This window comes from Mytilus edulis, chromosome 5 (genome assembly GCF_963676685.1).
Source record: "Mytilus edulis chromosome 5, xbMytEdul2.2, whole genome shotgun sequence".
In the NCBI taxonomy this organism is placed as follows: domain Eukaryota; kingdom Metazoa; phylum Mollusca; class Bivalvia; order Mytilida; family Mytilidae; genus Mytilus; species Mytilus edulis.
The window spans coordinates 3,632,010-3,704,098 of record NC_092348.1 but is presented as its reverse complement, the minus strand read 5'-3'; the positions used below and the strand labels follow the sequence as shown (position 1 = coordinate 3,704,098).

Genomic DNA, 72,089 nt, shown 5'->3' with positions numbered 1-72,089 from the left:
AAAGATGGTAAGTTGTATGTAATATCGTTACAAGAGGACCTTAAATGTATTCCGTCCCCCAAAAAGACGTTCGCAACAAAACGTAATGTCATGATAGTAGATGTTGCTAATGTTACTATTACGAATTGGTTTCTTGTGTATTCATTTGATATGAAGTACACCTGCAAATGACATTCTGTGTATTTAGAAATTCTAAACCAGACTGTACAATTTTATTACTCCAGGCGTATATTAAACATCACTGTGTGCATACATTTTAACTTTTAAAGATGTTGTTGCTCATGTGACATGTCCAAATGTCGCTAACGTTACTCATTTTTTGGTTTCTTGTGTATTCATTTGATATAAAGTACACCTGCAAATGACATTCTGTATATTTAGAAATTCTAAACCAGACTGTACAATTTTATTACTCCAGGCATATATTAAACATCACTGTGTGCATACATTTTAACTTTTAAAGATGTTGTTGCTCATGTGACATGTCCAAATGTCGCTAACGTTACTCATTTTTGTCTCTGTCACGTTAGCAACATGAAAGTAGGAGACAGAACACAATACTGTAAAATCTGCCCTAACTATCTATGACGGGTTTATCAAATTTAACAAATTCATTTTAGCCGAGTACATTTTCAAATTTAAATCAAATGGAATTCATTTGATCTTAATTTTGTCATTTGATTCAGTCTGCAAATAATAACTATTTCTTTTGGTCATTGCGTATGCTGTGCAAAAAGAATTCCTGCACTGTGGGAAATCGGAAATTGTTCATGTTTAACTGCATTCAGGTTCTGTATTTTAGTTGTTCATGTTTAACTGCATTCAGGTTCTGTATTTTAGTTATCAGGAAAGACACTTTTTTCAAACTCTCATCCCATAATTTATCTTTAGTGTTAATTTGTTGTTGTAAGATGGACATCTTATTAATAAACTGTGTGATTAATTTGTGATATACCCTTTTACATCGACAAATCCCTTGATGCTTCATTACACAATACTTACATGTAGGTATATGGTCCTTTCTGTGTAACATAAGGTTTCCCCCCTTTTAATATTTCATCAACATTGGTGACATTAAACATATAGAACTGCATGTAGATAGGAATCGGCACATCCTTCCATAAGTCATACAACACTCCTCCCTTCCTTATAATCACAGTCTGAAATTATATTGACGTAGGACAGTAATATATACTAGATTTTTTTAATATGAAAATTTTTATTTTTGTGCATGGCATGAAACATACATGGCCTGTTAACAATTGAAAACAAATACAATGTATAAATACATGACCTTTGATTTTTATTAAAATATGTACCGTTATTTAAAAATTACAAACCTTGAGCACAGCTTGGACTTCATGCAGATATTTGCTTTAGAATGTATAACTTCTTATTACTCTTATTTCTGTGCTTTATTCTATTGTTTTTAAGTTATATTTTTTGTTGCTATACCCATATTTTGCAACAGGTTTTTAGTTTATTCTTATGCTGTGCTGTTAAACCATTGTCCCAGGTTATAGGAGTTATGCACTCACAAAATTGTTAAACCCAGCCATATTCTTTAAGTGCCTGTCAGAAGTCAGGAGCCTGAAGTTCAGTGATTGTAGACATATTTGTTCTTCTAAATTAAATTTGCGTTAACTTAGGATTTCACTATTCTCAATTAAATTGTTTCACATTTTTTTATGTTGGACCTTTTTATTAGCCAACTATACAGTATGGATTTTTCCCATTTTTGAAGGCTGTTCATCCACTTCTTTGAACTTTGGTTGAATGTTGCCTCATTGGCAATCATACCTCATCTCCTTCTTTGTATGTTTAATGATAAATGAATCTTACCTTTTCTACCTGTTTCTTAATGAAATAACTGACAATAGGTATGGAAATACCTCCTATAACACAGAGTAACCACCCTGCTGTACAACATTTACATAGTCTCTTCTTCTCCATAATACCTGTAATACATAATTGATTGATTTTTGGTGTTTAATACCACTTTTAGCACTACATGAATTAGCTATTTCCTGTTGGACTGAGGGCCAGTCATTTAAGATTGGAATCAAACTCACAAACGTGAAATGTCAACAGGCTAGCTATTGTTACAGTAGTTGCACCACCACCCTCGAAGAACACTTTGTCACCAAGCAAGGTCCCTCCCTGAGGACACTTAGCCACCAAATGCCTATCCTCCTGACACACTTAGACACCAAGGCCCCTCCCTGAGGACACTTAGCCACCAAAGGCTCATCCCTGTCGACCACTTGGCTGCCAAGGCCAATCCTTGTAGACCACTTAGCCACTTAGGCATATCCATGTAGACCACTTGGCCGACCATGGCCCATCCCTGCAGACCACTTAGTCACAAAGGCCCCTCCCTGTAGACCACTTAGCCACAAAGGCCCATCCATGTAGACCACATGGATCACCAAGACCTATTGATCTTGACTACTTGGCAACAAAGGCCCCTCCCTGTAGACTACTCATACAGTGTATCACATGATATAATATATTCATATATATTATATAGATTAATAAGTAGAGGCCCACAGGAGACAGAATTACTTATCAGGCAATCTTCAATTGCTCAAGAAAAAAAAATTGATACAAAGGAGTAGGGGCATTTAGACCGGGTTTTGGCCCAAGAAAATAAAATATTTGATTCATGTTTCAAATTGACACATAATGTTTAGAAATACATAGGGTCAAGAAGTATAAATGAAAGTCAGCAAGATTTTTATCAGATGACGACACAATTACATCAAAATATGTACTGTTTTCACAAAAACGATGAAAAAAACAGAATTTATGCAGTTTTCTATCTTTATTTTGGTTGTGGAAACATTGTGCGCAGCCTAAAAACAACAAAATAATTTAACAGAAGCTTTATTATAACTATTGACATTATCTCACCAAATATAAAGTTGTTTCTTGGGTGCGCACATACTTTTTCAATCTAAAATCATGAAAATATACTTAAAATTTGATGAAAAAACAAGGAAAATCAAGGAATTTTACAAAATTTGCAAATTAAGTCATGATTTGTTGCCATGGTAACTTGTTTAATGCCAAATTTGTTTTGTTTTTCAGAAAACCTTGTACCTTAGTCAAGTTTTGAGTAATTTAAGAGTATGTGTGATAACGTTTAAATTTGCAATAATTTTTGGGCCAAATAAGGGCCTTATTGCTCCTACTCCTTTGGCATAAGATGACTTTATATTTCTTCATGTCTTACAAACAGCAGTTATTTGACACAAAAACTAATAACGAATACAAATTTATCTAAGTTGGATAAAATCATAAAAGTTATAATAAAAAGAAAGAAATTTACCTGTTAATTCTAAAAAATCCAGTGACAAAATTAAAGTATTTAAAGTATAGAACACATTTCTGATGTTGAAGACTTTTTAAGATGAAGAACAACAATTACATCATTTTTTTTGTTATGTTTAACATGTTTAGTATATTTTGTGTTGTTATCTGACCAACATATGTATATCTCTCCATTCTACCCAGTATTTCTACCTTTCATATTTGTGAGGTAAAAAGTCTGTAACAGGTCAAGTGAAATTTATTTTAGTTGATAATTAATTCAGTTATCTGGTGTCTGACATAAAACAAACAGTAAGTTTGACGAACTGATTAAAATCATTTATCTAAAATTTTACAGCTGATTTATCATGAATATTATGTAAATAAACAACAACCATATTCAGAATAGGAGATCAGGTGCATTATAAACAATATTATATAGTATATGAAGCTCTTGAAAAGCAATAGTGTATGCTGATTATGTGGTGACAAATCTTTTTTTTGTAGAATAATAGTACAATGTGAAAAATAAGAAGAGAATACATTTTAGCGTTCCAATGTCCCCTGTATTGCACATATTCTATCTATCCAAGGTACAAAGGCAATACCTAAAAGCTTTTAAACAAATCATAAACATATCTTAGAGAAATAAAGGCTTCAGAGCAAATGCAATGCTATTTCTGTTGTAATTAATTTTTCCAAGGGGCATGCGCATAACCCATTAACTAGAGGCTCTAAAGAGCCTGTGTCGCTCACCTTGGTCTATGTGAATATTAAACAAAGGAAGCAGATGGATTCATGACAAAATTGTGTTTTGGTGATGGTGATGTGTTTGTATGTCTTACTTTACTGAACATTCTTGCTGCTTACAGTTATCTCTATCTATAATGAACTTTGCCCAGTAGTTTCAGTGGAAAATGTTAGTAAAAATTTACAAATTTATAAAAATTGTTAAAAATTGACTATAAAGGACAATAACTCCTTAGGGGATCAATTGAAGATTTCAATCATGTTGACTTATTTGTAAATCTTACGATGCTGTACATTATTGCTGTTTAAAGTTTATCTCTATCTATAATAATATTCAAGATAATAACCCAAAACAGTAAAATTTCCTTAAAATTACCAATTTAGGGGCAGTAACCCAACAACGGGTTGTCCGATTCATCTGAAAATTTCAGGGCAGATAGATTTTGACCTGATAAACAATTTTACCCAGTCAGATTTGCTCTCAATGCTTTGGTTTTTGAGTTATAAGCCAAAAACTGCATTTTACCCCTATGTTCTATTTTTAGCCATGGCGGCCATCTTGGTTGGATGGCCGGGTAACCCGACACATTTTTTAAACTAAATACCCCAAAGATGATTGTGGCCAAGTTTGGATTAATTTGGCCCAGTAGTTTCAGAGGAGAAGATTTTTGTAAAAGATTACCAAGATTTACGAAAAATGGTTAAAAATTTACTATAAAGGGCAATAACTCCTAAAGGGGTCAACTGACCATTTCGGTCATGTTGACTTATTGTAAATCTAACTTTGCTGAACATTATTGCTGTTAACAGTTTATCTCTATCTATAATAATATTCAAGATAATAACCAAAAAAGTAAAATTTCCTTAAAATTACCATTTTAGGGGCAGCAACCCAACAACGGGTTGTCTGATTCATCTGAAAATTTCAGGGCAGATAGATCTTCACCTGATAAACAATTTTACCACGTGTCAGATTTGCTCTAAATGCTTTGGTTTTTGAGTTATAAGCCAAAAACTGCATTTTACCCCTATGTTCTATTTTCAGCCATGGCGGCCACCTTGGTTGGTTGGCCGGGTCACCGGACACATTTTTTAAACTAGATACCCCAATGATGATTGTGGCCAAGTTTGGTTTAATTTGGCCCAGTAGTTTCAGAGGAGAAGATTTTTGTAAAAGTTAACGACGACAGACGCCGGACGACACCGGACGCCGGACGACACCGGACGCCGGACGCAAAGTGATGGGAAAAGCTCACTTGGCCCTTTGGGCCAGGTGAGCTAAAAATATTAGGTCAGCTATTAATTCTGAAATTGTTAGGCTGATATAAAGCTATGAGTTTTATAAAATTCTAGAAAGAATTGTACACATGAGAGCCCTTACAATGTGATTTTCTATGGAAACAATATTTCCATGTTACATTAACAAATGATTAAAAAAAATAGTTGATGGGCACTGATTTTTAAAATTGTCAAGGACATCATAACCATGATGACATTGCTAATATAAACCTACAATATTACAAAAAAAATCTGACAAAAATTGTACAGGTGATCATGAGAGCACCCAAACACCATGCTACACAGTGAACAATAAATTGGAAATATGTCCAGGTACAGAGAAGATGACCCTGCCTGCATAAAACATTATAAAGGGGCATAGCTCAAGATCAATTAAATTGACACTACCACAATTAGAACTTGATCTGAGTTTTATGACTATAAGCCTTGTGTAACATTAATAACATTTAGTATGGCAAACTTAAGTTAGAGAATGGAAACGAAAAATTCAGCAGTTTTTCCTATGTAAAAGGACATCTAGAAAGGTTAAAGTAATGCCAGTAAATTTCAAACTTGATCTTTGTTTTGTTGTGATAGGCATTCATTCAAATTATTTGGTTAATACAAACTTAGCTTTAGATCAGAAAAGACAAAATCAGCAATTTTCTAATTTATAAACTCTATAAAGGTAAAAGTGATGCCTCCCAAAATCAAACATGATGTGCCGCAGTCCAGGTCAATTAATGCATTACACTCATTTGACAGTTGCACAGTTAGCTTTTATGTCGATCCGGCCCAAGTCAATCCGGCCCACGTTGATCCAGCCCAATGTCGATCCGTCCAATATTTAAAGTCGATCCGGCCCCAATAAAAAATATATTTATAAGAAATAAAATAAAGATATATATTAATTGTAATTCATAAAATATAAAATTGAGAAAGGAAATGGTGAATATGTCAAAGCGACAACCACCCGACCATAGAGCAAACAACAGCCGAAGGCAACCAATGGGTCTTCAATGTAGCGAGAATTCCCGCACCCGTAGGTGTCCTTCAGCTGGCCCCTAAAATATGCATAATAGTACAGTGATAATGGACGTCATACTAAACTCCGAATTATACACAAGAAACTAAAATTTAAAATAATACAAGACTAACAAAGGCCAGAGGCTCCTGACTTGGGACAGGCACAAAATTGCGGCGGGGTTAAACATGTTTATGAGATCTCAACCCTCCCCCTATACCTCTAGCCAATGTAGAAAAGTAAAACAATAACAATACGCACATTAAAATTCAGTTCAAGAGAAGTCCGAGTCTAATGTCAAAAGATGTAACAAAAGAAAATAAATAAAATGACAATAATACATAAATAACAACAGACTACTAGCAGTTAACTGACATGCCAGCTCCAGACCTCAATTAAACTGATTGAAAGATTATGTCTTCATCATATGAATATCAGGTACAATCCCTCCCGTTAGGGGTTTAGTATCATACTATCATAAAATATATGAGAAGAACATAACCCGTGTCATGCCAACAACTGTTTTTTTTAGAAATAAATGTGTTTAGTTCCGATGCAAAGACCCTATCAGTGAATCAATGTTAAAGCCAAAATATGCAATCTTTAATGACCTGACAACAGTATCGTAACTATATCCCCTTTTAATAAGTCTATTTAAAGGTTTTGTTAGTTTCTGAGGAGAATACTGACATTTTTGTGCTTTATAAAGAATATTTCCATAAAATTTTGGATGTGAAATACCTGAACGTATAAGATGTCTGCATGTTGAGTTATATTTACGAATTATTTCCTTATACCGGTGATAAAATTTAGTAAATGTTTTGACCAGTTTGTGATATCGAAAACCCTGGTGTAATAATTTTTCAGTAATACATAAATTTCTCTCGCTAAAATCTAATACATTGTTACATACACGAGCGAATCGTACAAGTTGAGATATATAAACACCATAAGATGGTGACAAGGGAACGTCACCATCTAAAAATGGATAATTAACAATAGGAAATGAAAAATCATCTCTTTTATCATAAATTTTTGTATTAAGCTTCCCGTTTATGATATAAATATCAAGATCGAGGAAAGGGCAGTGGTCATTGTTATCATTAGCTTTATTTAAAGTAAGTTCTACAGGATAAATTTCTTTAGTATACATACTGAAGTCGTCATTATTTAGAGCCAATATATCATCCAAATATCTAAAAGTATTGTTAAATTTTTGTATCAAATGTTGTTTTGATGGGTCTTTGCTAATTTTAGTCATAAATTGTAACTCATAACAATACAAAAACAGGTCCATAATGTTTTGATTGAATTAGTAAGTGATTACAAGTAGCATTACCTTAGACCACAATCATCAGACAATTATTGAATAAACAAACCAATTATAGCCTAATGATTTGATTAATCAAGTCATTATGATGAGTTTAATTTTATAGGTTCCATTGGATAGTAAATATTTATTCATCTCTTCTATACTCATTAGTCTATAGTCACTGTCAGCTGAAATTCGTAGCAGTTATCGGTAAAAAAAATCTAAACTATCAATCGCGTTCACTCGAGATATAGTTTTTCACATTCCATTCATAAATCGCAAAAAGAAAAACCACTACTGACCTACCTTTTAAGTGATCACACTGTAATAATCCTGACCTGAAAAACTATGTCATGAGTGAACGTGGTTGATACTTTAGATTATTTTTACCGATATCGCTACGAATTTCAGCTGACGGCGACTATAAGTGTGATTTAAATAAATAAAAATCGCCATGACATTAAAAGGAAAATAACTAAATATTAATATGCTGAAGCTGCTATACACTGATACAAACAGAAACAATCACAACCATTTTCGTATCGACTTCAAATATTTCATCTTACTGATACTCCAATACATTCATATTTCACTTACCTGATATAATCCATGATGGCATCATAGATACTTTTTTACAAATTCTATTTATACTGATTAAAAGTCTATAGTTATCATTAATCATGGGGCCGGACTGACTTGGGGCCGGAACGGGGTGGGCCGGATGGACTTGGGACGGGTCAACTTTTGGCCGGAACGACCGGATACTGCACAGTTCAACAAATTCTTTACCTGTATACTCTTTAATTTGTACTCTTCCGCCTATATCAGACGACCTAATAGAACATTGGAATTAAGAATAAAGGGTTGGCCGAAGTGGTACAAAGCCGAAACGACCAAGGCCAAAATAGACGTATTTACACTTGTATGCAAATTTGTCCGCCATTACGTAAAATCACACAGGTTCCCGTAAACTTTGACATCATAATTTAATGATATCGGATATGTTCCTTACGTCGTAACTACAATCCCCTTTCATGAATATGACCTACCGAATTAGACTATTTACCGGATTTGTAATCACTTAAGCAACACGACGGGTGCCACATGTGGAGCAGGATCTGCTTACCCTTCCGGAGCACCTGAGATCACCCCTAGTTTTTGGTGGGGTTCGTGTTGTTTATTCTTTAGTTTTCTATGTTTTGTCGTGTGTACTATTGTTTTTCTGTTTGTCTTTTTTATTTTTAGCCATGGCGTTGTCAGTTTGTTTTAGATTTATGAGTTTGACTGTCCCTTTGGTATCTTTCGTCCCTCTTTTAAAATATTTGACGTCACAATTTAAAAGTAATTGTTGCTTGACGTCAAAAGGTGATTCGGAGTCGATCTAAGGTCATTCGGAGGCAAGATACAGCTTAATACCAAAAGTGTAAATACGTTTATGGCCCCATGGCCGATTCGTCTCGTTTCCCACTAGCTGCAGAACCGTAGGTACGTAAATTAATTTTTGGCTATTTGCAGACCATAAGGACGTTCTTTTTCTTCCAAGTAAGGAACCGAATTCATACTGAATGTGTATGGTCCTTCAAAATCTTAGAGCATTGCAGGGCTACGGTTTCACAGCACTATAGTTTCCCACTAACTGACTAATTTTGACTTTGAGGTGTAGATATGTTTATTCAAGGAGAAGAGGCTTCAAAAGGAACTCTTAAATAATCATATTGAAATTCTTACATTCCCTCCTATTAAACTAACGTTGACACTCCAGCGATGAACAAGGAGAGCAGAAAAGATTCCGAGAGGCGAGAGTCGGAAATGTTTTTGATTGTTGTGATAGTCAGAGTTGCTTCCCTTTGATGACAGACGACGATAAATTGCTAATTTTTTGTAACTTTATTAAAATTAAAATAAATCTCCATAGATAAAATTACATATTTTCCTATATATATTTTATGTAAAATAAAAAGTATAAAGTATTAATTGCCTCAATTCAAACATGAACATCTCAAATGAATAAAATTAACCAATCAAATTTTAAAAATAAAATCAACACTTCACCGACATCTTATATTTACATTGGAAACACATTCCCCCAAGAACATGCAGTAGGTAAAAAAAAACCTGTAAAATGCCAGTAAATACAATAGAAAGAAACATGTTTTGGGAATATTCCTTAGTCTAAAATTCTATAAAACCAAATATCCAGTGGTTTCTTGTGTTTAACAGAAGCATTTGTGATTTGACAATCATTTGTCTTTTCATCCAACATAAAATTCCAAAATTAAAAATTTTGAAATATAACTTCAAATATTTAAACTATATGATTTTCACCTTTTTCTACTGTGAAATGGCTGCTCTGTTGCAGAGAAATTTACAAAGAAAAGAAATGAATCAGGTCTAATGCTCTCCACGGACACTGTTTAGTCTGTTATGGCTTTCTGCCACTAAACGGCAGAAACAAAAGACAAAAAATTGTTGGCTTTAATTAAGCCTACTGAATGAAAGTTTTTCCAGAAGTATTTGATGCATACACATGTTCTTTTCTTCTAAATTGTGGATGAATCTTACTTATAGTTTTTTAATAAAAGGAAAAAAAAAGGTTTTAAAAGTACATCTACATGTATACACTTTCATTGTAAGTCAAAAACAAACTGACAGTGCCAAGGCAAAAAAACAAAATCTTCATTTCTTATCTTTTTTGTGTCCAAAAATCGGCCCTGAAATTAATTTAAATTTAAAAGAATATGGATTTAAAATGGTGCTAAATTATGAAATAAAGGAAAATCAAATTACAAAAATGTATGGGCGACAATGATTAAAAAATAAATATTTGATAATCCCATTCTAAGCATTCAAACCCTCATTTATAACCGTTGACATGTTCCCCTACGACTATGTTCATTGACTTTGGTACGTAACAAAACAAAATATTCATTTATATATATTACATGTATTATAGTGCACAGAAAATAATTGATATGTTGTGGTTCTCAAATTTTATTCTCGCTATTTTAAATTCATAGTACGTTTTCACAAGCAGGAAATTTAAAATATTCAAAGGAATCACTAATTCCACAGAAATATGTCTGTTAGTTAATACATAATGTCAGTTTTAAACTGGCTGGCTTTCTGCTGGGAACAGTATGCCAATATATATATATGTTCCTGATTTCTGTAACTGCTAGCAAGTCAGGAAACTGACTTTTCATTGGTTGTCTAATGTGATATCTTCACGTATTTTGTTACTTGTAGCTTTGAGTATAGATAGTAAGGCATATAATTAACATTATTATGATGAAATAACATTGAATAGCAACTGTTTTAACATTTTTTTCTTGTTCAAATTGTAAAAATCCTCTATAGCTTCAGGGGGGGACTGTGCCCCCCCCCCCCCCTTCCCCCCTGCCTCAGGATATACAGAAGGCAAGCTACGCCACTGGTGTCAAAGGTAAAACTGTAATAAGGTACTTATTAATTATTAAAGGAGTGTGATGAAATGTACTGCTTATCATCATAACTGAACAATAATTACTTGTATGATTACTGCTAGTTATGGATTAAGTTGCTTTCTGCAGTAATGCAAGTTTAACATATTTTAAGAATAAACAGCAAGACAAATATTGAAAAATTTCTGATGACTGTAATGTTGAAAATAAAAAAAAACAACACAATTTCACTTGTACAAAGATGCTGAAACTTGGTGCCATCAATAGTTACTTTATTGAGAGTTCTTTCAAAATTAGTAGGATGGAACAACTTTATATCTATAAGACAAACAGACATACACTTTTCTCTCTGAATAAGGATACATGTTGTAGACACCAGAGTAGTGATCCTTCTTTAAGACAAATTTTATTATGTATGCAGCAAACAAAACCCCACATACTAGTTTAATGTGTCAGTTTGACGAAACTTTGATATTTATTACCTGTATTTTGATTTGAAGCTTGACAAAATAAAAGAATATTGTTCTGGTTCATATGTTTTAATTGAATATTGAGATTTATATTATTGTAGAAGATCAAACATGAAAAGAAAGGAACATTCTGGTGTGGACTTTTTCTCACAAATAAAATAAAGTAAGTACATGTACATTGTAGATGGTTATTACTGTCTTTAAATGATATCAAAATTTTGAGGGTGAACTTCACAGAAAAAAACACTATAGATATATTTGCAACATTAATCATGTGTTCAATAATAAAGAACTTCTTTGTGTCCAGACATAACAGGAAAATGGTTATAAAGATAACAAAAATAAAAACAAAAAATTATGAAAAACATGTACATGAACAATTGTAAGAAAGAGTACATTTGTATGTATACAAAAGAAATGTGTTTTGCCTTTTTGAATTTTCATTTGATGTTAAATAATACTAGTACATATAACATGTGAAAAGGACCACCGATATCACCAAAAATCTTAGAAAATACTACAAACTACTTCAACTTCAAACACCTCAGACATACAAACAAGCAAAAACAACAATAAAATACAAATTGTCCAGATAGCTTGACGTGGTCCAGACAAACATGTGGTTAAACCAGTTTTACATGCACACAGACCACATTCTTTTGTCAGTTGTAAAACTAAAATACAAGAAAAATCCTGCATATTCCAGCTACAAACTTTTTTGAAAATTCTAGACTAAAATGGAGAATGGAAATGGGGAATGTGTCAAAGAGAAAACAACCTGACAAAAGAGCAGAAGGCCACCAATTGCAATGGGTCTTCAATGCAGTGAGAAATTCTCGTTTTGTTTAAATTTAAAAAAAATATAAATTACAAAAAAGTATAAAAAAGTGAACATATCTCGTTTGAATTGTTTTACATTATCTTATCGGGGCCTTTTATAGCTCACTATGCAGTATGGGCTTTGGTCATTGTTGAAGGCCATACAGTGACCTATAGTTGTTAATGTCTGTGTCATTTTGGTCTAAATTGTGGATAGTTGTCTCATTGGCAATCATACCACATCTTCTTTTTCATATATGATCATAACATTTTTTTCATTTTATTTACTGTACTCAATTACTGTTTATATTTTCAGTGACTAGTGTTAAGAGATCATATTAAACATGTCTAAAGTTGCAAGAGTAAGTATTGTTAATTCTACAGGTGTATGTCTGACTTGGGATGAAATTCATGAAGGTAACCCATAGCAATAATAGATCCCATTGTTGTGTTATTGTGTTGTCAATATTAAGGATTAATCTGTGGTTAAATCTTTTGACATCAAAACTTTTTAAAAGCTGCATGGAATTTTATGAAATTTAGGAACAAGGGTCTAAAGATGGTACAAAATGTGTCCATAGCAAATTTTGAAAACATGTTTCTTTTTTTGTTTTTTTTTTATTAATTACATATATACTGATAGATAGACTTATACTTCTATGTCATTTGCTACCTAGTGGAGAGTTTTCTTATTGCCAATTATGCCAACCAGATCTACTTATTTTAATAATATGATTAGTCAGCAGCAATATCAAGGTACTTTAAGGTAGAGACAGGGCTAAATAAGTCATTTGTATATACATGTATATGTAAAAACGAAAAATACATAAACAAATCACAAAAGACAAAGTCAGGAAAAAGACGTCATGTCCAAATATGCCTATACTATTGGTCATACATGGTGTGAATACAGTAAATTATATTAATCAGGATGTTGTTTTCAAGAGAAAATATTTTGATTATTTATATTTTTTCAGATTCCAGGTTATCAGAGTAAAAATCCCAAACAGAACAGAGGAATAATTGGGTAATTTTAATTAAGTTATTTGTATGTCTGAAGCTTTTATGCAAGTGAAATGTTATAAGTTTTATTTGTGATATTACATTTATTTTATCTGCAACCATGTATCAATCTATCTATCAACACAGACCATATTTATTGTAGGAAAATAAATACATTTTTGTACTTTTTTTTTCTTCATTTCATTATTTTGTAGATTAAATAAGTTAATGTTTGCTAATTCTTCTAAAAAGCATTTTGAAAATGAAAATGTTGTATTCATTATAAATTGTTTTTATTTTGTAAACCTACCATGTAATTGAAATTATATGTTAATACCTTTGAATTTTTTTATGTGTAGAGACAGAGAAATTCGCTTCAAGTGTTCACTACAAAATGTAATATTAGACGTGCTACGTGGACGACCAGGCTGGACAGAGGTACCAGGGTAAGGCATTATTAATTATGTATGGTTATTTTATGTGTTTTGTACACAAAATATATATATGAGAGTGAAAATAACATTTTTACCCAAAACTATAAGTATTATTCAAATGTATTGTGTATCTATGTTGATATATTGATTGTTTATTTTAAAATTTAATGATGACTGAGTTTATTAAATTTTTGCACCATAGAAGTGTTTTTATTTAGATGTCATAGTAATTTTACTAAAATTCTCTCTATATATGTATTAAAAAAATCAGCAAGTAGAAGAAGCTTCATAATAAGTATAAAACAGATTCAAAATGGAAAATTTTCATTAAAGGGAAATAACTCTAATTTGCAAGGTGATAAAATTGTAGTCTTCATGAGTCCTCAGCAATCTAACTCTCGATTGGAGAGTCTACAAGTTTGATAAGTACCTGTTGATTTCAATGATCAATGGGTTGGTTTACAAATAGTTGTAGAACATAAAAGTACAAACTATGGTACATGAATAATCATGAATAAATGAAATTTAAAAGGTGAAATAATCAAATTAAATTATTTGATACAAAAAAGACGGTATCTTTTTCACACATTTCAGTATTACCGTGGTTATCCAAGAAGCTTTGATCCCTTACAACACCAATAGTTTAAATAACTTTTGTAATAACAAGTACAGTTGGAATTTATTTCTGCAAAATGATCATCCTTATCAGTTAGCAGAGGAATTTAACATTATAAAATCCTGAACGTTCATTACTTAATCCATAATATGACCCCATCTGAATATGTTTCCGTACCAAAAACAGTTCTATATCTTTTAATTTGTTTCCCTGAATCTAGAATAATAGTTCTGTATTAAAAAACTCTCTTTTCTTTAACAAAATGTCAATTGTTTATAACACAATTCCCCCTGTTTTAATGTAAAATGTCTAAATAACAGGACATTATTTTATGTGTAACATTTTTGTTTGCAAAATATTCAATGCCAGTATGTATTTCCCATATCTATGGTATTTAGAGCTTTTAACCTCTTGACTACATGCTCATGTATGCTCGGATTAGAGAATTAGGATATTTGAGTTGCATTGACATATATTTTTATTGTTTAGATATGAGTTATTGCTTATAGATAAGCCGCTGCTTCAGTTTATTATATGTTATGAAGCTTCAACAGCTTTGTTGTCAATTTCAGTCCTAATAGTCAGGTACCAGCAGCCCAACAGGGCACCAGGCCATCAAAGTAAGTCTAACTGGGTTATTAAGGTACCAGAATCATACATTTACTGACCTAGCATGCACATTTGAGTTGGCATCATTTTGACAACAGTTTATTACATTATTTTATTCTTATCACTGGACATAGTTCTTTGTTTTTGTTTGTTTAAAATTACAAGGCACAAATAATGCAATCATATGTATTTATTTAAATCACATCAGAAATTTAGGGATTCAGTTTGCTATATATAATTTTGACAATTTTAGTGGATCAATTCTTTTGCATTTGAAGATAACTTGGCATTGGGTTAGGAGTTTGGAGTCAAGACATTCTCATATATAATATGACTTTATACTTAGATTATGTTGAAATTGAATGTTTGTATTTTACATTTCTCTCAAATTAAAGTAATTTTGAAAGTTTATTCAGTGTGAATTGATGGTTTTGAACTTAACTGCATGATGTGTGAAATACTGAACAATCATTTCATCACTAAAGTTTTGAGCACATCTGCTTGACATTAATTAGCTGTTGGCTTTCTGATAATGGTTCTGTTTTGTTCTTGAGTCGAGTTAGGAATAAATCAGTTCATATTTTTTTGGTTCCCAAGACGTCTATGAAACATTGTACAGATGTTAATGTTAACTTTACGGTCTTTACCTCTTTTTTTGACTCAATTTTGAAAAAAGCTTTTAATCAAAATATAATGTCCTGATGTATGTTAAATAAATTGACATGTTCTGTAAAGCTGAAGATTACATTATATTTACTGATTTTGTCTGGGGCAAAAAAGTCAATTCTTTAAATCTTTAGAATGACCCCAAATGCACTGAAAACTGACACAACTGGACAGTGGTAACACATATGCAAACAAAAGCTTTGGTTTATGGTACACTGTATAGAAAACTGTAAATATGTGGAATGTTTGTGTTAAGTGTTTTATATAGTTTATAATTAAAAAAAATGTTATACTGTGGATTCATTTTTATTCATGGTATACCAATTTTCATGGGTTTCGTGGGTCACAGCGAACCACGAATTTAAGAATTCAACGAAGAATAATCCCGAGAAATGTGTATGGAGTTGGATGTTTATTTCCGGTTATGTTCTGCAGTTCTTGTATAGTGTTGAATAGCGATAAACATTGTAACATAACACGTGTTTTTTTATTAAAAGAAGATTCAAGTATTTTGATTAAATCAATAATTAATATATCGAATATCAGTGATAATTTACTTTTAAAATTGATTAAAACTGTTCATGGAAAATAACTGCAAGTTGTTAATTACCGTGTCATAGTTTGGTTTACTAGTGATTGAAAATCAGTAGGATTAAGTACGGGGATATTGCCCGTAGGTAATATTGTAATAGAAGTTTTCAATGAACACTTTAACCTAAAATGACCAAGCAAGGATTTTGACAATTCAAAACTTTTTCAATGAATTCCTTCTTTTTTGTTTGTTTTGTTATTGATCAAACCAAGGAGGTTAAATGATCTACTAAATCAAAAAGAAATCCACGAATTACGTATCTGAATTTTTTTTTGTAATCAGCGATCCACGAATATACGTATACCACGAAACGTCTTTTTTCTCTCTATCCACGAAAATTGATACCCACGAAAATAAATGAATCCACAGTATTAAAAATATTTTCAGATTATAAATTTTTTGTAATCTATCTTAGATTCAAAATTCTATAGATTTTTCTTTATTTCAGAATCTGTACAATTAAGATAATTATGAAACAATCTACAGTTGGTGGCCATGTTTAAGCAATTAAGATGATTATGAAACAATCTATAGTTGATGGCCACATTTAAGCCTTTAAATATGTATTTGTTCTTTATTGAGTGATTGGATTGATGTTTTTTTTTTTATATATACCTGATATATTTGTTTACATTTTTATATAGAATTGCTTACCAGTAACCTAATAAAAAGAAAAAGATATAAAAAGTATTTTATATTTTAAAAAAATTGGAATTATTTGAATTTAAATCTTAGTTTCGAAAATTTCATAACTTATAAAATGGGAGACATTCTTTCATATCCACTGTTGCTTTGTAATTTCCAGTCATCAAACTTCAGGTCTAACTCAGACAGGAAACCAGTCAAGACCAAGGTGAGTGATGCCAGATATACAATGAACTGGTTCTTTGCCTTATATAGACATACCAAACCTGCAACCAATAAATCTTGCAAAATTTTGAAATCTATCCTTTATTTATACCAATTATAGAATCACAGCCTGAATCATATTCACATCTTCTAGCCATGAGCCAACATATCTTGCAGAACTTTGAATTCTATCCTTCATCCTATTATAGTATCACAGTCTCAAATAGTCAATATTTTTTTCACTTTTTATCATCCTTTCATATCTTAAAATCTTTGTCATGGAACTATTCTAGCCTGTCAAATGACTTGTTAAGGCCAGTGTCAGTGTTAGTTTTGACATGAACTGAAACACACTTATTTTGTAACATGTATATTTGTACTCTGAAGATATATTTTTCTTCTGTGGTTTAAAATGAATTTCATTTATTTCGATAATAGATTATTTTTTTTTGTTGCACACACTTAACTGAACTAAAAATAAGAGGACATGAGTTTTTATCATTAATGTCATAAGTCTATTCTAGTTATGAACCTCTGGTAATATCTGATTTTTGTTTCTTTATTCGATCTCAACACTTGATTGAAAGTCTTATTTAAGTCTTAGAAATTCTTTCATTTATCTGCATAGTTCTATTTTCTAGACATTCATACATCTTTTTCATATATCTTTTATCAGCATTGAAATTGCATGGATACTTCTTCTTATGAAAAATACTAACAGGATTTGTCTGTGCATGAAACCTTTTCATAACTAACAAGACCCTTCAAATTACTGGTAGATGCTAACAATATTCAGCATGCTGTTTTCCTCTCTTCCAGTTAATTGAATATTATTCTCAATATGGTAAAGGTATTCAATATTAAATACAGTCCTCAATTTATTTATTGCCCTTCTCATTAAGGGTCAAGAAGTTTTCATCTATTATTCACTTTTAAAAAGTTCTACTGACAAAAAACTTCATTTTTTCCATCAATTAAAATAAGTTTCTTAACATCATTATCTAGTAATCATTTAGCATAAGTCTGACTAAATGTTCTGTTTCATGTATCTGACCTTGACATTACAGCAATACTGGAAGTTCTCAGTCATCAAATATTATAGTCCCAAGTCGATTCAGGTGAGTTCAAGGTCATATGTTACCTAGGTGATGGACCATCAAATCTTACTCCACTCTTTTTTTATTTTTTTACTGCATAAGTTCTCTTCACTCTCTTATAAAGCACAAAACTGATGGCACCTTTATGTTTCCATGGTTACATGACATGCTACTGAGCACAAAGGTGAAGGTCACAATTTTTGTTATAGTTATTTCTATATATTTTTTGTATGTCTGAAAAGAAATTGACAACCAGTCTTTTTTACTGTATGTTTTATGTGTTAGAATGGCAATTTTACAAAGGTGAATTAATTACTTTATAGAAAATAATTGAAATTGAAATTTCAGCTAGTACTTTGTGGAGTTTTATGAAGTCAGAAGAGTTTAACCAATACAGTTATGCACAACAACAAATATTCAGTTTTTACATATACTTTTTCATTGTCATGAATTTTAAAAATTAAATTACATTTCTAAAAAAAAAATCAATTTAACTGAAATGAATGTATTAAAATTTTAGACCGATTCATATATTTAAAGATTATTATATCCATAAGTCATTTGAGTTTTTGTTCCATATAATTTGCTGAAGAAGTTAATATTTTACTGGTCTGTGTATATATATACATTTCTTTTATGATATATATATATATATATATGAGGGACTAGAACAATTTATAAAAGTATATAAAAAACAACGTTAAGGAAAAGAGTTATAAGGTTGTATATTGTATTGGTATGCATGGAATCTTACATTTGTAAAAGATATGTGATATCTTTGTTTTATTGACCTTTAGTCGACCTATTCAGCCAGTGGCACCACAAGCCACCCAAGTCAATGCACAAGGACGATTAGGGTGAGTGGCTATATTCTGGTCATACTGATTTAGTCCTAATGTAGAATTGTTCTATCTTCTGTAGAGTTATATTATATGCATGAGTAGGAGAAACCTTTGCCATTTTTTTTAAATTTAAGTTAGTATCTTAGCTCTAATTGGTCAGTTTGTCAACAGAAAAATATATAACACAACAAATCAGACAGTTAGTTTGTTTGTTTGTTAATTTGATAAAATCTTGGTAATTCAAATCAGTTATCTATTAAGGACTAATAACTAACATAAACTTTCTGTACTCATATAAACATGTAGACTTATACTGCAGATTACATGCTGTTGGGTCTGGAGATTTTTTTATTTTTTTTATAGTTTGAAGTCATTTTAATTTCCCGAGTCAAAACCTTCTAAATTTTCTAACTTATTTCAATCATTTTATACATATATATTTACATTCATCCTCTAATAGTCTAATGTAATCTAGAATTTTAAAACATTATATTTTAACTTAATTCCTTCCTTATGAAGCCAAATAAATGTGGAGAAAAATATAATGCATTGAGCATTGATGAGTAAAGCATTATGTTAATATATTCATTTTATCTAATTCTCTATGTTTTCCTGTTGAATACAAACAAAATGTGAAAGGAAAGCAGTGCAGAATTTTGTTTTAACAAGACAAAGAAAAGGTGTTTTACATATTAGAAGTAACATTTAATACAGTTAATAGAAATCATTTGTTTACCAGGTTAAGAGATGTGATATCATGAAGTATTTTCAGGGTTATCAGTGGTCAAACAGATATATTTATTTGTAAAGTGTTATTATTGTAGCTCATGTTTTTCTGTGTAATATCTTTTATAAAACCCACAAACATTTTACAGTTTACAAAGTTTACCTCCAATTCCAAGAAACAGGTGAGTCATACTTGGTCTAGTTAGACCTCCAAAATACTGGTTATAGTTGGTCTAGTTAGACCTCCAAAATACTGGTTACAGTTGGTCTTATTTGACTGTTAATACTTTACTATTCAATTCTAGCATTGATTTTTGGGGAATTCTTAGTTAAATTTTCCTTTGTAGTTAATATGAATTTTACTATTTTATTTGAAGTTTGATTTTTTTTTAAATTTGAATTTGAAAACAGTATTAATTACCACAATAACAGCACCTTTATTTGTTGATTCTTTCTGAAAATGGTTGAAACATGAGTAAATCATGGTAACAGAGAACAACAAAAAAGAAACAAAAATTAAAATTTCCTTTTTATTTTGGTATTTATAATCTGTTATTTGGGTAAAACATGTACATTTCCTGTTGAAATTAGTACTTTTCAAATAAGTGCTTTCACTTAAAAAAGAAAGAAAAAAACCATTAAGATGTATTTTTGTTGACTACCACACATCTTCTTTTATTCATATAATTTTCTTTAACTTTGTATGCACTAAAGGCATTCTTGGGTAACTGTCTTTTTAAAAGAAGAGATAAATTAAGAGCCAATTATTATTCTGTTCATCTAATCAAAAAACTATTACTACACCTTGAAACTTTAAAGTTAGATAATCGAAGCAACCTACTTTGGATTATTATATTCATATAAAAATTAAAAATTCTCTTTGAATTTAACTTTACCCCAACAAAAATCACAAATACATGTAGTAATGAAAATAATAATTAGAACTAATGAATTATTATAAAAAATAATGTCTTAACTAGATCAGGTATAAGTAGAAACATACAGCACGTTTCTGTCTTATTACTGCAGACTTGTGTAACAATTAACCATATTATATATACTTTCCACTAAATCATGTTCTAATCATTATCTTCTTCAATTTTTGCAGCAGAGTAAATGAGAGTTACAACTGTCTTTGTGTATATTATATTTATAAAGCTTTTATATCATCTGATAGCACATGTACGGCAATAGCTTTTCTATGAAGAATCTAAATGACTCAAGCTTATCATTTGAATAATCCATATGAGTTATGAATTATTATAAAAAATATTGTCTTAACTAGATCAGGTATAAGTAGAAACATACAGTACACTTCAGTCCTTTTACTGCAGACTTGTGTAACAATTAACCATATTAATGTACATCTGTATACTTTCCACTAAATCATGTACTAATCATTATCTTCTTTCAGTTTTGCAACAGAGTAAATGATTGTTAAATCATGAACATTTTTTGGTATTTCAGTAAAATTGCAGAAAATGCAGACATATTATATTACTCTGCTGAAGTAAAATTACAACAAATGTCTTTGTATATCATTTTTATAAAGCTTTTATATCATCAGATATTATATGTATAGCAATAACTTTTCTATTAAGAATCTAAATCTAAATGACTTGAGCTTATCATTTATATAATCAGTATGAGTGGTATATTGTTTAATATATAAATTTACTCAAACATTTTGTTTTTGGTGCATTTAAAAATTGCTTTATTATTCCTTTATGCAAAAAAGTCAAATAAGGTTTTTTACTCATTTTTACTCGACATAGACATATATTATCACAAAGGATCTCGGTTACAGAATAAGGTTGATAGTGGTTGTATGATATGAAAATCCATGTATTAGAAATCTTCTTTCAGCTGTGACTGATAGAAAATTAAAATAATAAAAATATAGATAAAGATAGTTTATTGATTTCAAATAATAAAAATATAGATAAAGGTAGTTTATTGATTTCAAATCCAAAAATTACAGGATTGTTCACAAAATTTCAAGTTACTCCAAAAGTGAATCTTTAAAATATTTGCGCATAAACATATTCATATAAAAATGGACGAATATTATTTTCTTTAAAATCATTAAAAAATTGTGATTTGCAAGATGTAAGTTGTTGAAAATTAACAATATTTTAAAAGAGGTAAAAAGATAAGTAAATTTAGTTAAAATTTATCTTTCATTATTTATTTTTTTCTAAATCGTAAGTAATATTGGGTCAAACTTATTTTTTGAAAGTTTGCTGGCATAAAATGTTGTGAATAGACAATCATTGTGTGAGTAATTTGTGTTGTATGGGCAACACTATAGCAGGTTGTGAAGAATTTAAAGTATCAAAATTATTTACTCCTTCATCAAAGAAAATATTCAATAGAACACTAGTTTTAAGAAATGTGTATGCTATTTATATATATAAAAAGACATTTTTCAGGGAAATAAGTGGCAACGGTTGCTTTATACTAGTATCAGGTCAGAATGGATAAGAGAATTTTCATTTAATATAATATTTATATCCCCATTGTGTATCCTAATTTTCTTATTTGTTTACAGTGATGGGGACTGGGATTTTTATTGGTGTGACCGAGAATGGCTACATCAGAACTATGATACCATGTTTTTACATGAACACCAGAAAATACTGCATTTCAGAAACCATTATGAAGTATGTGATATTGTCTTAGTCAAATAGTTTTAAAGTTATTTGTCATAAATAAAGACATTTCAAAAGTATAATAAAGTTAGTGTTATCAACATACTAAGTCATAACAACTAGATTATGATATTATTGAGATGAGAGCCATCTCTGTGGGCCCCGCTATGAATAATGTGTGGTAAAAATTTGTATCTTTACCATAGGATATGGTGTTGTCAACTGAAACCAAAGTTTGTGACCTTGGATTTTGATAGAAGTTGTACATACATTATGAAACACCCTCTGGTGTTGGTTAATATACATGTCAAGTATACACTTTGAAATCATTACAGTTCTGAAGATATAAAGCAGACACAAATGTAACCATTGAAACTGGGGTTGTCACTTGAAACCAAAGATGTTGACCTTGACCTTTGACCTAGGAAGTTGTACAAACAGTATGACACACCGTCTGGTATTGGTTAATATACATGTCAAGTATAAAGTATGAAAATATAAATCTAATTGTTCTCTAGATATATAAGGCAGACACAATGTGTTACGGATGGACTAACAGACGGACAGACTGATCACTAAAGGACAATGTGTGATTTGTCATGTTTAAATTCTGAAAAGCATTACAATTTAGGAAAAAAAACCAAGATATGACAGGGTATAGATAAACAAGCCAGGAACTCAACAACAATATAAATTAATTATATTAACAAACAATATTATGAAAAATGATATTCATTTATATAGATTAAATTATTGACAGAAACATTTTGCACATTTATTTAACAGAGTCTGATTATTTAGTAACAAGATTATTTTATATACCTCAGTTGACAAGAAAAAACCTAATGGTGAAAAATCTGAAGAGATTAAGGAAACAAACCGAGAGAGAACAAGGAAAGACTGAAGCTCAAAGGTTTGTCACATTTCTGGTCTTTAAGAACAGTTCTTACTAACAAAATAAGATTAGGAAACTGCTGAATGCTTACTTAACATTTTTTATGTTAAAATAAATAAAGAGATAAGATATTTTTTATGAAAATTTTAATTCCGTTAATTTAATTTCTATTATAAAAAAAATCTGAAAAAAATGTAGTTAAAGGATCTATTTTGATTTTTTGAAATAATCAAATTAATTTAAAATATATACATGCATTAGAAAAGTTGAATACATTTAAATTTATTGTGAAATTGTCATAAAATCAAAAAAGAAAAACTTATGAAAATACATTTTTTTTGAAATTAGTCATTTCTAAATTGAACAAATTGTCAAATATTATAAAGAAAATGACTTTCTAACATGCTGTATTTTGAACTAGGGATTATAGTATGATATTATATTTTTATTAGGGATCGTTGTGCAATTGTCAGTTTACACACCATAAGTATATATATTGATACAATAAATTCACCAATTCTCTTTATATTTTTGTACATTTCAGTTTTGATTTTTACCCAACAACATATGAACTTCCTGTAAGTAAAGTGTAACTAAAATTTAATGTTAATATGAAAAATTTCATTAATAATACATACACTAACACAATAAAATTATTGGTAAATACATTTTTTTTTTAATAAGAAATTTAAAAAAGTTTAAATGTGAAATATATGTATAATATCATTGGACTAGTTATTTTTAAGTGTATATTTTTACCGTTAAATTTATCATTTGATTTATTTACTCCTATACATTTATAAAGGCAGCCGCATGAATTAAAGTTTTATAGATATTTCAAGCAATAAGATGTAAAAATGGAAGATTTTCTCTTCTAATTTCAGTCAGAATATCACATTTTTGTGGAGGAATTTAAGAAGAATCTTGGGATCATTTGGATAATGAAACCAGCAGCCAAGTCACAAGGCAAGGGAATTTTCTTGTTCAGGAGATTGAAGGACATTACAGACTGGAAAAAGGTACAAATCTGATTTCTAATCTTTTATTGCACTAAAAATAACTGATTTTATATTTCTTTTACGACTACTTTGTCACATCAGTATATGTTTGGTAAATCACATTATATATATATATATATATTGTTTCAGGGAGAATATCAACCATTATCAGACCAGACGAAAGATGTACCAGAAACCTATGTTGTACAGAGATAAAATAATATATACACTTTAGGAGTTTAGTATGACGTCCATTATCATTGAACTAGTATGCACATTTGTTTAGGGGTCAGCTGAAGGACGCCTCAGAGTGCAATAGTTTCTCGCTACATTGAAGACCCACTGGTGGCCTTTCGGCTGTTGTCTGCTCTATGGTCGGGTTGTTGTTGCTTTTACACATTTCCCATTTCCATTCTCAATTTTATTTGTTTCAGGGAGAGTATCAACCATTATCAGACCAGACCAGAGACGTACCAGAGACTTATGTTGTTCAGAGATACATAGAAAATCCACTCCTGATTGGTGGTAGGAAATTTGATGTCCGAGTTTATGTTTTAGTCTGTTCAGTAAGTTGAAAGTATTGATTCTAATACAGTCAACTCTCGTTATCTCGAAGTCAGTCGGACCAGAGAATTATTTTGAGATACACATAGTTCGACTGAAGCGAAAACTGGTCAAGCTAAAATAAATCCTGATGAATATGGGAAGGGGATCGATATTCTGGTATCAGATCGATGGTCTTTCATTATTATAATACAATTATTTTTACTAATTCAATTGTTTTAGTTTCAAATTTTTCTTATGGTCTTTATCCAAGAGAGTACTTTCCAATCGATCTTAGAGTTGTTTAGGTCGTTAAGAGATTTTAGAAAATTTAGATTTCTCTTTATTTTGTTTCATCTCACTCTTTCTTTTCAATAGAAAATACAAGAAGATAAAAGATGCCGATTGAGTAGTGTTTAGGTGATCATCAACGGAAGTCTTAATCTTCACTTTATACACACCCAAGCTCATTAGTGTAAATCACGATTAATTGTTTTGTAAACATTTTAAATACTTTGTCATGAACATTAACAATGTATTGCTAATTATTTATGAAAATTCTATAAAAGATAATCTCAGGTAAACACTCGTGGAAAATAGCATGTCATAAATCAATTACAGTGGTCAGTGACAGGAAATTTAATTGCACGTGTGTCAGATTTATTCTTCAATCCATTTAAACCTCGGAGGTCATGCTTTGACATATTTGTATTAGTTCGAGATAAATAATGAATTTTGAATGCTTTTGTTAACCTTGGGATCTGAGATTTAGTTCAACTCAACCGAAATATCGACTTGTCCAATTTCGACTCATCAGGAGTCGAAATACATACATTTATATGGAACAAAATTCGGGACCACGTGAAAACTTCAACTGAACTGAAATTTCGAGTCAACCGAGTTCGAGACAACGAGAGTTAACTGTTTAAGTCTGTATAAATTAGGGATTGCAATATGATTGCCAAAGAGGCAACTATCTGTTATAGTGTCTTCAGTCTTGATTAACAACATGTTTTCTTATCTTTGCACAAAAAAATACAACCAAATTCCCTTGGCATTTGTTGTATTGTAATTTGTCAACAAAACATTTTTTTTTGCCTCAATTTTGGACTTAAATGTGCTGTTTTCTGTGTCAACAAGTCATCAGTTATTATTTGTGTAGGAAAACCTTTTATAGTAAAATGAAATTTTTATGCAGTTAAATAAGCATTGCATATCTTAACTCCATGAAGATCATTTGGTCTTGCTGCTATGTTATGATCCATTAACTTTGAATAGATTTCAACATTTGCATTATATTCACAAAATTACACCCAAGAGAGACATATTTCATTCTTTAGGATAAATAAAGGAAGTTAATTGCCATGAATGTTTGATAGAAGATAAATAAAGAGAAACCTTTTCTTTTAACAAAATAGTCCGAAATGGTTTTTCTTACAGAATTATGAAGGAATCATGAAAACTTAATTTACCTGTAAGATTAATTGTGCATTTTATATTTTCCAGTATAATCCACTAAAAGTATGGCTGTATCGTGGAGGTTTTGCCAGATTTTCTAATACTAGATTTTCTCTAGATTCCATTGAAGATACATGTATCCTTTTTAAAATAACATTTGAATATTTTTGATGAAGTGTTTCTGTTATTTTATAAAGTGATATCAGATATAATATTGATGATAAAAGGAAATGATTTAAGTTGTAACAAATCACCCTAAATAGCTAACCTTTCTGAAGATAGATCTTTGTCAACAGTAAACACATCTTTTCCTCCAAAACTTTTAGTTCATATGACATTTTATGTGAAAATTAATCCTTTTCAAAATTAGTTCTTGGCATTGATTTGAATGTTTTAATGTCAAGTTGTATTTGAATTTATCCAGAAACAAGTATTATGTATCTGGAAACTCTATTGTAACTTTTTTTTATGAAGAAATCATTTTTTTTTCTATGTTAGCAAGTCCATTAAGCTTTGGTGTATAATACATGAAGGTCAGATTGTTAGACATTCTTGTGAGAGATGGAGTCATGCAATTTAGATAAAATGAAAATTCTCTCAAGTAAGTTGTATTTCAAAGTAATATGAGAATCAGGAACAAGTAAAACATGAATAAAAATTCTTGCTAGGTTGTATTGTTTTTTTCCTTACTATGCCAAACAGATGTACATTTAACCAATGTTGCTGTACAGAAGAATGCCCCAGATTATGACCCTGAGAAAGGTTGTAAATGGTCAACCCAACAACTGAGGAAATATCTGGCAGCCAAACATGGTGTAGATAAGGTCAGTTTTTGGGGGATCATGGACCCTTAATTGAAATTTGAGCTACAGCAAATTAATTGTTTAATTTCAGGATAGCATGTTTGAAAGAAACGCTAATGCAATCAATTCATTTTAAAAGAACAGATATTAGTAGAACTTGATGTCTCAAATCAGTCAAATGCTTTCCCTAAGTACTTAAGGAAAAAAATGCCCCCCCCCCCATCAGCAATATGATGCAACATAGATGACATTGATTTACCAATAAAAAGTCATGTTTCTGGAGCCTGTTCTGTAGCCTAAATATTTCTCAAAGGTTATACCTGACCATGAAAATTTATTTTAAGGATTATTAAGTTTAAAACATGTATATATTGAAACATATGGAGTTTTTCTTGAATATTGTCCATGTTAAAATTTCGATCAATTTTAATAAAATTTAGAATGGAAATGGGGAATGTGTCAAAGAGAAAACAACCCGACTTAAAAGCAGAAAACAGCTAAGGGCCACCAATTGGTCTTGAATACAGCGTGAAAATAACCATCCCGTAGGCATACAAGTATAATTTTTCAAACTTTATCTAACATGTAGTGTATGATTATTTCCACAGGTACAGAAGATGTTTAAAGCTATAGATAACATAATAATAAAGAGTCTACAAAGTGTTCAGAAGATAATTATTAATGACAAACATTGTTTTGAGATGTATGGTTACGATGTACTTCTGGATGATGACTTAAAACCGTAAGTTTTTGATGAATTGTAATATTTGATTAATTTGTAGGAAAAACAACCAGACTACTAAAACCAAAAAATCGTTCTTCTAAAAATAATTTATCATCTGACAATCAGGTGTAAATAGTTTTATGTATAGGTCATTTTATGACAAAATGGCATGTATTGCTAAATGATATACATCATCCTGTCAACTCTAAAGTAGTGATTTACAACCTTTTGGTAATCCAATCTTAATTGATATAGATTGCCAATGTTCCGTCAGAAGGTCCGTTGTTTTCTATAGGTTTTCATCTTACAACATTTAAGGCAGCCATGATGAAGCTAAGAATGCCAGAAGTGGCGTTAAATACAAACAAACCAAAAAACTTGACAATGCAGTCAATTCCTCATATTTCTAAGCAAAAATGAGCATTTAGGAACATTTATAATTTCAGCTGGCTTTATTTATGCTTTTCAAATTTTTTTCTTAAAACTTCTTTCTTCATTTATCTTTCAATGAATTCAACTATACATTCCACTACTTCAATAATTTAAAAATCACTATTTTTCAATTTCCTAAGGGTAATATACAGAAAAAAAAAGAATTAATATTTTGAAAATTAATTTTTATAAATACTGTTGATTTTTTTTTTGTGGGTACCAATTTTTATGGATTTAGGAAAACATGCATTTTCAAGGATATTAGATTTCATGGTTTCATGTTTTTTATATGTTACAAAAAGAATTGTAACTACATATTTTGATGATTTTATATTTTGTAGGTGGTTAATAGAAATCAATGCTTCTCCATCATTGACTGCCAGTGGAAAGGAAGATTATGATCTCAAGTTTGGTCTCATTAGTGACCTTTTAAATGTCCTTGACCTTGAAAATAGGTAAGATTTTATATATGATATATTTGATTATTATTTATTGTAAGTTTTCACACCCAAAGTTACCATCATTATATATACATATGAAAATTTCACAAAATAAAAGTTGTTGATTATTACATAAAGACAAGATCACAAATAGTTATTTTTATTCTGTATACAAATCTTACTACATGGATGGTCTTTAAAGTATAATTGAGCCGTGTTTAATGATGTCACTTTAATCTAAATCTCTTGAATTGTTATTATATCATTATGATGCACAAAACTTTGAATGTCTGTTAAATATGTTGTTGGAATTTTAAAGATTTACTGTAAAGCATTCTGACTTGATATATTTGTGCAGGTTAACAGGTAAAGAGAAGAGAATTGGTGGCTGGGATCTTCTTTGGGATGATGGACCTATTGTAGCAGATGACAACATGGATTGTACACCTGCTAATGGTTCAGCTGTATCTACACCGAACTCTTATCTAGGTAAGATGTCATCTGAAGCATATTTTAAGACATAAATCCTTCAAATTCTATTAAAAGAGAGATTATAAAATGTTCCTGATAATGTAAAAGAGGGACAAAAGATACCAAAGGGACAGTCAAACTCATAAATCTAAAACAAACTGACAACGCCATGACTAAAAATGAAAAAGACAAACAGAAAAACAATAGTACACATGACACAACATAGAAAAACTAAAGAATAAACAACACGAACCCCACCAAAAACTAGGGGTGATCTCAGGTGCTCCGGAAGGGTAAGCAGATCCTGCTCCACATGTGGCACCCGTCGTGTTGCTTATGTGATTACAAATCCGGTAAATAGTCTTATTCAGTAGGTCACATTCATGAAAGGGAAGGGGATTGTAGTTACGACGTAAGGAACATATCGGATATCATTTGTGAAACGGTTATTCCATAAAGGTCAACCAACTTGTGATGGCGTCCGTAAAATTTACGAAGGGATGATTTCAACTTCACCATTTGGAACTCTTGGTTTAATAGCTTCCTTGTGAGCAGTAACCCTCTATCAAGAAAATCATGATAGGAAATGCAAGCACGGGAATATCGTATCAATTGGGAGATATATACCCCGTATGCAGGTGCTGCTGGAATGTTGCTACTTAGAAATGGAAAGTTCACAATTGGAAAGCTGAAATCATCTCTTTTGTAGTAAAGTTTTGTTTTCAACTGACCCTCATTGTCAATTTCTTTTTTTTTTTTTTTTTTTTTTTTTTTTTTTTTTTTTTTTCAGTAGTCAGGCTTTTACAATCCCTTTACATCACCACCTGACTATGGTGTTAAGGGGTTTAATATATACAACAAAAAAATTGACTACATTTTTTTTCTTCTACTGTGAATATATATTATTTGAATATTAACATTATAATAAAAAGTGGAAAAGAAAACACACACACATACACACACACATTCTTGCAATTGCATTAACAAAACATATATATCAACTTGTGTATTGCAAAGAAAAATGTTATCCTTGTAAAGATCTGCTCTTTATAAATTAAGTTTCATTTTTTTTTATTTTATATGATTTGAATCAAAAGTAATTATTACTAATCAGTAAAAATGTAATCTACTGGGGCCCAGAATTTTTGAAAATAAGGTGTGGTACCATTTTTCTTTGCTATATAATGTTCATTTTCCTGATATTTTCTTATTTTTGCTAATAGTCCTATAATACTTGGTTTCTTTTCATACAACTTACATTTGTATATATAGTTCTTTGCAATAATAATGATCAAATTCAACAGTAAACTCTCATTTTGAAGACCAAGAAAAATATGCTTCTTAGATAATGTAAAGTTCACAAAATATCTTTTCAATTTTTGTGAAAAAGATTGCCATATAAAATGTGTTATTGGACATTCATAGAATAAATGCTCCATGGTTTCATCAGAAATCTTACAAAAAGTACAAAGCTTTGAATCTTTAAGTTTAACTTTATACAAGAAAGTATTTGTTGCAATTATTCTGTGTAAAAATTTGTATTGAAAAGTCCCTAAATAAGTGTCTTTACATGATTTTCTTAAAATAATATAATATTTTGACCAATCTGCAATTTCAATACCTAGTAATTGCTCCCATTGTAAGAACTTTTCTGTTGGCAGTTGCACATTTCTGTCAACAAGATCTTTGTATACAAACTTTGCCTTTTTGTTACACAATAATCTTTCCAAAAAATTATCAATACAGTTAAAAGTTTCAAAATTTACATGAGCAATGTTTTCTTTAATATGTTCTCTCATATACTTTGGAATCTTTGCAATGAGACCATAATACTTTAAAAAATTATTTGTTTGAAGTCTTGGTCCTATCTGATCAAAATTACAAAAGTCCTTAGTCTCTAAGTTAATAAGGTCAAACAAAGACTGCACTCCCCTTCTCTGCCACTGAGTAAAGTACGGAAAATCTACTAGAGGTGCAAAATTTAAAATATCTAATGACAAAATATCTTGAACAGAGATATTGGTAGCAGGCCTTGCTACATGAAAGCTAAAAAATACATCCTTCCAAAAAGGATTGCTAAGACTATCAGAGATTTCTCTGAGTTTCTCCTTTTGAAAATGCAATACTCTTTCTCCACCATACTGTTCAAGGCTTTTTAATAACAATGATTGCCAACTACCATATAAATTGGATGAAAACCTCTTTATCCAGCCAATCTTAAGGTATATATTAAAATAATGGATATTAATCATTGTCAATTTCTAGATGTAAGTCAAGATATGAAGCCGACTTAACTGTATCTGTAGTATCCTTTGAGTGTGACTTTTATTTCACTTTTTCATATCATCATCTACATAAAATTATTTGTTGGGGATGACTTAAACTTTAAACTCAGGGAAGTTCTTTTTCCTCCACCAGTGACTTGATTTGATTGGTCAAGTGCGTGTGAATTTTTTGCCATTAACTAATACAATGCATGATATTCATTCTATGTCAATTCAAAATGTTCATTAACCTTATTCAAAAACTTTTTTCTAGGTTGTTTTAATGACAGAAAGAAGCAGTTAAGAGAAATATACCTGACAGCACAATCAGTTAAGAAGTCATAGTAGTCTTCAATATCATTCTGACAATCTATAATCATACAATTATAAATGATGCCATTTTTGGTGATTGAAAGTGAATAAAACAAGGTGGTTTTTCCTTAAACATAGAAACTGTTATTTTGTTATAGTATAGAAGAAGATTTTTTTTTATATTTGTATCAAATTCTATGTAAGTTACAGATGTGTTGAATAAGTGTTGTATGTCACTCATTATTTAATTCATAACAAAAAAACAATTTGAAAATAAAGATAAGTAATTGAATATCGCAATTTTTTAGTTGTTTATTTTTGGGCATCATATACTTATCAACAATAAATATCTGTACTGAGTAATAACTATGGGATCAAATTGATTTCATTGTAAAAGATACTTGCATTTTAACCTCCTTGTCAAAATAAACATGAGATGTTGTATGCTCTAATTGTCAATGAGACAACTATCCACCAGAGTTCAAATGATGAAGATAAAATCAATTTAATTAACAGTTTGACCCCAATTTTGATAATGAGAAGAATTCATTGGCTATAAAAGGCCTTAAACATGAACAAAATGAAACCACTCAAAAGAGAAAAATAACTGCCTCATATATACAATACAATTTACAAAAAAACAAATATGACAGACATGCACCATTAAAATATGCATATAAAGTCTGTGGCAGGGTAAAATCTGATTCAAACAAAAAATTCTCTGAAACTGACATTATCAAGATGCTTGATTTTTTGATTGACAACATATTTGTTACGTTTGGAGGACGTGTTTTTCAACAGACTCGGAATTCCGATGGGAACCAATTGTGCCCCTCTTCTTGCCGACTTCTTTCCCTATTATAATGAGGCTGACTTCATACAGGAACTTCTTAGGAAGAAAGATAAGAAGTTAGCAATATCCTTTAACTTTACGTTCCTCTATATAGATGATGTTCTCTCACAAAATAATACAAAATTTGGTGACTGTTGAACGAATCAATCCCATTGAACTAGAGAAAAAGGATGCTACAGATACAGCTCAGTCTGCATCATATCTTGACTTACATCTAGAAATTGACAATGAGGGAGGGTTGATGGTGTCAGTCCACCAATTACTCCCTCCAATTTAGAACGTATGTAAAAGTAGCCCTACTCTGGCACACAATAGTGCTTTTGATGTCCTTGGTTACTTAAACTAACCAACAAATTTGCAGAAATGAAACTTGGTGAAAGAGAAATATATCTAGACCATTTTGAGTCAAAATTTACTTGTCTATGAGTATGCATTAAAAATTGAGGATGAATGCGCTATGTAGTATACTAATTTAAGATTTGTTAGAAGGCTTTAGAAGTATGGTGAAAATTGGCATGTAGAAAGCTGATACATGTACAATTCAGGATATACCTGGTTTCTATGAAGTTAAACCTTAGGTAAAATATTTAGAAAGCTGTGAAAATTGCAAAATTTGGTTGAACAGATAGGAATTTTTAATTGGTTGACTGATTCCTGATGACAAAACTTTACAATAAAAGAGATGATTTCAGCTTACCAATTGTGAACTTTCAATTTCTATGTAGCAACATCTCAAGGACCTCTGCATAGGGAGTATATATCTCCCAATTAATACGATATTCCCGGGCTTGTATTTCCTATCATGATTTCCTTGATAGAGGATTGTTACTCACAAGGAAGCAATTAAACCAAGAGTTCCAAATGGTGAAGTTGAAATCATCCCTAAGTAAATTTTACGGACGCGATCATGAGTTGGTTTACTGTTATGGAATAACCGTTTCACAGATGATATCGGTTATGTTCCTTATGTCGTAACTACAATACCCTTCCCTTATCACGAATGTGACCTACCGAATTAGACTATTTACCGGATTTGTAATACCATAAGCAACACGACTGGTGTCCCATGTGGAGCAGGATTTGCTTACCCTTCCGGAGCACCTGAGACCTGTGGGGTTCGTGTTGCTTAGTCTTTTGTTTTTTATGTTGTGTCTTCTGTACTATTATTTGTCTGTTTGTCTTTTTATTTTTAGCCATGGCGTTGTCAGTTTATTTCTATCTATGAGTTTGACTCTCTCTCTGGTATCTTTCGTCCGTCTTTCAAGATGAACCACTACACTACTGTTAAGTCATTGATATTTAGTATGCAAATGTATTGGTATTTGCAATTTTCATTCCAATGGATAGTATAGAACCCTAACCCCTCATTATGGTTCATTGACTCTTAAACTCCAAAAAATTACAATTTAATTTTTGTGTTTAGGTTTGTTTAAAGGGAACGACTTCTGAAAAGTCAATTGTATTTGGTAGTCAGCTAGCACATATGTTTTCCGTGGAGATTGTTGAGCCCTGTACTTTCAGTCATGGTTTCATTGATTTTGAATATTGGCATTCATGTTAAAGTATTGCTTTTTTAATTTCAACATTTTGCATTATATTGTTTTCTCATATACTTTTGTATTTAGATGTATAAGAAAAATTGCACATCTTCACTCCATAATTGTTTGGTTTGATTCTAGATTCTCCTTTTTGTAAAAATACATTTCTGTTTTTTTTTACCCTAAGCTTATTTTACTATGTATCCTTATGATCTTTTTTATACCCCCGCTTTAAAAAAAAGGGGGGGGGGTATACTGTTTTACCTCTGTCTGTTCTTCCGTCAGTCCATCAGTCCGTCAGTCAGTCCGTCCGTCCCATGAATATTTTTCTCAGGAACTACAATACAAGGATTTCTGAAATTTGGTTTTAGGGTTTATCTAAGTCAGCTATACCGTGTGAAGCGTTTTCAGATTGATCACTTGACATCTTTCTGTTTACCGAACACTTGTATGATTTTACACATGATAGCCAAGTTGAAAATTTTCGTGACATTTTTCGCAGGAACTACAATACAAGGATTTCTGAAATTTGCTTTCAGGATTTATATAAGTCAGCTATACCGTGTGATGCATTTTCAGATTCATCACTCGACAACTTCCTGTTTACCGCTTGCATATTTTTACACTATTACTATTATCCACTTGCGGCGGGGGTATCATCAGTGAGCAGTAGCTCGCAGTTTCACTTGTTGTTTCAGCTTTGACCAAAAACTGGATGATATTTTGGACCTAATTGAAGTAGTCCAATGTTTGCCTTTAGTCATGGTTTCTTCGTTTGAAAAACACCGAATTAAATCACAAAAAAACATGACCAAATCATTACAAAATCACTGTACAAAACGCTCTCCAATATGACGATGTAGCTATCAATGAAAGTTGTTTTGACTTTTTCAGTTGGTGAACGCGATTTTTTAAATAGACTATCTGCATTTCTAGGGGGAACAAACTTGCTTCATTTTAACCTTTTAGTACTGTTATTCCTGAGGTAGACATCATACAGCAGCTTCTCAATAAGAATTAGAAAATAGCTGTCATTTATCTTTATTTTTCTCATTCCACTCTACGAAAAATTAAAATGAATTCGACTAAGCTGAACTTATCTATTAACCTGAATTTTCGATACACGATAGATATGTCATATTAATTCTTCTTCATTTCCTGACGTACATCTGGTAAATGGCAATCAAAATCGGTGGGGAACTTTGCGTTAGAAGTGTAAATGTTGTTGTCCCAATTTTTAATATTGTAGTTGCGAAACTTTTAGCAACAGATACAAATGAATATATATTAATCCCATTCCACTTTGAGGGTGCGAACCAGAAACCTTTGTATAAGAAGTCTGTTGCGCTAACCACTACACCACTGCTCTACTTGCGTTTGCTATCTGTATTTCAGTGTCAAGTGAGATCGTCTCGTGAAAATTATGTAAAGCATGTTGATGTAAGGATGAGAATGAATAAACATTAGTATTTGTATTTTTTGTGTCTCACTGAACTCCATTGATAATCAATTATTTTTATTGTGTTTTTCATATTTAAAAAAAAAAAAAAAGTAAAAAATAAAAATGAGTTAGATGGAAAACATTTCTCAATCGCCAGCAGATGAAATGCATTTGTTTAAGCGTGGCTTCTGTTTGACTGTGCAAGTTGTTTAATGGGTACGTAGGTTAACTGTTTTAAGGCAAAATGCTTGCCACTGTCCAACATGCCCTATATTCAGTATCAATCCGGATTTGAACCCTTAGCCACGATTTATATTCCAAGGCATGCGTTTCGTCACCAGCCAAGTAGTCAGCACATTTGTGTGTGTTGACATAACATGAATTACCATTGATATGGTCATAATTATAAATTAACTATTTACAAAATTTTCAATTTTTGAAATACTAAGGCTTTTCTACCCCAGGAATATATTACGTAAGCTGTATTTGGCAAAATGTTTAGGATTTTTGGTCTTCAATACTCCTCAACTTCGTACTCTAGTTGTCCCTTTTCACTTTTTTTTTTTGATTTATCAAAGGATAATACATTTCAAAATTTGTATTATCAGCGCTTGTTTGCTTATATCAAGAAACATAACGAGTGCTACTCAAAGTGCAAGATCTGAAGACCCTAGTTTCGAGAGAACCAAAGTTCACTCCGGTTGTTGTTGCTCCATATCGTTTGGTGTGCAGTTTTGTATTATTGTTGTTCGTCATTCGTTGACATGACACACCGTAAATTTTAAAGACACCATCACAAATTGGTTGATCCATACGATGTGTCTATGTCTAAACTAACTAAGGTCATGTTTTCCATGTTTAAGGTTGTAGTTTACTGTTAACCATCTGTGTCGTTTGATCTTTTAAGGATTGAACGTGATCTATTCTCGATAATTACTGTTTTGTTGAGTATGCATTCGTATTGCTTTAAGAAGAGTATGCATTCGTATTGCTTTAAGAAGTATATCTCGGTATTTGTTTATCCAGCGTTCATGTATTTAGTTACACAGCTTTATTTGTACTTCTGATCGGATATTGTTTTGTGTCTTATCGTTAGTAGTTGTAATTCATTTTTTTTAAATTTTCTATTCGTATGTAAAAAATGAAGATAATTTAAATAACCCAGTACATTTGTATGATTTAAGTTTAAAGCAACTATGTGCACAGGTTGTTTTTTTGGTTATAGACAGTTTGATTTGAAAGAAAGGCTGACATAGTTAAATAGTGCAGTTAGTTACACAGTTGCTGACACCTTTCTTTATTAAGATTCTTGTAACTGTTATAAAATACAGCAAATAATATACAAAATGTAATTAAAAACATACTAAGTAATCTTGATTTATATTAATTTTTTTTAAATTGACCTGTGAAGTAACTTTTTATGGGGTTGGTACATTCGTGTGACAGACACGATTCGAAATCTATTATATATATGCTGTCTTTGTGAACTTCGTTAAATTGAATTTAGTAATTCGTTGTTATTGTGTGGTTAACATGTCGAAATATACTGTTGTGTTATTTATTCATTTATTTATTTACTTATTTATGTTTTTCTCTGTCTTGACAATTTTTTGGAATTTTTGATCCTCAATGCTCTTCAACTTTTTACTTGTTTGGCTTTATAAATATTTTGATAGGAGCGTCACTGATGAGTCTTGTGTAGACGAAACGCGCGTCTGGCGTATTAAATTATAATCCTGGTACCTTTGATAACTATTTACACCACTGGGTCGATGCCACTGCTGGTGGACGTTTCGTCCCCGAGGGTATCACCAGCCCAGTAGTCAACACTTCGATGTTGACATGAATATCAATAATGTGGTCATTTTTATAAATTTCCTGTTTACAAAACTTTGAATTTTCGAAAAACTAAGGATTTTCTTATCCCAGGCATAGATTACCTTAGCCGTATTTGGCACAATTTTTTGGAATTTTTGATCCTCAATGCTCTTCAACTTTTTACTTGTTTGGCTTTATAAATATTTTGATAAGAGCGTCACTGATGAGTCTTGTGTAGACGAAACGCGCGTCTGGCGTATTAAATTATAATCCTGGTACCTTGATAACTATTTGCATTTATTTGTACTGTATTCCCGTAATGTAAAAAGTTTTCTATCTGTTAATAGTTTAAAAAAAAATAATGAATGTTGATCTTGTCTTGCTAGTCGTTTAACTGTGGTAATTCATGTCTATTTATGACAGTTTTTAACAATACTAATAAGGTTCAAACACCAACACCTTTTATAAACATAAGGACATGTAGTATGATTGTCAATCAGACAACTCTACACCCGAGTTAGAGTGAAATGAATAACAGCAATTAAAAGCAACCGTATAACCTTCAACGATAAGAAAATCACACACCATAAAGTTGTATATCAAAGGCTCCTATATGAAAAACATGAAACCATATAATTGTGAAAACTAACGACCAAAGAGTAGGTCCGGTAAGGACCGATTTTGGCCTCAAATTTCAGGTTCATCTGACGAAAGATTTTGACCACTTTTTAAACACTTAAGTGTCTATTTTATTTGAATTAATTAGTTTATGTGAATGATTTTAACAGATTTAGTCATTAAAAACGATCCGATTCAAGCTCAAATATGAAAAATCTACCTAATATGCCGAAAAATGTCACTTTTCAGATGGTTTTTGGTAAAAATGAAAGTAGCCGCATCCGTGTTCATCCTCAACCTTTATATATGTTATGTATTATCATAAAATACAACTTACATTTCAATATTAAGGATGAACACGAATGCGGCCACTTTCGTTTTACTCGAAAACCGTCTAAAATTTAACTAAAATGCTAGAATTATGAGGATTTCAGTAATTTAGCATGACTTAATGGTGCTAGTACCGGATATATGTGCATTGTATTGTCAAAAACAGCCCATATTTATGTAGCAGAAGCATTCTACTGTCCAATGAATAACTAAAGGTTTACATTTTAACAATTTTGTAAAACAGCTATATTTTGGGGCCAAAAAGGGGTCTTACCGAACCTACTCCTTTATAACGAAACAATTTACGAAGAAAAAAAAAAGACATGAACCAATGTCAACCTTGAACCAATGTCAGCCTTGAACCAATGTCAGCCTTGAACCAATGTCAGCCATGAACCAATGTCAGCCATGAACCAATGTCAGCCATGAACCAACAACACTGATCTACAGGTTACTTACTAAGAACAGAAACATGACGAATGTAGCGGGAGCGAACATGTGTAAGCGCTCAACCCTCTCCTAATATTTGAGAGTGGTGTAACAGCACAACATTATAACAAACTATGAAAAGTTAAAGTACAGTTAAAAGTTTTTTTTGTTTCATTACTGTTTTTGTATATATTTGAACGATACCATTTTTTTTAATACATCAAAATTGAAACAACATTTTTACACAGTTTATTAAGATTAATGTTTATTTATAAAACTATATATTTGTATACTGATAAATCATTGAATATATGACATTTGTTGTATATACAAGCCATTATAAATACAAACATATAAATACAAATACCCTCTTTTAATATCTTAAATAATATAGAAAAACAACAATACTTGGCTCTCCAGACAATGCAAATTGTATTGTATCAAGCAATTACAGTCTATAACCTTTTGCTTATATTAGTATTAAGTTTTACATGCTGAATTTGTAAGCTTATAAACAATAAATATACAAAATTGTAAATTCACAGATATACAATATTAAGTCAATTTCAGAAAAATATAAATCTTTTTGTATGAGGATACGAAACTGGGAAAAGGCAAGGGTTTACCGAGCCCTTTCAAAGATTTTTGACAAATACAAAAAAGTTAATATTTTCGTCACATTGACCTAATATTGTTTTTATAACTTAATTCTTTGATATCTTTTTAAATCGTAACACAAATGTCCAACTTATTTTCATCCCTTAATGCACCCTGATTGTGGAGAAAATGTTCTATGATGAAATTGACATTGCACAATATAGCTGTGTTACTATGTTAAGAATAATCAAAAGTTGTAGTATAAACATCTATAATAATACTATTATGTATAGGATGACTGCTTATATTTTCAAAGGAACGTACTTAATCATAACCAGTCTTCAATTAAGATAATTCTGAACAGTCTGAAGTAATAAAAAAAACACAGTTTTACATTTTAATGTGATAGTTCGTATATACTAAATTTAGTCCTAGTATCTATGATGAGTTTATTTACAACCACTGGGTCGATGATACGAGGGTATCACAAGCCCAGTAGTCAGCACTTTTTGTGCTGACATGAATTGTCATTGATATGGTTATATTTATAAATTTATTGTTTACAAATTTTTGAATTTTTGGGAATACTAAGGCATTTCTACCTCACGCATAGATTACCTTAGCTGGATTTGGCAAAACTTTTAGGAATTTTGGTCCTCAATGCTCTTCAACTTCGTACTTTATTTGGCCTTTTTAACTTTTTTGGATTCGAGCGTCGCTGATGAGTCTTTTGTAGACGAAACGCGCGTCTGGCGTGTATACTAAATTTAGTCCTGGTATCTATGATGAGTTTATTCTTAACAGTTTTGAATCTAAGATTTTCAAGGTTTCTTAATTGTCACTCAAAAAATAGAATTTACGAATTTTAAAAACATTTAACTGTTGCTAAAACCATGAATTATGATACGCACTAATAAAAATACTTTCACTTTTAACCATTATCTGAATCTTTATCTATCAACATCCTTACTATTTCCGTGTATCTATTACCAAATGCACGCATTAAAGGTGACCACCCATCTTGATCACATTTATTACAATCTGCTCCACTATCTAACAACATCCTTACTATTTCTGTGCTTTCTTCTTCACATGCAAACATTAAAGACGACCACCCATCTTTGTCGCATTTATTACAATCTGCCCCACTGTCTAACAGCATCCTTACTATTTCAATGTATCTATTACCACAAGCAAGCATTAAAGGTGACCACATATCTTTATCACATTTATCAGGATCTGCCCCTCTTTCTAATAACATCTTTACTATCTCTGCGTATTCTTGATAACAGGCATTAAAGGTGACTTTTCATCTTCATCGCATGTATTACAATCTATGCCCCTATCTAATAACATCCTTACTATCTCTGTGCATCCATTAAAACAGGCAAGCGTTAAAGGTGACTTCCCTTCTTTATCACATTTGTCAGAATCTGCCCCTCTATCTAACAACATCCTTACTATTTCTGTGTATCCTTTATTACAGGCAAGCATTAAAGGTGACCACATATCTATGTCACATGTATTACAATCTGTTCCACTTTCTAACAATATCCTTACTATCTCTGTGCATCCATTAAAACAGGCAAGCATTAAAGGTGACTTCCCTTTTTTATCGCATTTATCAGAATCTGTCCCTCTATCTAACAACATTTTTACTATTTCTGTGTATCCTCTATTACAGGCAAACATTAAAGGTGACCACATATCTATATCACATTTATTACAATCTGCTCCACTGTCTAACAACATGCTAACTATTTCTTTGTATCCATTATCACAGGCAAGCATTAAAGGTGACCATATCTGTTTATCACATTTATCATAATCTGCCAATCTATATAATAACATCTCTACTATTTCTGTGTATCCTCTATCACAGACAAGAATTAAAGGTGACCACCCTTTGTTGTCACATTTATTACAATCTGCCCCACTGTCTAACAACATCCTTACTATTTCAATGTATCTATTACCACAAGCAAGCATTAAAGGTGACAACATATCTTTATCACATTTATCAGGATCTGCCCCTCTGTCTAACAACATTTTTACTATCTCTGTGTATTCTTTAGAACAGGCAAACATTAAAGGTGGCTTCTCATCTTTATCACATCTGTTACAATCTGCTCCTCTATTTAACAGCATTATTACTATTTCTGCGTATCCTTTAAAAGTTGCAAAGATTAGAGGTGACCATCCAACTTGATCACATTTATTACAATCTGCTCCACTCTCTAACAGCATCCTAACTATTTCCGTGTATCCTTTACCACAGGCAAATATTAAAGCTGACTTCTCATCTTTATCACATTTATTACAATCTGCTCCTCTTTCTAACAACATCATCACTATTTCTGTGCATCCTCTACTGCAGGCAAACATTAAAGGTGACCACCCATCTTTATCACATTTATCACAATCTGCTCCACTATATAACAACATCTGTACTATCTCTGTGTATCCTTCAAAAGAGGCATATATAAGAGGTGACCACCCAACTTGATCAAATGTATTACATTCTGCCCCTTTATCTAATAACATTCTTACTATCTCTGTGCATCCATTAAAACAGGTAAGTATTAAAGGTGACTTCTCATCTCTATTCCATTTATTATAATCTGCTCCTCTTTCTAACAATATTCGCACTATTTCTGTGCATCCTTTACCACATGCAAACATTAAAGGTGACCACCCATCTTTATCACATTTATTACAATCTGCTCCACTATCTAACAACATCCTTACTATTTCTGTATATCCATTATAACAGGAAAGCATTAAAGGTGACCACCCATCTTTATCACATTTATCACAATATGCTCCACAATCTAACAACATCCTTACTATATTTGTGTATCCTTTAAGACAGGCAAGCATTACAGGTGACTCTTCATCGTTATCACATTTATTACAATCTGCTCCTCTTTCTAACAATATTCGCACTATTTCTGTGCATCCTTTACCACATACAAACATTAAAGGTGACCACCCATCTTTATCACATTTATTACAATCTGCTCCACTATCTAACAACATCCTTACTATCTCTGTATATCCATTATAACAGGAAAGCATTAAAGGTGACCACCCATCTTTATCACATTTATTACAATCTGCTCCACTATCTAACAACATCCTTACTATTTCTGTATATCCATTATAACAGGAAAGCATTAAAGGTGACCACCCATCTTTATCACATTTATCACAATATGCTCCACAATCTAACAACATCCTTACTATATTTGTGTATCCTTTAACACAGGCAAGCATTACAGGTGACTCTTCATCGTTATCACATTTATTACAATCTGCCCCTCCTTTTAATAACATCCTTACTATCTCTGTGCATCCATTATTATAGGCAATCATTAAAGGTGACATCTCATCTTTGTTATATGTATAATAATATGCTCCACAATCTAACAACTCCTTTATTAGTTCTGGTTTTTCTTTACCACATGCAAACATTAAAGGTGACCTCCCTTTGTTGTTACATTTATTACAATCTGCTCCACTTTCTAACAACATCCTTACTATATCTGTGTACCCTTTATCACAGGCAAGCATTAAAGGTGACACTACATCTTGATCACATGTATTATAATCTGCCCCAATATCCAACACCCTCCTTACTACATCATTGTATCGTTTATAACAGGACGTGATGAGAGGTATCCAACCATCGTTATAACAATCATTACAATCGGCCCCTTTATCTAAAAACATCATTACTATATCTGTGAATCCATTTGTACATGCAAGCATTAAAGGTGACCACTGATCTCTATTCCATATATTACAATCTGCTCCACTATCTAACAACAGCCTTACTATTTTTGGGTATCTATTAACAGAGGCATACATCAAAGGTGAACATGCATCATTATTACATCTATTACAATTTGCTCCCTTGTCCAGCAATATCCTTACTATATCTGTTCGTCCAAATGTACAGGCTACAGTTAAAGGTGATTGACCATCATCATTAAATTCATCAATTTCTGTTCCTTTGTTTAACAACTTCATCACTATCTTGATATTTCCATATGCACAAGCATACGTCAAAGATGACCAATTATCATAAATGGCTCCTTTGTCTAACAACATTATCACTATACCCGTGTGTCCATGTCTTATTGCCATTTGTATAGCTGACTGTCCAATCCGTGAATAGTTTTTGCAAACTGCTCCTTTGTCTAACAACATCCCAACTATTTCTGTATTTCCTTTTTTACAAGCAGACAAGAGAGGTGACCAATTATAATTGTTTAATTCGTCATACTCCACTCCTGCGACTAACAACATCCTAACAATATCTGTGTGTCCATGGTAACAAGCAGTCATTAAGGGTGAAACCATGTTCCTGTCAAGTGTATTGAAATCAACGCCGTTTTCTAAAAAGATTTTTACTATTTTTGAATGGCCATATCCACAAGCCATCATGACAGAAGACCAACCGTTATTGTGACATTTGTTGTAATCTGCTCCTGCGTTTAACAATACGTTTACTACATCTGTATTACCATTGCTACAAGCAGTCATCATAGGTGACCACCCATCTTTGTTACATTTATTATAATCAACAATCTTGTCTAAAAACATTTTTAATATTTCTGAATGCCCATTTCCACAAGCCATCATTACAGGAGACCAACCATTATTGTGACATGTATTATAATCGGCTCCCTTCTCTAACAAAACATTGACTATATCTGTATTACCATTGCTACAAGCAGTCATCATAGGTGACCACCCATCTTTGTTACATTTGTTGTAATCTACTCCTCTGTCTAACAACATCCTTACTATTTCTGTATGTCCTTGTTGAACAGCTATCTCCAAAGGAGTTGTCTCATCATTTCTATATACATTACAATCAACTTCATGTTGAAAACACCATCTAAGCATAGGAATATCACCATCAAAACAAGACAACAACAGTGCAGTATCTTGGTTTTCGAAATCACAGGTATGTGCTAAACGTCTTTGGTAACATTTGTCCAATCTATTCAATAAACTTAAAAATCTTATCCTGAATTTAGGAATGTTCATATTCGTATTACAAAATACTTCATTTACTATTCCCTTTGACCAGTCGTTAACCAACCTTTCCATGTACATTTAATGGAACTTAGGAGGCACAACTATTATGAACTGGTCAGAATCTTGTTGTTTTTCTAAAAGAAATCTTTCACAGATCAACCTCTTATGTGAATACTTAATTAAACACTGGATTATTTTCTGTCCGAAATGAAAAGTTAGAAAGTCAAACACTTTGTCATGTATACTTTTATAAATATTTTGTTCCTTTTTTATATATGTATGCATTAATGAATCTAGTTCATCTTTCAAGATAAGTCTCGATGTCCCTTTGTCGAGTCTACATGCCTCACATGTGTGTTCAATGATAGCTAATGTTTCTTCGTCTAAATCGTCTGTCAATAATTCTTCCTTTATGTTGTTGTTAAACATTACACACAAAGCCAAAGCACCATATTTTGCGTTACATCCTTTCTTTGGCAGCTTCTCAATCTCTGATTCGTAAACTGAAAAGGGATTTTGAAAAAAGTTTGTAATATCCATATCAGATTTGTCATGGTACAGTTTACATATCAGTGGAAAACAATCATATAAATCATAATATTTAGTAACTTTAGGAGCTTTTGTTTTGAGATATAACTCAGCAATTAACCTTTTTTCAGTCTTCGACAAACATAATGTCTCTGATAACAGGTTACAGACACATGACTTAAATAAAGATAAAGTTTCAAACTTGTTATCCTGGTACACCTGCAATCGACATGCAACAATAATCTTTACCACTTGTGTTTGAAGAATTTCCTCTAAACGTGCCAGCACAGGTTCCCAAATTTTCATGTCAATTTGGTTGAAAGAATAGTTTCCGCATAAATCATCTATCACAAACAATGTTTTCTGCTTTGGATTGTAAAACTTGACAATGTCACCTGGATCATTCACCAAAAGAATATCGTATCCCTTATCTGCCATCTGTAAAGCCACATGTCGGAGAGTTGCTGTCTTCCCTACACCAGAACTTGCAGTTATAACTACACAACTCTTCTCCTTTATACATTTTAGTGCATAGTCAGCTCCATTGGTGTTTACATATATTTGATCCGTTTCCTTCCAGTCTTCAAGTATCTGTTTGATTTGTGCTATAATACAATAAAATGTTTACATTATCAAGTTTGAAATTTATTTTAATGACTCAATGTTTCCCTCTGTAATAAAACAACATTTAATTTCATTGAAATTTTTTTTACACCTTTTATGTATATTAAATGTTAGATACATGTTAACCAGTTTTCATGAAAGAAATATTCTGATACGAAACCTATGATTAAATGGGAATCATTGGCAAGTGGAGAAAGAAAAAAACTTGCATAGCATGTGATTGTGTTTGATTACAAACCCTCTAAATTTACTGAAAAAGTGTCATGACAAAAGTAAACACGTATTTTGTGTCTTGAAACAGAAGCATGCATTAAGAAATCAGAGTCTTTGGGGCAATGTTACCTTTTTAGCCAATGTATTCTCTACTTAGGTATGTCCATTTTACATCGTATCTTATTAAAACTATAGAAGGAAACTGTGTTTGATCAATGCCAAGGTCAGTTCAATTCCCTTTTCAATTTCGTTATTGAGTAGTTAATAGATAAAAAAGAGAATAAAGGAGAAGGTTCACGAAATTGGCCCTAAATTTTTTTTTATTTTTTTAAATCGTAAATTTTTACCATTTTGGTTATTGTTTTTGTCATAATTATCCTTGTCCGCCGTCCAAGATCCAAAAAATTGTATTGATGAATTCTATATCAAATTTGGAATCTTTTGGTAACAAAATATTTTGGATCGTAGGTGGCGGCCAAAGTGTTTTTAAACTTTTAGATATAAAAATTGTACAAAATCATCATGTTTTGACAAAATGTTCAAAATGGTCTAACTTTGGAGAATATCATGTACTTTTATGTAAAGAACTGATTTATTTAGCATTAAGGCTTTTGAAATAGACCCATTAACGAACCTATTTGTGACCTCTCTGGTGTTCTATGACAAAGTAGATATTTTAGGTCATTTTGTGCCATAAGTGAACCTTGTCCTTTATCAAATCTGATAATTATTTTATACAGGTTTATAAGTGAATGCATTTGAATGTTTTTATCTGTAAATGTTACTGTATTAAGAGAAGTTTGTTTCTTCTCCAGTACCACAATCTATGTAAAGTTAGCGTATGAGATGTGTACCTTTAACTTAACCTATTTCATCGCTAATTCAAAAAGCTGAAAACGTTTTTAAAGTTAATAACGTAGAAACTATAACGTCCAGCAAAGTAGTTTGAACAGTATAACATGGCCCATGCTAATCTAAATTAATCTCAACCTATTTAGAATTTACCATAAAATTCAGTATCAGTTTTAGTCATATCTAGGTTGCACATTTTGAAAATAATATTTTTGTTGCAGATTTATAACAAATGAGGAAACGGATACATTTAAAGCCGTCATATAAACAAAACATTACAGTGTTGTCTGTCGGAGATTTAAGCCTTGTACTGAATCTGAAAGTGGGGTCTCTAAAGGGACGAAAGATACCATAGGGACAGCTACACTCATAAATCAAAAATAAACTGACAACGCCATGGCTAAAAATGAGAAAGACAAACAGACAAACAATAGTATATGGAATAGGATCCCAGTTAGGGCAACCAGTCCGGTACCCACGAATGTAGTTCTTAAAAAAAATATATAACTTTTGTTATAAATTGTATAGTGTTATTATTTCACTAGTTCTGTAACTGAATGTAGATTTATTTGAAAGGGTAGGCTTTCTAGTTTGAATTTCTGTAAATGTAATCTGGCGTCGGTACATAGAGTAAATTGCCTAAATTCTAGCCTTTATTTTTCCCCGGAAGTAGACAGACTGACCCTGTTGTCAATAAAAACAAAATGTTGCAACGGAATGCCGGTCATGAGGCACTGAGATTGTACTTAGACACTTCAAAATGAATGCCTAACATGAACCAGAAGTCCCAAGGTGGCTATCAACATTCTTTATTGAATAAGACCCTATGTATTTACTATGATTTTTAATGCGTTCCAATGGGGCAAATAATTGGGTCCCCGTTCCATATACATGACATAATATAGAAAACTAAAGAATTGCAATCAAGTTGCATTTAAGTGTTTATTGTTCTTAAGGAAATATGATAACTTGTTACACTAGAAACAATCGCACCACTGATGAGGTTTTTTTTAGAAGACACACTCGTCTGGCGTACAAAATATTTATCGTGGTATCTATTACGAGTTAGTTTATAAGAAACTACTTATGTTGTTAGGTCCTAGACCACAATTGTCGTCCCTTGATTTTCATTTTCCACGAATGTAGACCCTATTGTTGACAGTGGGTTACTTGCCAATTTTTTGTATCCCCTTCCAAATTTATTTCTCCATGTTTTATGCCTCAAATTGCAAGTAGGGGCTAAAATTACATTGAAAAAAAATGGGTCCAGAATTTTAAAGGGAAGTAGTTATTTGGTCCAGCTGAAAAAGGTGAGAAAATAAACTCATCATATATACCAGGACTAAACTTTGTATATACGCCAGACGCGCGTTTCGTCTACAAAAGACTCATCAGTGACGCTCGAATCCAAAAAAAGTTAAAAATGCCAAATAAAGTACGAAGTTAAAGAGCATTGAGGACCAAAATTCCTAAAAGTTTTGCCAAATACAGAAATTTGCACTTTTGAAGCTGTCAAAAGATTTCAAGACCCCCTAAACATAATATTGTCCATATTTTGAGTTAGAGCCGATGAGGTTTTCTATAATTTTGATATAATTTGTCCCATAAGTAGTAAAACACACTGTAAAAAAATTATTGAGAAACCGCAGGTGATTTTTTTTTAAATTTTCATTTATGTTCTAAAAGAAATGCACTACGAAATAATAGCAGTCTCGGACCTGTATATTAGCTTGTCCTTTATAAAATACCATATGATACCCTCTATGTATGATTTGTTTTTTTATTAATAGTGTTGCTGTTATGTGTTGTGCTTGTTCGTATTAAACTTTTATGTGTATTATAAGAAAGTGTTCAATTTGAAGCAATTTTTAAAAAGCAAGTTATTGCTATAAACATCTAATAGTGATTGTAAGTAGTGTTTTTCGTTTAACATAAACCTCCAAATCTTAACATTTAACTTTACATGTTTCCAAAAATCATTTTAAACTTGCCATGATATCGACACAAATCAGCGTGCAAATTCTGCCATTTAAAAACTTCTTATAATAATCAAAGGGATCGTTCTTACAATTTAATACGCCAGACGCACGTTTCGTCTACATAATCAGTGACGCTCACATTAAAATAGTTATAAAGGTAAACTATTACAAAGTTGAAGAGCATTCTAAGCCTTACATCTATCATACATAGGAATCAATGATGACCTATAATTTGTTAATTTCTAATATGCAAAAGGTTAACCTATGAGGTAACGTTGCTTATTTCTGGTATTTTTAGGTAACAATTATTATATATATAGATATAACACTATACTCCTAGTTATTAAGATCGTTTAAAATCAACAGTATCTACAATAATTGAAGACTAGATCTATTCCAAGAATTTGTTGTTATCTAACATTCCATGGAACTTTTGATAACTACTCTGATACTTCATGATATTAAACCGACATCCAAATATTAATAGAGCTTCATAATTACCACTTGTCTTTCACAGTACAACCATTGTTCAGTGAGCAGTAAGCACAAGAGTGCACAAACTAAATGTTTGACGGTTTTACATATGTAGTTATCATGATCGCATTCATACTATACACCTCATATTGTCAGACTAACTCTTGATAGCATGCGAAAAAGAAATAATCACCCTGCAAATGAGACATGCATCTCATACAATCCTGCCGTACAACAAATATAGTTAACAGACAGATTATAGTTTCATGGTAACAAACAAAACTATACTAGCTTAGAGCTTAGGTTGGGGTCGCGAATCAGTCGTACCTGTTAAGATTATTCCATGGAACAAATATAGTTGATAACGACTTGAGCACAAAAACTTGACATTGATCACTGACCACAAAATGAAGACGACACCGGATATACCTTGAAAGACGGACATTTAGAATTTGCAAGGATCACATATTCCAACTATATAAATTCAATTTCACATCATCAATGCGTATTTCACATGACAAAAACACTAAAAAATACATTCAAGCAGTCTCTGAACATGAAAGAACATATGACAGACAAAAACTTCGCAAAACTAGGTAACTGCATACAAAGCATGACGTATTTTCCTTTCTGAATTACAAAGTTTTAATTGTTTATGCTGACACCAAAAGTTAATAATTTTATATGTTTCGTATTCTGTGATTTTCCTTGTAGAAACTTTCCTACATAAATCAAAATAGCCTTACCTCTAACATTCCAAGGTACTGTATCTTCACTGACTTTTTTCAAAATCTCTACTGACTGCTTTAACTCTCTTATTTCATCATTTGAATGCTTGATATCTAGCATTATTTCTCGATTACTTTGGTCAAGAGTTTTGGTTCTCAAATTGTCACACTCCTGCTTCATATGTTGCCCACCTAATCTACTAATGGCCTACAATTGTACAAAGGAGTATGCATGGATAAATATTTTTCATCAAAATCATGAACACAAGTGGTAACTACATGTAAAAATTTAAATAATAAAATAATTTGTTCATGAAAGGGAGGCACATGAGAGCCGTTACATCAACGACATTATCTCTTGTTTTCGCTTACACTTTAAAGGGACTTTTGACAGTTGGAGCCCACAAAATAAGAATCATACCAAGAGAGGAACTAATTCACATGTAATCGACTTTGTATTCTTTGATTTACGAGTTTTGCTTTTTATAGAAATCTTATTACTTACAATCTCTAAACACATTAACTAAAATGCAATAAGACTTTGACATGATGCATCCACACATTAAAATATAAAACAAAGTAGTCCAAATTTATCCATTTGCATCTCCAAAGTAAATTATTTCGCTTATCGTTACAATGAATTTTTTTTTGTGAAATTTTGGTACTTATGGAAAATACATCATTTCCTGTTTAACCTGTTTTCAACTTGAGTAGAAGTCTACAAGCTGTGGTTCGCAACCCCGAATCTCCAGCAGAATTGCTCCTGCTACATTAAGTTACCCCAAAAATACAAAAGTAAAACCATCCACATGAAAAAAAACCTAACAATCGGATTACTGATATAAAACAATAAATGAACAACAAATATGATTTATAGAAGCGAACGACAACCACTGAATTACAGGCGCCTGATATGTAACGGGAACATACTTAATGTATTAAAAAGAAGATGTGGTATGATTGCCAATGAGACAACTCTCCACAAGATACCAAAATGACACAGAAATTAATAACTATAGGTCACCGTACGGCCTTCAACAATGAGCAAAGCCTATACCGCATAGTCAGCTATAAAAGGTCCGAAATGACAATGTAAACAATTCAAACGAAAAAACTAACATGGATGTGGCGTTGTTAACATTGTTTGCTTGTGCACCTTACCTAGAACAGTAATTTTGACAAAAAGGGTAGTAAACAGATGTGAGTAGTATTGGCATTTTTTCGTCACACGATTTTCCAAATCTATAAAGGATTTAAAGAAATGAAGCGTTTGAACCAAAGTTCCCTGGTAGAGTTTATGTTCCCTTTCGACAGTTCTCTGACTGCCACTAAGATTTGGTTAACAGTTTAGGAATATCTGTCTCACAGATAACAACAAATTTTGATCAGTTCAAAGCCATTTATCGTCATTGCACCACATATGAAATTTAGGACAATTTTATTTTCTAAAGTTGAATAATCGTTAGACTATTTCAGACATTAAAATTTCATGGGGGCATTAATGTAACTAGAACTCGTTAACTGTGTGTCTGTTTCAATTTTCAACCCTGTGCTATATCATATCTTGATATTTCAACATGAATAAAAAATTGAACGTTAGAAAGATAAAAAAAAAAAAAAATAATACCGCGTGAGGGCAATGAGTGAAAATGCTATTTTACCTAAACACACTTTTAAATGGGTTACTTATACAAATTGTGACTATGTCTCATTGACAATCATACCACATCTTTTTATATCGATCTAAAGCTATTTCTTATTTCTTGATGTCTTATCTATAATTTAAGAAACTTTGAATTTTTCGAAATACTTAGGATTTTTTTTTATCCCAGGCATAAATTACCTTAGCCGTATTTGACACAACTTTTTTGAATCTTTGGATCCTAAATGCTCTTCAACTTTGTACTAGTTTGGCTTTATAAATATTTTGATGTGAACGTCACTGATGAGTCTTATGTAGATGAAACGCGCGTCTGGCGTACTAAATTATAATCCTGGTACCTTTGATAACTATCAAGACAATAGTAGTATCCCTATGTTCAATATATACAACACAGAATTATATTATCATGACCATAACAAAAAATTTTAACTAGAAAAATATGAATTAAATGCTGCTTACACCAGTAATATCATCCCATGCTGCGGAAAACTCGGTATTCTGTATATTACCATCATCTAGATGAGCGAGGACATTTCTGTAATACTTTATTCTGGCCAAGTCAGCAGCAGGTGTCGTTTCTGATGATGAAGGCAAATTGTCATACCCTCCATGAGGAGGGGCTATTGTTGTGAGATTTCTTAGAAGTAAACTCATTAGAGTAACATCAAAGTTCTTGGAATCTGGAGAATCTGGGGGAAATAATAATATATAAGTACAGCAGTATCTATAGAAGTTTGTAAGTTTGTACGTATGGTGTATTAAACTATCAGCCTGGTACCTTTAATTATTATTAGCATGTCGAAATGTCCTATTGTAATGTTTAGTTGTGTATATTTCTGTCCTGAATGTTCTTGCATTTATTTTTACTGTAGTCCTGTCATGTAACGTTGTCATTTTAGTGTTATATTCAAAATTTACACAAAAGCGCGAGATGCTCGGTCCATGAGTATATTTTGTTGCATTGAAGTTTTGTTTTTTGTTGCACTTTTTGTTTCTATTGTTTCGTTGTTTTCATCTTATAGTTGATGTGTTTCCTTCAGTATTGGTTTGTAAATAGTTATTAAAGGTACCAGGATTATGATCTAGTACGCCAATCGCGCGTTTCGTCTTCCCCTGATTTTCCCCCTTTCAATCGATTTATGACTACCGAACAGCGGTATACTACTGTTGCCTTTATTAAGAAGATTTACGTTGTAGGACTCTTGGTTAAATTTGTAACAAACAAGATTAGATAAATAAATATTATTATGTTGTTAATAAAAAAAAAGATTTATGTTCTTCATTTGTAAAAAGGTTCCTGAACAATACGGAAATAAACTCATCATAGACAAATTTTGTACGCCTAGATGAAATAGCAACAAAATGTACAATTAAGTTGTTATAGATAGCATATGTTATCTGAATGGAACAAAAAAAAACCTTATTATACCATCATTTATTAGTTCCTGGCATTTCCAATTCTGATCTACATTAGATGGCCTTTATATGTGCATTTTTAGTTCAATTTATATGCACTCTAACGAAATTAAAATAAAATGAACATATCATGTTTATGTCTTTGTAACATGTCAACAACATCGTAAGTTGTTGTCCTTGTAACTGTTTTATTTATTTATATTCGCCTCTCTTTTACAACTTTTCCTAGATTTCTGATGAATTTTGATTGCAAAAATATTAACTGATACCACTATACGTAGATATTTGATATTTAAAATTTTTGACGGTGCTAACAACGAAATCTAGCGAAAAGTTATTTCTACTGTAACTATCATTTAGCTGCTTGTGTCTCTGAACTCACCAGGAAGTCTAGGGATAAATTAGTTCCACTATGACTTGTATAATTCTACATACTTACCAAGAAATGTAGGGATAAAAGAGATACGAAACATTCCAAAGGGACATTTAAACTTCCAAGTCGAAAATAAACTAACAACGCCATGGCTAAAAACAAAAAAATACCAAGAGACAAACAATAGTAAACAAAACACAACATAGAAAACAAAAGATTGAGTAAGTAAGGCAATAACCCGGTTTATATGTACTTACCAGGAAACCTTGGGGTCAGTAAGTTCCACTGCGACTGATTAATTACACGTTTCTTTTGAAGATCTCTCAGTTTGTTGAACTCTTTCTTCAGTGTTGCATCTAGACAAACTGGAGCAAATTCATAATCAAACAAGGTACGCACTGCGCGAGGAGAAATTCCTGTCAGTAACAAGTTAAGTCTCACAAAGTTTTCTTCTTCTGGTGAAAGTGATGCCATTTTTTTTGGTTTTACTTAACTTCCATCAAGTTTATGGTTTTATTTTTTCCAATTTTGTTGCACGTATTTAGATCTTAGTCAGTTGTTTGTGACCATAAGTTTCATGTTGTTAAAAAAATCAATATAACTTCAAATTCGGTTGTTATTTTTTTTCGTTTATATTATCGCAAGAATACGTCCTGAAAAAGAAAGAAAAAAAATAGCATCAACTTCAGGGCTTAAAATTAATATATAACATGCTACTCCGTGATCATGTTTTTCACTTTATGAAGGTTTAAAAAATTTATTGATGCAAAATATATTTAACTCAATAGAAAAAAATGGCATATTCTCAAGCTCAAACACATTAAACGAATGTAGAACAACTGTCATTTTCCTGACTTGGTGCCTGCTTTTCCTTATGTAGAAGGTGGCTGATTCAACTACTGTGAAATTGTTTTTTCGTTAAATATGAAGTATAATTTTCAAATGCACAATGCAAACCGGAGTTATTTATTTTCCTAAACAGTGTACTGCAAACAACTGTAGAAATATGATAGAAAAACTAAATGTTACCCTACTATTATGTCCATCGTTCCTTTGCTGTTTTCAACTAATTTTATTATGAAGTAAATAAACTGACAACGCCATGGCTAAAATTGAAATAAAGACAACACGAACCCCACTAACAACTTGATGTGATCTCAGGTACTCCGGAAGGGTAAGTAGACCCTGCCCCACATATGCTCATGTTATTACAAACCCGGTAAAAAGTCTAATTCGGTAGGTCACATTCTTGAAAGGGAAGGTGATAGTAGTTACGACGTAAGGAAAATATCCGATATAATCTATGAAACGGTTATTCCATAACGGTCAAACAACTCGTGATGGCGTCCGTAAAATTTACGAATGGACGATTTTAACTTCTCCATTTGGAACTCTTGGTTTAAGAGCTTCCTTGTGAGTAATAACCCTCTATCAAGAAAATCATGATAGGACATACATGCACGGGAGATATATACCCCGTATGCAGGTGCTGCTGGAATGTTGCTACTTAGAAATGGATAGTTCACAATTGGAAAGCTGAAATCATCTCTTTTGTCGTAACGTTTTGTTTTCAACAGACCCTCCTTGTCAATTTCTAGATGTATGTCAAGATATGAGGCCTTCTTAACTGTATCAGTTATATTCTTTATCTCTAGTTCAATTGGATAGATGCTGTCAACATAGTCACCAAATATTGAATTAACTAGTGAGAGAACATCATATATATAGCGTAAAGTAAAATTAAAGGATATTGCTAACTTTTTATAGTAAGTTTTGTCCATAATATTCTACGAGAAATGGGGAGTAGTCGTACTATTGCCAATATGAATACTATCAAACAGCTTTCCAAATTATATCCAAGTGTACTGTTGTTAAACCCTTTCATATCGTATAGTCGATTATAAAAGATTTTTGCATAAGAAATGTGAATCAAATCAAATAAGAAAACTAACAGCCTAATTCATATCAAAATAATTTGCGTAAAACAAATACAATGAAATGAACCAACGACAAACATGAATTACAGGTTCCTGACTTTGGATAACTAAAGAATGTTGCTGGAGGAAATATATTAGCGAGCGCTCAACACTCCACTCATCTGGTAAAAAAAGTAAACTAGAGGCTCTCAAGAGCCTGTATCGCTCACCTGACTCTACTTGGGTTTTTGAAATCATATAAAAAAAGATAAAATTTGGTCAGCATCTCATCAGGAACATTCATGCTATGTTTGGTTTCATTCCATTCAGTGATGCTCTAAAAGAAGTCATTTGTATGCATTTTCCATAGGGTCCTATGTTAAACCAAGTCTCCCTCCGGCGGCCATCTTATATGATGGATCGGCTACAAAGTAACAACACTTGGTCAGCACCTCGTAAAGAACATTCATGCTATGTTTGGTTTCATTCCATTCAGTGGTTCTCTAAACGAAGTCATCCGTATGCATTTCCCATAGGGTCCTATGTTTAAACTAAGTCCCCCGCTGGCGGCCATCTTGGATGATGGATCGGCTACAAAGTATCAACACTTGGTCAGCATCTCATAAGGAACATTCATGCTATGTTTGCTTACATTCCCTTTGGTGGTTCTCTAAAAGAAGTCGTGTGTATGCATTTCCCATAGGGTCCTATGTTAAACTAAGTCCCCCGCTGGCGACCATCTTAGATAAAGCCTCGGCTACAAAGTAACAACACTTGGTCAGCACTTCATAAGGAACATTCATGCTATGTTTGGTTACATTCCATTCAGTGGTTCTCTAGAAGAAGTTCAAAATGTAAAAAGTTAACGACGACGACGGACGACGGACGACGGACGCCCAGTGATGAGAAAAGCTCACATGGCCCTTCGGACCAGGTGAGCTAAAAAAAAAAACCGGTACGAGGTAGAAACCAATGACACAAAACACCTGAATAAGAGTAATTGCAGTTACTGAAAATAAGTTAAAATCCATTCACAAGCAAGTAAGGTTCTCCCACATTTAGTGTTTGAACGATATAAAATGGTCCAAAAAACGCATGAAACTGTGCAAGCCAAACAATTAGTAAAAGTTATCAAACATATGTACATATTTGGTTCTAATTATTGTATAGTTATAGCAATAATATTTAGTAATGTTCATTATGTTTTAATACTCCACATGTGTTCATAGCACATGGATCCCCCACTCGCACTATAATTTTCTTTCTTCAGTGGACCGTAAAGTTAGGGTAAAATCTTCATAAAAAACTACCTTGATCAAAAACTTTAACCTGAAGCAGGACAGACGAACGAACGGACACACAGACCAGAAAATAAATGCCCCTCTACTATCGTAGGTGGGCTTAAAAACAAAAACAATGTTGATAGCAATGAATACATCATTAAAAGAGGGACGAAAGATACCAAAGGGACAGTCAAACTCATAAATCTAAAATAAACTGACAACGCCATGGCTAAAAATGAAAAAGACAAGCAGACAAACAATAGTACACATGCCACAACATAGAAAACTAAAGAATAAACAACACGAGCCACATTAAAAGATTTTACTCCTGTGATAAATTGATAACCTATACACTAACATTGTTCATATGATCCTTAACTTTATGAATCGCATAGATTTGCGTTTTTAATAACAGTCAAACATTCTAAATAAATCTGTGTATTTATGAAAAAAATAAATAAAGGTAAATAAAATTGAGAAAGGAAAAGGGGAATGTGTCAAAGCGACAACAACCCGACCATAAAGCAGACAACAGTCGAAGGCCACCAATTGGTATTCAATGCAGCGAGAAACTCTCACACCCGTAGGTGTCCTTCAGCTGGCCCCTTAAAAAATATGCATACTAGTACAGTGATAATGGACGTCATACTAAACTCCGAATTATACACAAGAAACTAAAATTAAAAATCATACAAGACTAACAAAGGCCAGAGGCTCCTGACTTGTGACAGGCGCAAAATTGTTTATTCGTCAAATATGTTTATGAAAACTAAACCATCCCCATATACCTCTAGCCAATGTAGAAAAGTAAACGCAGAACGATAGGCACATCAAAATTCAGTTCAAGAGAAGTCAGAGTCCGATGTCAGAAGATGTAACAAAAGAAAATAAATAAAATGACAATAATACATAAATAATAACAGACTACTAGCAGCTAACTGACATGCTAGCTACAGACCTTAATTAAACTGATTGGAAGATTATGTCTTCATCATACGAATATCAGGCAAAATCCCTCCCGTTAGGGGTTTGGTATCCTACTATCATAAAATATATGAGAAGAACATAACCCGTGTCATGACAACAACTGTTTTTTAAATAAATGTGTTTAGTTCCGATGCAAAGACCCTATAAGTGAATCAATATTAAAGCCAAAATATGCAATCTTTAATGACCTGACAACAGTATCGTAACTATATCCATCCTTAATAAGTCTGTTCAAAGGTTTTATATGCTTTTGAGGTGAAAACTGACATTTTTGTGCTTTGTATAGAATATTATCATAAAGAATTGGATGTGAAATACCTGAACGTATAAGATGTCTGCATGTTGAGTTATATTTACGAATTATTTCCTTATACCGATGATAAAATTTAGTAAATGTTTTGACTAGAATGTGATATCGAAAACCCTGGTGTAATAATTTTTCAGTAATACATAAATTTCTCTCGCTAAAATCTAATACGTTGTTACATGCAAGAGCGAATCGCACAAGTTTAGATATATAAACACCATAAGATGATGACAAGGGAACGTCACCATCTAAAAATGGAGGAAATGAAAAATTATCTCCTTTATTTTAAATATTTTGTTGATTAACCAAAAGTAACAAAGTCCTTGACTTAAAAATCGATCAGTTACACATTTATAAGTTTCATTCATACAAATCTGAACAGTGACTACAAACAAGGATGTAGCGAATAAGTTGCGAAGCATATACACACTAGGAACGTGCCAATAGAACATTACCTTCAAAATAACCTTTGACCTAATTTCAGATTTAATCCATCATTTTCTACACAAGAAAATGACTGTACCAGGTCGCGAATATGACAGTCGTTATTACTTCGTTTAATACATGTATTTTGGTTTTGAATTTTGCTATTTGCTTAGGGTCTTTCCGTTTAGAATTTTCAACGAATTTTGGATTTTATGTTATTTTACTTTTCACAGCTAAGAGTGATTCTCTGTCTCTATAAAAATATCTATATAAGTTTACATACATTTAGTCAAGTATAATGCAGTATGTCTTTTTAATTCTTAGAGAAAAGCGCATATTCTTAATTTTCATACTTGTCAACCTTTGCAGATCTTTGCACTGCAGTTGTGTGTACTTTAAAACAATATAACCATGAAGGACTTATCATTAGCCAGACTGGTATGTTTTTGTATGTGGTATCACCGGAGTGTATATTTATTCTGAATTCTTTTACAAGACATTTGTAGCAGTACGATTTACATACAAAGGTATTTGACGCGTACAACAACATACTTATTGTAAAAAGATGATAGACATTTCAATGTCTGTTTGTCGCTGAAATTGAACTTTGGTCGATTATTAAACACAGTTTTTCAACTTTTGAATGCGACGATTCACCAATGATCCATTATAAGACAAATCATGATACGAGAAGCTATAATACGTTTTAACGAACGTTTTGGATTACAACCAGATAGTAAAATATTGGTATTTCTATTGAACCTTATCATTTGCATGTATGTGGTGAGACTATAATAGAATAAAATATTGAATCTTAATCAAAGTCATATCTCTATATCAAAACTTTTATCCCGTATTATCCCAATACAAATGAATCCGGACGTCGACGCGTTCAAATCGAATTTACCGTGTACCACTAAGTTCAGACATCGAATAATTAATACTTTTAGTGGGGCAACAGCTGTCAAATTCATCTTCACTAATTGACTTAAATTCTGATACTTTGATTTATAACAATGTAACACATGTTTCCCAATTATAAAAAGTCTCAAATAATTAATTTACAGGACTCGAGTATATGTAGCTTAGTTTCGTGTGTATTACACTAGACGCCATCTAAGTAAGTGTCGGGTTGACCATCGAAGACCTCAGATGTTCATATAAGCGAAATAAAAATATAAATATAGATGCCCTTTAAAGTGTTGATACACAAAAATTTATGAAAGAAAAGATATTCCTTATTGTTTACCTAAAAAAACGTAGAAATTTGCACCATGTCTGTGCGTTTTGCATTGAGCAGTTTTATCAAACGTATTATACAAAATCTTAAACTTGCAACACCTGTATAATTGATTAGATAAAGTAACCTGCACATTGACACATTGATATATACTCAAATAAATATTTGAAAGTCATTCGAAACTGTTGTCATCCCCATCAACTTCCGGATTCATTTGTATCGAGGTGTTACGGGTAGAATTTATTGAAGAAATATTTCTGTTACCATATAATGTTAACATGTAATTATTGACACACTGGTAACTATTAGACGCAGATCGAAAATGAACTTATCAATTAAAAAAATCAGTAAACTTACATTACATTAAAAACTCCGATTTTATCATATAAATGGTACAAAGGTCTTTTTTGTATTGTGATAACATCACTAGATGAAAATAAATATATCAACATATTTTTGTCCTTAACAAGATATGAATGAATAAAAAATAAGATGTGGTAGGCTTGCCAATGATACAACTCTCCACAAGAAACCAAAATGACATAGAAATAAACAACCAAAATGACCTTCAACAATGAGTAACACATATACAATATAGTCAGCTATATATATTTAAAAGGTCCCAAAATGACAAATGTAAAACACTTGAAATGAGAAGCCTACATCATCATGATCATGGTTTTGAATGAAAAATAATAGCTTCAAAGGAATTATGTTGATCATACGTTATTTTGAACATTTATTTTTAGTAATACTTATGCTGTACCAATACATATTTCATTAAAACATAATAATATAGAATTTCATTTTGTATAATATGAGTTCATGGAAACATTTCCTCAATATGAAATATCTAATATTCATGCAAAATCATTCTGACTATATCAGATTCAAATCTGTGCAAGTATTCAGAAATATTTGTTATGAACCTGATTAATATAGAATAGGTGTATAGAATATAAACAATATTATATAATGTTAAATATGGGTGATGCATGTATATGTTATATAGCTTGTATCTTTTCACAAATTCAAATTAACTTTTATGTAAAAAAATAAATCCATTGTTTGTTTTTGAATCCCATGTGTATACAATATCATAATAACAGCTGAATCAAAGAGCTGATAGCTCTGAAGTGGAAGAAGGTGAATAAAAGGTAACTTGAATTACCATAAAAGCAGCCCCACTAACCCAGGCTGCTTTGTTCCATTATCGTTATAATGTATTTTTTTTCTTCAAACAAGAAAAGGTCATAAGTACATGGATTTCCCATCCGTACAATCATTTTCTATGTTCAGTTGACTATGAAAATTAGGTAAAATCTTTAATTTGGCAGTAAAATTAAGAAGATCATATCATAAGGAACACATGTGTACTAAGTTTCAAGTTGATTGGATTTCAACTTCATCAAAAACTACCTCGACCCTAAACTTTATAACCAGAAGCAGGACGGACGGACAGACTAGAAAACATATTGCCCACAAATGGAGCTTAAAAAAGTAAGGCTCGTTACATACCCGCCAACTTTTGAAAGTTCCCAATTCCCATATGGGTTTTTCCTGCACAAATTTTTTTTTTAAAGGTTATAATTTTTAGCGATGTATTTTGCACGATCTTGATTGTCTAGAAAAAGTGTCATATTTGTATGATTAACTTACATGCCTTTTTCTTAAGTCTGTTTGCATGATTCTAGTTTTAATTCGGTAGAAAAAATATACATGAAGCTAGCAGACCAGGGTTTATTTTCCAGAGTAAGAATATTAGATGCTTGTTGAAATTTCCAATTTTAAATTATGCACAAAGATGGACCTTTAACAGGTTGGGAACAACACTCCAAATGAGATTAACCTAACTGGAAGATCAGTATAACCCACTGTAAAAAATGAGCACCAAAAAAGTCATTTATATTCATATTATTTGATGAAACTTTACCCCAAGAACTATGCATCTATAAAGTACTGAATAGTCAAAACATGTCAAAAGAATTTTCTGTTGTTTCTAAACTTATATCTTTTTTAATAATTTGACCCCTCATTTAGAAAAGTTGTACCAAATATGCATTTTTCCACTTTTGAGTTTAATAAAAATCTTCAAAATGTACTTTATTTTTTTTCAACAGTAAAATGACCCCTTGTTTTAGGGACAGTCCCTCATTTAAGGGACACCACTCATAATTGGGGTGGGGGTGGGGTGGGGGGTACCAACCTAAATACAAAAATAAAATATGTTACAACCAGTATTATGTCAATAAATTGTCAATAAATTAGTGAAAAAATACTATTTACTATCTTTATCATGTTTTTGGTAGTACAGTAGACTCCGGCCAATGGGATACCCAGATTGTCAGCTAAAAATATCTGATTACCCGATATATTCAATAAGACGATGAATGTATATTCATTAAATATTCTACAATAATGAGTAGATCTATTGCTTAATATGTGAAAGGGCTGGAGGATTGATGGAGTGATTTTTATCAATAACATCACCACGATGTTTGTGAAATAAAATTATCAGCTGATTATGTAGCTAATGAATAAATTTGTTTCCACTTGCAGTTTTTAAATCCTATATTTATTAAAATCAATTAAATGTCCTGAAGTATTTATGTAAATTATTATCTTCCATCCATAGTTTGTCTTTACTTGTTTAGTAAACAAATTATTTACATTTTCACACAGGTAAACTAATTTGGCTATAAATAGATTAAAGCATGTCTGTGTAGAATCTCTTATCAAAAATCGTAATTGTTATAATTTTATTTCTTTAAATAATCAAATTTAAATTTATGAAAATATTCATGATTGATAAAATAGTATTGCTTGAAGTTTACGCTTTCAGAGACTATTTATGTTTAGGTCATGGTTCTTCACATAGTTGTAAACAAACCAATATGGCCGACACACGTGATTACCTTTGCACATGTGAAAAAAATATTTCTGACAAAAGTCAGATTTCTCTTGTCAAAAGGAATTTATATTTATATTGCAATACATTCTTCAGAAGGAGGTACATTGAGTTTCAATTATATTTCTTTTTCTATGAGCTTAGATTTTAATCACATTCTCCAAACAGCAACGTATTGCTCTTGTCAACTGAGTCTTGAATAATTTTATAAATAGATTCAAACCATTTGGAGTAGAAGGGCATCTAATTCACATGACAAAGGAAAACAATGAATTAAGACAACAATTTAATAAGAAATATATCCTTTTTATTTACAAAAAAACAAAATCTTCTTGTCTGCAGGATTGCAAATTCGTAACTTCAAGGGCGAACTTGTAAACAGGGCGAGTTGTCCCGATACCAAATTCACGCATGCGTAATACAAATATCTACAGTTAAAACATCCTGTGACAAGTAAACAAATAACGTTCATGTGGATGAGATGAAATCTGATAATTTACATAAATAAAAGGTTCATATTTACGATAGTGATTGTTTTTCAATCCTAATTTACAAATTAAATGATCCAGATGCCTAATCATGTGTAAAAATCGGTGTCAGGAATCTTAAGTTGTTATGAAATTGTAATACACGAAACGAATGCGGCATACGGAGGCTCAATGCCAAAGGTCAGCCCCTTAAGTCTTCAGAAGACTTGACGTCTTCTTCCACTAAAAATAACATGGTAGCAGTAAAGACAGTTTTACTTTTAAAGATACAGATTCCCCATTTTTCAATATCTTATATACTTACACATTTGCTGAAGTTGGTTATATCCTATGAGTAAACACTTTTTTCTACTTCTGAACCGGTTGAAATGTGATTAAGTTCATCCGATACTCAAAAAAACTTGTCTAATCTGAATGCACTATTGATTACCTTCGGTTTTATACAGGTTTATTATTAGAGTTTTATCTATTCATCTAGATCCACGTCGCATGTTAATAACGAGGGATTTCCCAAATGTTAACATGTCAGTCATTTTGTACGTCAGTCATTTTGTCGTTTAAAACAGCACGTACGTTCCTTAACATCTCCGAAACGAAAGTTATGAGCCGAAGGTTACTTTTGCTTTTTGTCCGGTTATTTTCATTTGAGTATGACACTTTTGCTTTATGGCCGCAGCTTTTGGTCTGTTTTGCCTTTTGTTAGACACTTTTACTTCTTGTTCAACACTTTTCTTTTTGTCCTAAAATTTAGTTATTGTCCAATACTTTTACTTTTGTCCGTTGCCTTTGGTCTGTTTTTCTTCCCCCCCCCCCCGCCCGCTAATTTTACTTTTGATCCAACACTTTTGCTCTCAGTCTGTTTTGCTTTTTGTCCAATTAATTTGCTTTTAGTTCGCACTTTTGCCTTTACTCCGCTGCTTTCGGTCTGTTTTTCTTTTTGTCTTACACTTTTATTTTTTGTCAGATAATTTTAAAAAGAACCTATTATGTAAGTTCTGTTTGAAATTCGGATCTAAATTTTTTATTTGAAATAATACTATAACCTTAGTCTTCTCTACATAGAAAAGTACATAAAATATCTGGTTGTCACCAGTCTGATCAATATGTTCTAATATATAGTTGTCTGGTAAAGCCAAACATGCTTTAATGCACCGTATGCTTTGGTTAGAAATAAGTATTTTCAGACGATCGTTATAATGAGCATTATTAAAATGTTTTTATATATGAAAATAAAATCGCCTGAATAGAAAGCCCAAGAATGCGAAACATTAGTAAAAAAAAGTAAAATTACAAAAATACCAAACTCCAAGTAAAATTCAGAACGGAAAGTCCCTTATCAATTGGGAAAATCATAAGCTCGAACACATCAAACGAATGGAAAACAACTTTTATATTCCAGACTGGGTACAGGAATTTCCTTATGCAGAAAATGGTGGTTATACAAATTATTATTTTTGTTATCATTACAATCGACAAAACAAGGCTATAAAATGATCACGACATTTTCAGAAATCTGAAATTGGCACATTTTGCAAAGTTTTAATAATGTTGAAGGGGAAACATTCAAAGTTACAGATGACGCAACATAGGTATATCATTCAATACCACACATTATCCAATATAACACAGAGCAGACATGGGAAAATGAAATGAAAAGGTGTACATTTTCAGTTTGTGATGTCATTGTGATGACGTATCCTAGGTACTCGCTTTATGTTTCAGATGGAGGAATTCAAGTGATAACTAGATATATACCTTATCCTGGCTCTTGCGATATAAGGAATAAATATAAGAGGATAAGTCGCAGACAATGTCAGTGACAAAATTGCGATTTAGATGGACATTATTAAATGACTAAAGGACAAAGGCAAAGAAATAAATATTACTAACGTTATGAATCAATTTTTTTCGATTGCCAACTTTCCATTTCCCAGAAGAAGCGTACTGTGTTTAGAGTGACGGCTTGCAATGAAGCTTTTGATCTAAGGGCTCATCATTAGATTTTACGTTGAGGATTTTGGTTAAAATTATGTATCAGGTTATAGGGTTATTGGAGTGACGGGAAAGATCACAAAGGGATAGGGGTTATACTTTTGTTTATTTATACCTAGGTTACAAGAATGATCGTTTATATAAATATACAGTGCTAATTTCCATTGTTTTACGAAAGTATAAATTTTAGATGAATAAATACGGTTCCTTATTTGTGCATTGTGATTAAAAATTCGTATGTTTTGTTTACAACTTTGTCTTGTATTGTCAGTCGTACTATTTCAAATATTCAATTTTATGACTGTATCATGTGTTTCAATCAGTTTACCATAGTACTATCACATGGGTAGGTCAGAAATTCATGGTAAACCCTAGTTTTTAGTGTTTTAATGTCGAATCTTGTCGTTTTAATTTATTGACCTAACTGAACGACTCGATTTTGAATCAACATTAAGATAATAGTTGCAAAGAATCCTGCTCAAACTTTTGTGAAAGACGGTTTTAACTTTGCAGTGTTGCGAGAGTTTATGTTCTATGTTGAAGGCCATTGTAGTGATCTGCAATACAAGTACCGTTCAATTGAGTTTAGTTACATGTCTTGTGTTTCTGTCTCTGACCTAGGTTTTCTGTATTTGGCATGTGTAGTGCATCATGACACAAGACATTGTTACGTGTACCATAATGAACTTTCGTGCAGGACTGCTGTGTGTATTTTTAACATGGAACTCTTGACCCAACTATGACTTTTTGACTTTTGACATATGCACGTTGGGTGTGCCATCATGATACAGTGTGTTCCTTGGTATATTACCTTGACCTCAAAACATAATTTTCAATTGACCTTGCTTCTGAATATGTGGCATGCAGAAGTATTGTCATACGATGGTGAGTCTAGTGGAACGAGAAACTTCATGTGAGCTTAACCTTTGCCCTCAATGTACACCTTGTATATTTTGTTTGAATAAAATGGAGAATTACCTGATTGGCTCTCATACCACATCTCCTTATATTTATATTAGATATATATCTATATTTGTTTGTATTGTGTACCACGACATGCACGATGAACCGTTCCCTCAAAATCTACTTTGTGTTTTTTGACAAGGAACTCTTGACCAGACTATAACTTTTTGATTCTTGACCTATGCATATTGGGTGTGTTTCTTTGTATGATAACCTTGACATCAAGTCAGGAGTCTCTGGTTTTTGATAGTCTTGTATGTTTTTAATTGTAGATTAATTTTTATATTCTGCAGTATACCAGTTCACATTTTGTTAATGGGCCATCTGAAGCCCGCCTCCGGGCGAGGGAATTTATCGCTTTGTTGAACACCCATCGGTGGCCTTCGACTACTTTGTGCTCTTTTGTCATGTTTCTGTCTCTTTTACATATTCCACATTTCCATTCTCAATTTTGAAAAATGTTTGGTTCAAATGAAAACTAAATCCTGTACTTTCCCGTGAAAAATTAGAGAGAACATTTACTGCTTCAGTAGCACCATGTGCTGCCAGTTGTGATAGATAATGCAAAATGTTTCAATCATTTTACCTTATACTTTATTTCATGGACATGTAGGTATGGATAGTCTGTTCTTACATCTTAAACATGCACATGGAAGGTATACGCATATCAGTAAACTGAACTCAGTGCAAAGCACCTTTAAATAAAATTGAGAATGGAAATGGGGAATGTGTCAAAGAGACAACAACCCGACCAAATAAAAAACAACAGCAGAGGGTCACCAACAGGTCTTCAATGCAGCGAGAAATTCCCCCACCCGGAGGCGTCACTCAGCTGGCCCCTAAACAAATATATACTAGTCCAGTGATAATGAACGCCATACTAATTTCCAAATTGTACACAAGAAACTAAAATTAAAATAATACAAGACTAACATAGGCCAGAGGCTCCTGACTTGGGACAGGCGCAAAAATGCGGCGGGGTTAAACATGTTTGTGAGATCTCAACCCTCCCCCTATACCTCTAACCAATGTAGAAAAGTAAACGCATAACAATACGCACATTAAAATTCAGTTCAAGTGAAGTCCGAGTCTGATGTCAGAAGATGTAACCAAAGAAAATAAACAGAATGACAATAATACATAAATAACAACAGACTACTAGCAGTTAACTGACATGCCAGCTCCAGACTTCAATTAAACTGACTGAAAGATTATGATTTCATCATATGAACATCAGGCACAATCCTTCCCGTTAGGGGTTTAGTATCATACCATCATAACATATATGAGAAGAACATAACCCGTGTCATGCCAACAACTGTTTTTAGAATAAATGTGTTTAGTTCCGATGCAAAGACCTTATCAGTGACTCAATATTAACGCCAAAATTTGCAATCTTTAATGACTTGACAACAGTATCGTAATCATATCCCTTCTTAATAAACCTTTAAAGTACGTTTAGACATAGAGCTCAATCTAGTGAAACACTTTGTTATGCTGGTAACATGTACTTGAAACATCACTGTCTGTTACCAAACTGCACCGAGTTCCTGAAAAAATAAGCAAGTTAATAAGCTGTTCATTGAAATAAATGTAGAATATGTTTATTTGCCATGTTGCATGTTGTAAAAGTTTTAAAACATTTGGTGAGGCAAACTAAAGTTAAAGAATGGAAACAACAGATTTAGCATTTTTCCTATCTTAATGCCCCGAGTTGAAATTTGTATCATTGGTACTCGTACCACATCTACCTTCATCTAATAACTCATGAACAGTGACGCCAACCAATATCGAACTTGATAGAGCTGTGTTATGGGATAATACGCATTGCATATAAGGTTTATAAAATTTGATTGAGTCAAACTTATTTAAGAGAACGGAAACGAAAAATCCAGCATTTTCTATGTTTTTAAAGGGACATAATAAATCATTGCTCATTTAATTCACGTTTGAATTGTTTTACATAGTAATTTCGGTGCCTTTTATAGTTGACTTTGCGGTATGGACTTTGCTCATTGTTGAAGGCCGTATGGTACCCTATACTAGCTGTTAATTTCTGTGTCATCTGGTCTCTTGTGGAGAGTTTTCATTGGCACTCATGCCACATTAGGTGGAGGGTGTGGATTTCGCTAACAAGATAAACCCCGCCTTTTCTGTATGGCACTCATGACACATTGGATGGAGGGTGGGTATTCCACTAACAAGTTAAACCCCGCCGTTTTTGTATGTATGTGCCTGTCCCAAGTCAGGAGTCTGTGATTCAGTGATTGTCGTTTGTTTGTGTTACATATTTGTTTTTCATGCATTTTGTTTTACATAAATTAGTTTTCTCGTTTGAATTGTTTTACATTGTCATTTCGATGCCTTTCATAGCCGACTATGCGGTATGGACTTTGCTCATTGTTGAAGGCCGTATGGCGACCTACAGTTGTTAATTTCTGTGTCATTTTGTCTCTTGTGGAGAGTACTCATTGCCACTCATGCCACATCTTCTTTTTTATATTGTGTATAAGTTTTGTTGTATTTGATTAAGGCAAACTAAAGTTTGGAAAACGGAATCTATTTTTTCGGGACGTTCAGGACGGTCGGACATGGGTAACACGTTATGCCCCTCCACTATGGCCCCAACACAGAAGGTCTGACTATTATGGTGGTGATACTCATCCCACTAGCACTGTCATTAACACACACACACACACACAATTTTATTATAAAAATATTCCATCTTAATTTTGATTTCTTTTTTTTTGGCCGAATGGTTATGCATGCCCTTCATACGGAGTATCAAATTTGACAAATTTATTGTACATATACATTTTTGTAATATTTTATAGCTTGTTTTTCAACTAATTAAAGCTTACAAACTTAAATTGATCATCACTTTCTTTTGCATTTGTATTTTAATATTCTTTTTTGAACAAAACGATTTGTTACATATATATACTATACAAATTTCAAATCTTATATTATTCAGTACAAAGCCAATTAAATAAAATTTAGTAAAACTTGAAAATAAATGTGCGATCAAATATATATAATGGCAAGTCGTCAACTGGTCAAGTGGCTAGATGCACATATCGTTGGCCAATTGAACAACATATCCTAGTTGGGTAGTTTTAAAACTACTAGAAATATTAACGGAATAAAGGGACGAGTAAAGAAAAATAAATGAAAACAGAACGACTGAATTAGATAAAAGGAAGTTCGCTAAATAGTATATTTAGGTTTATTCTTAAAAACCTATAAGATGCTTTATTTTTATCTAGTTTCCTAATCAAAACAATTAAAATGAGAAAATAAATACCTTTCAGCTTCTTTTACCGTCGATGCTGAAACGATTAATGTTATATAAGAATTTTAGCGTCTTTAACCTACTTTATCTTTTTATTCGGATACTTGCGATTATCTTCTCCGAGTTCAACGGGAACATTAGAATGATCTAGAATAGAACCCAGATTGAACCAAGAACTTGGGTTGTTATAACCAAACAACCCGAATGTTGAACCAGTTACCATGGTTTCGAACCAAAGAACCCGGATAGAACCAAGGTTCAGAACCAAAAAAACCCAGATGGAAACAAGGTGCAGAACCAAAGTGCCAAGATAGAACTTAATTCCATTAGGAATTCTCATGACTTTTTATACCTTCAACGTATTTTCCAAATCATTTATTTATTTAGTATATCTATATATAATTTAGAAGTACGTCTGAGTCAGTGACAACTCTACAACAGATTTATCCATCGGATCACCAGCAATGATGGTGATACATGGCTGTGTACATTATATATGTATATACAACTCGTCTAAACATCAACCCAACAATGTTAGATCTGTAAATTTGCTTTCGCAAATGTTTTGTTCTTCCCTCGCCGGAACACGAACCCATGCTACTGAGATATCGTGACACCAAATCGCATGCACTGTAGCCGTCCCGCTAGACCACACGACCACACGACCACCTGGGCTATATATAATTTAGTATACACTAAATTTAATCCTGGTACCTATGATGAGTTTATTTATATATAATTTACAAATTTCTCATAATAATAAGACACATACTATTAGTACATTTCTGAGAGTATTCGTTGCTACTGACAACTACTTCAAAACTAATTATAACTAATAACAAAAACATGAGTCTTGGACTGACAAATTAATCATGCGAACTTCATTTCGTGCAAACAAGTTGATTTAAGTAAATATGTCATCTGGAATTTCGAAAATTAATTATGATTATTCTTCCTTCATTGTCAAAAAATTCGTTTATTAGCTTAAAATCAAGTGTTTTGTTCACAAAGAAAGAAAGACCTTTTGAGTTTTTTTTATCACCTCAACCATCTCAGTGTTTACCAGGAAATTAGTTACTGAAGTCGTTATAATATGTTTTGAAAAATGGGGTTCTCATGCCATTTAAATGTCACACTTTTGTTGTTGAAACCAAGTATATAGTCTGTAGCGTTTTTCTTTCATTACTAGCCTTTGATAATTTAAAAAAACACATATGAAGATTGTTAATCGTAGTTGGGTGATTATTCCACTGACAATATCGTTTACAGAATTGAATGTACTTTGTGTGGCTTACTTTGTGTTGGTGAAACTCGACAAACTTTGCGTAAATAGATGAATCAACACCGGTCTGATGATAAAGACACGCAATTCAGGGTTCTTTATATACATGTTTGGCTTCGGTATCAACTAATATTGCCTGCATCTCAAAAAAATGTTGAATTCGTTTGCTTTATCAGTAGCATTAAATATCAAGTTTCAGCCTTAAGCAGGTAATGTATACCCGAGTGCACAGGTTGAATACATGGAATTTGGTTTGATGACCTTCTTTTACATTGTCATCATTCGCTAGGGCTAATTGTCACTGCTTGTGAATTTTCTAAAATGTTTGAGACATTATGCATTTGACAAAGAATGCATCAATACATTCTCTCAATATACAGATTTGTCAGTATAATTTGTGATGTTGCCCTTATTCATCTTTTCAAACAAGTTCAGACCCTTTACATGAGGAAAAAGGGAAATTCATTCCTGTTCAATTTATTAATAAATAAATAAATGCAATCAATATCAGCAACTTTCTACATAACAAGGAGGTAACATCTAAAATTCCAATTTATATTCCAGTCTGTTTCTATTGTATCCTACAGCTACACATTTCTATGCTATGTAGCAACATTCCAGCAGCGCCTGTATACGGAATATATATTTCCTAATTGACACGATATTCCCAGGCTTGTATTTTCTTTCATAATTTCCTAGATATAGATGTGCTGCTATTAGACAAAGAGTTCCAAATGGTGAAGTTGAATTCATCCTTTCGTAAATTTTACGTACTCCATCACGAGTTAGTTAATCGTTATGGAATATCGGTTTCACAGATGATATCATATATGTTCCTTATGTCGTAACTACAATCCCGTTCCCTTTTCACTAATTAGACTATTAACTAGAAAAAGCTCACAAGAACCTCTGGACAATTTTAAATCTCGATCGTTCTCGGAAAGTAGTTTCATCAAAACTGTTGATTTATCAACACCATTCCCCATATGAAATTTTGAAAATCGTCTTAAAGAAAGAGTCTACAAGGCTTTTTAACATAGTACACTTACGCTATTTTATAACTTTGGGGTATATATCTTACGGCATATTTTATTAAAAGTTTACATAAAGATGACAAATGCTACACAGAGGAACAAAAATAATCACAACTAGTATCTCAATTGTTTGTAAAACAATTGAAAGGTCTCTCCAGTAAAGGGGATGTTTTCGTTATGTACTTTGAACGACCTGTCGTTTGATATTCGACAAGCATACCTTCTGAAACTTTGCGCTTTTAACACTTAATGACCTCATCCGCCTACATTTTCGGGATCGGAAGTATGATATATGTAACATAGACATGATGACCTTTCATTTGATATGCGACAACGTCATGTTCTAGAAAGTTTGATTTTTGCACTTGATAACCCCATCCAACTAATTTTTAGAGGTCGGGAATTTGCTATTTAAAATGTACACATCATGACATTTCATTTGATATACAACAACCCTATCGTAAAAGTTTTTTTTTTTTTGCACTCAACCAATTTTTGGGGGATGTCAATTTCAAATTTGAAATGTAGGCTTTATGTTCTTTCATTTGATATGCAACAACCTTAACATCTGAGAAATTTGAATTTTTGCACTAAATGACCCAACCCTTCCCCCTGGGAT

General features: G+C 32.0%; 5 protein-coding genes across 15 annotated transcripts; 1 reads left to right on the top strand and 4 right to left on the bottom strand.

The window, feature by feature from the left end:
• Positions 1–11,705: 11,705 nt before the first annotated feature.
• LOC139522784 (probable tubulin polyglutamylase TTLL9) lies at positions 11,706–32,121 on the top strand. 11 transcript variants are annotated; one of them, XM_071316298.1, is made up of 20 exons: positions 11,709–11,749; positions 12,722–12,767; positions 13,383–13,432; positions 13,767–13,853; positions 15,030–15,077; positions 17,130–17,177; positions 18,241–18,291; positions 19,068–19,127; positions 19,988–20,020; positions 22,390–22,501; positions 23,317–23,402; positions 23,929–23,962; positions 24,269–24,403; positions 24,817–24,948; positions 26,432–26,519; positions 27,086–27,207; positions 27,795–27,928; positions 28,684–28,797; positions 29,141–29,271; positions 31,792–32,121. In XM_071316298.1, the coding sequence occupies exons 2-20, from the start codon at positions 12,750–12,752 to the stop codon at positions 31,860–31,862; spliced, it is 1,554 nt and encodes a 517-aa protein (XP_071172399.1). In that variant the 5' UTR covers positions 11,709–11,749; positions 12,722–12,749; the 3' UTR covers positions 31,863–32,121. The 11 variants fall into 11 exon arrangements, with proteins under 11 accessions (XP_071172403.1, XP_071172404.1, XP_071172399.1 ...); XM_071316302.1 differs by lacking the exon at positions 19,068–19,127 and having other exon boundaries at positions 11,706–11,749; XM_071316300.1 differs by lacking the exon at positions 19,988–20,020 and having other exon boundaries at positions 11,710–11,749.
• An 8,263-nt stretch (positions 32,122–40,384) lies between these two features.
• On the bottom strand, positions 40,385–40,714 carry LOC139522663 (ankyrin repeat family A protein 2-like). Its single transcript, XM_071316131.1, has one exon. It carries the CDS (start codon positions 40,712–40,714, stop codon positions 40,385–40,387), a length of 330 nt encoding a protein of 109 aa, XP_071172232.1.
• Positions 40,715–40,719: 5 nt separating this feature from the next.
• Positions 40,720–44,511, bottom strand: LOC139522662 (serine/threonine-protein phosphatase 6 regulatory ankyrin repeat subunit B-like). Its single transcript, XM_071316130.1, has one exon. The coding sequence runs from the start codon at positions 44,509–44,511 to the stop codon at positions 40,720–40,722; it is 3,792 nt and encodes a 1,263-aa protein (XP_071172231.1).
• Positions 44,512–44,580: 69 nt separating this feature from the next.
• On the bottom strand, positions 44,581–50,102 carry LOC139522271 (uncharacterized). Its single transcript, XM_071315825.1, has 2 exons — positions 49,919–50,102; positions 44,581–45,635 (listed from the first exon to the last, which is right to left on the bottom strand). Exons 1-2 carry the CDS (start codon positions 50,079–50,081, stop codon positions 44,581–44,583), a joined length of 1,218 nt encoding a protein of 405 aa, XP_071171926.1. The 5' UTR covers positions 50,082–50,102.
• Positions 50,103–52,007: 1,905 nt separating this feature from the next.
• Positions 52,008–53,826, bottom strand: LOC139522661 (E3 ubiquitin-protein ligase DZIP3-like). The gene is made up of 2 exons (XM_071316128.1): positions 53,610–53,826; positions 52,008–52,252 (listed from the first exon to the last, which is right to left on the bottom strand). The coding sequence occupies exons 1-2, from the start codon at positions 53,824–53,826 to the stop codon at positions 52,008–52,010; spliced, it is 462 nt and encodes a 153-aa protein (XP_071172229.1).
• Between the last annotated feature and the right edge of the window lie 18,263 nt (positions 53,827–72,089).

Excerpts from the sequence above, each read along its gene's own strand:
- LOC139522271 (XM_071315825.1), bottom strand. The coding sequence starts at position 50,081 with ATGAAGCAGGAGTGTGACAATTTGAGAACCAAAACTCTTGACCAAAGT. Across the intron at positions 45,636-49,918 it reads AGTACCTTGGAATGTTAGAG|CACAAATCAAACAGATACTT; the intron begins GTAAGGCTATTT and ends ATTGTATTATAG.
- LOC139522662 (XM_071316130.1), bottom strand. The coding sequence starts at position 44,511 with ATGAACATTCCTAAATTCAGGATAAGATTTTTAAGTTTATTGAATAGA.
- LOC139522663 (XM_071316131.1), bottom strand. The coding sequence starts at position 40,714 with ATGTTATTAGAAAGAGGGGCAGATCCTGATAAATGTGATAAAGATATG.
- LOC139522661 (XM_071316128.1), bottom strand. The coding sequence starts at position 53,826 with ATGGCATCACTTTCACCAGAAGAAGAAAACTTTGTGAGACTTAACTTG. Across the intron at positions 52,253-53,609 it reads ACTGACCCCAAGGTTTCCTG|ATTCTCCAGATTCCAAGAAC; the intron begins GTAAGTACATAT and ends TATTTCCCCCAG.
- LOC139522784 (XM_071316298.1), top strand. Across the intron at positions 13,433-13,766 it reads CAGAACAGAGGAATAATTGG|AGACAGAGAAATTCGCTTCA; the intron begins GTAATTTTAATT and ends TTTTATGTGTAG. Across the intron at positions 23,403-23,928 it reads GGAAAGACTGAAGCTCAAAG|TTTTGATTTTTACCCAACAA; the intron begins GTTTGTCACATT and ends TGTACATTTCAG.